Source organism: Tasmannia lanceolata, unplaced genomic scaffold (genome assembly GCF_043159265.1).
Source record: "Tasmannia lanceolata isolate RefF3 unplaced genomic scaffold, GAP_Taslan_0.1 ptg000037l, whole genome shotgun sequence".
Lineage (NCBI taxonomy): Eukaryota > Viridiplantae > Streptophyta > Magnoliopsida > Canellales > Winteraceae > Tasmannia > Tasmannia lanceolata.
Genome location: NW_027518714.1, coordinates 62,962,314 through 63,023,873, shown reverse-complemented (window position 1 = coordinate 63,023,873; position 61,560 = coordinate 62,962,314). Strand labels below are relative to the sequence as shown.

The window sequence follows — 61,560 nt, the reverse complement described above, 5'->3', positions numbered from 1 at the left end:
ACAGGTGTTTTACTAACATATTAATTAGTTTGCTCCTCAACAAACTCTTAAGGAAACTAATGATCAGCCATGAGATCTCAATAAATGAATCGGACCACCTGGACTACAGGAAAAAATTTCAACTAACCAAGAAGAGATGAGACAAACAGCTGGTTTTCTAATGAAGTTGTGGAAAGTCTTTTCTAATGAAGTGTGGAAAATCTATGTAGGCAAGTTTAACAAACTCAATCAGATCTGAGAGGATACTATATTTTCCACCTCATAGCCATAAAAACAGAACACAGAGAAGCGATGTGTATAGATGAGACACAAACAGAAACATAAAAGAAGCTAAGAAGAGCTACAAACAAGAACACAAGGACTACAGATGGAGTGGCCCATAATGTAACCCATATAAAATCCATTGTTGCCAATACCTCCTTGATTCCTTCTTCCGTAATCCAATCTCACAGCCAGGAATCAAAGACCCGGACCTGCACACCTACTTTGCCTTTTCATAATTGATATATTGAGCAGTTAAAGAGGAAACGGCAATTAGATCATAGGAGAGACCAACTAAGTTTGTCATCAACATGAAATTTCAACCATAAGTAGGAATAAATTTAATAGAAGACAAGTTTCATTTAGAGGATTCAGGACAATAGTTGACAACGTAAGAGTATCCATTGTCAGTAGAGAGAGAGAGAGAGAGAGAGAGAGAGAGAGAGAGTTTACAGCAATTGCAAGAGCAATCCAGGGCATGTATAACTGAAAATTCAACTGGTTCAGAAAATGTTTGCTTTGACTTGTGAGAGTTGATAATTGCTATATCAAAGGCACAAACTAAAGTAAAACTAAAACGAAATAGAAGTGATGAATTAAGAATGAAGATAGAATGAGAAAGTGCCAATTCGATCATAAAAGAAGCCAAACTGCATGTTTTTCTATAACCAAGTTGGGTTGTGCTGTCATAAGAGTATACAAGGGAAATCTGACAATCTCGCGGAAGGCAAATTGGCCTTTAAGGACTGTAAACGAACACCCCTTTTTAATATAGAACTTGTTTCCCATTTGTTTAGGTAAAGTTACTCAATCAATCAAGCCAGGAAACAACTAGTGTAACCACTTGATTGTTACATTTCATCTTGCAAGGAAGCCCTTCAATCCACTTAACTTGATTTCCTGTGCTTTCCTGCTTTCTGGACATTAACTACCCATTCAGAAATAGAAGGTAAACATAGAGAGGTAATTCCAGGAAAGATACTAGGTAAGGTTAAGTCTTTGAAGTCTTATGGCCAACTCTTCCAGCGTAAGAATAAGTGGTTCATGCACCCGGTCATCCCATAGAGTGAATGAGTTTACAGCAATAGCACTAGCAATCCGGGGCATGTATAACTGAAAATTCAACTGCTTTAGAAGATTTTCACTTTGAATGGTGAGAGTTGATAATTGCTATTTGCTATATCAAAAGCACAAACTAACCATTCAAAAAAAAAAACCACAAATTAAAGAAAAATTAAATAATATAGAAAATATAAGATAAGCCATTAAAAAAGGACACAACGGAGTAAATAGATGTGAAGACAGCATCTGAATGAAACAGTAAGAGAGAAAAAGTTCAAAAAAAATGCAGTTTTGCTTTCCGATTATTGAAATAATGAAATATAGAATGAGAAAGCGCCAATTAGATCATATAAGAAGCCAAACTGCATGGTTTTCTATAACCAAGTTGTGTTGTGCTGGACAGGATACAAGGGGAATCTGACAATCTCGCTTAAGGCAAGTTTGCCTTCAAGAACTGTCAACATTTACCATAGATCTTCTTTTCTCATTTTGTTTAGGTCAGGGAATTCAATCAATCAAGCCAAGAAACAACTCGCTTAACCACTTGATTGTTCCACTTCTTAAAAGGAAGCCCTTTCACTCGAGTTGCTATCCTGGAACATTAACTCCCCTTCAGAAATAGAAGGTAAACATGAAGAGGTAGTTCCAGGAATGATATTAGGTAAGACTAACTCCTTGAACTCTTCTGGCCAACTGTTCCGGCGGTTGAATAGGTGGTTCATGCACCCGGTCATCCCATAGAGCGAATGAGTTTACAGCAATTGCAATAGTGACCCAGGGCATGTATAACTGAAGATTCAGGCATAACTGAAGATTCATCTGGTTCGGAAGATTTTCGTTTTGACTGATGAGAGTTGCTAATTGCTATATCAAAAGTACAAAGTACAAACTAATGAAAAACAAAAACAAAATAGAAATGATAAAATAAACCATTAAAAAAGGAAAGGAGTAAATAGATGTGAAGACAGTATCTGCATGACAGCCAGAAAGAGAATCAGTTTTGCTTTCTGATCATTAAAATAATGAAGCTAAAAGGAAAATGCATCTTGTGAATTGGAAAGATGTATGTACGCAAATTAAGGTGGACATTTAGGCATTCGCCGTCTGAGAAATGTGAACGATGCCCTCATGGGAAAATGGCTCTGGAGAATTGTATGTAAGCCAATTTTGCTGGATAATTGTGTGATGGAACTCTATTGGTAGCTTTTCCTAATCTTTATGCGATGGCGAGGGATAAGAATGCTCTAGTCAAGGATTCTATGCAATGGGTGGAGGGCAAGATGTCTTGGATAATCAAGTTTCGAATGAACTTCGACTGGGAAGATTGATAGCATGGCTCGAATGTTAAACATCCAAGAATCCCGCTTTTTCACGAGAACATGTAAAGGCGAGGGTTTAGAGGTTTATCTAAAAGATCACATTATCTGTTCATCAAAGCCATTTCCCTATTCATTTCTTGGGTTAAGATTCACCCCTGCTTCAGATTAACTTTTGGATCTGATTAATGGAGATGCTGGCGGGAGATTTGTGTTAGCAGCGAGAGGAAGGAGGATGCCTCTCCGCATTGGATTCCTATACAAGGCTTCCTAAAACTCAATTTTGATGGCTCGAGCTTGGGCAATCCGAGGATGGCTGGAATTGGGGGAGTCCTATGGGACGAAAGGGGGTTGACTAAGTGGGCTTTCTCTGAACCAATTGGGGTTACAGATTCCAATAAGGCTGAACTAAGATCGGTCTAACAAGATATCAGAAATTCAGAATAGTGGATGAAGGTATTCTTAGCAGTCTAATTGTTGAGGGAGAATTCATTAACATGATCATGTGGTTAGATGGAAGTCACACTCGTCCCTGGAGATTTGCTGAGCTGATAGATGTGATTCGAGAAAGAATAGCTGGTTTTGGTGTAAGGTTTTAGCATGTTTAAAGATCTGCCAATGGAGAGGCAGATAGGTTGGCCCGTGTTGGGTAAGGAGGGATGAGTTGGGAATTTTTTATTTTTTTCCGCACTGATGTTATTCTCTCTTGTATTTTTATTGTTTTAGTTTTGTTGTAGCCCCGACCATCTCGGTTGTGGGCCTCCTCTTTCTTCATAATATCATTTTGCTCTTAGCCATTCAAAAGAAAATAATGAAGATAGAATGGGGAAAAAGTGCCAATTAGATCAGAAAGGAAAAGAAACTGCATGTTTTTCTATAACCAAGTTGTGTTGTGCTGTCACAACTCATAAGACAGGATACAAGGGAGACCTGACAATCTCGTGGAAGGCAGAGCTTGCCCTTTAAGGTCTGTAAAGGAACACTCCTTTTTACTATAGAACCTTTTTCCCATTTGTTTAGGTCAAGGAATTCAATCAATCAAGCCACGAAACAACTTGCTCAACACTTGATTCTTCCACTTCTAAGGAAGCCCCTCACTCCATTTGACTTGCTTTCCTGCTTTCCGGACAGTAACTCTCCTTCAGAAATAGAAGGTAAACATGGAGAGAGAGTACTAGGGAAAATATTAGGTAAGGTTAATTCCTTGAACTCTTCTGGACAACTGTTCCATCAGATGAATCATGAATTGGTGGTTCACACACCCGGTCATCCCATAAAGCGAATGAGTCTACTTTATTGTTCCATGGAAGCAGGGTAGTTCTATTTCTGCTTCCACCTTATCAGAAGGAATAACAAATCACAAATCATCACTTGTTTACCTTTAACCTTTTATCTGACATGTTCTAATAAGCTAACCTTCTCTCTTAACTAAATAAAGGGCAGAATTCTTTCTTAGATTACTAAAACTGAGTGACCATAGTACTGGAATGTACCCACTAGTATGTTGAGTGAACCATACATTGAACGTACAGCTTAGAATCAGTTGCCCTCCGAACTGATATTAAAGATGGTTTAACAATTGCTATCATCGCCTGGTCATTTCTCCAGATAGTATCACGTTCTCAACAAATCAATCACTTGTTCGATGCTCAACAATTTATGGGTATAAAAAATGGTCTAATGTTTCGGCCACAACCATGGTTTTAAATTTTGTCCGAATTCCGAAATTTTGGATTTCGGTCAAGACCGAAACCGAAATTGGAGAAACGTACCATATTTCGGTCGAAATTTCGGAAATTTTGTCAATTTCGGCGAAATTTGGAAAAACATATTAATTTTTTATTCATTTCCCAAATTTCAGCCAAAATTATCAGCCGAAATTTCGGCCCAAAAAAACGACACTTCAAGTGTCTTTACCGAATTTCGGCTGAAATTCCGGTTTCGGCTAGGTCCGAAATTTATGCCGAAACCAAAATTTCAAACCATGGCCACAACTACTGGTATAAAATGTTGCTGTCTCCTGGACAGCTTTGAGTCATGAGACTGCTAATTTCAACATTTTGCTCCTTTCCCAGCTTGCTGTCTCTTTCTCAGTAACTATAAGTGTAACTTCTAAAGATGACATTATGAACCATCAAAAGGGAAATAAAGACGGTAAAAGTATAACCAACAGAATTCAATTAATAACCTCAACTGGTAGTAAAATAATCAAAGATTGATCTTTAGAAGTAGATGTTTAGTTATTCACTTCAGAATTCAGATTCATAATTTAAAACCTCAAAACAGCTAGCCCATGAGAGGAAAACCTCAACAAAGGCATTTCTCTAATTCCTATGATACATAAGATAAAAACCTTAAAAGACAAAATCATGAGTGATAATACTAATTCAGCCGCAGAAACCAGTCTGTTATGCAGAGCTAAAATGAAAATTAGTTCTGCAGGAAACATACCTTAAAGTCTGTGAAAGCCTCATACTCCCAATTGTAAAGAAGATGAGATGTGCCTTCAAATCATACAATTGAGAATTTTCTTAACCATTGTGAAGTTCCCAATTCCTTCTACCTATCCCTATTCTTGCAATTCTCCAGTGTCATTATTCTTCTTTTTCTTAACCTTCTTCTTCTTCTCGGTTTTGGCAGCATCTTCATCATTCTCAACAGTGATAGTAGGTGATGCTAAGGCAATGGCATCATCAATCTCTTTGCTCTTCTTTTTCTTCTTTTTCTTTTCCTTAACACTCTTCTCTTCATCAGATGACCCCGGTTTATTCTCATCCTCCTCAACCTTCTTCTCCTTCTTTTTCTTGTCATGTACTTTCTCCTCATCGGACGCTCCAGCTTCACCTTTCTCCTTTTCCTTCTTTTTTTTCTTCTTTACACTCTTCTCAACTTCAACTACCTCCTCAACCGCCCCCTTCACTTTCTTCGACTTCTCCTTCTCTTCCTTCTCAACAACTTCCACGACTTCCTCAACCTTCACCTTCTTACCAACCACCGCAAGTGGGCTATCGCTGGTTTCCTCCAATTTACGTTTCTTTCCCTCACTGTCCTTATGTTTCTTCTTCTTCTTCTTATCTCCCTTCTCCTCAACCCCTGCCTCCTCTTTCACCGCAACTGGTCCGCCTGCAGCCGCAAGGCCTGCAATCATTGAATCTCCCCCAGTGGGGAGAACCACATTCCTCAACCACTCAGCAGGAGTCTTCTCATTAGGCTTCCCATGTTTATCCAATAACCCTTGTGCAATCAACTTCTTTTTCGCCGAAGCCCTTGGACCCAAACCCCATTTCCTAGGATATGTGTCCCTATCCATCACCACCCTCTTGATCCTTGCCACCACCCCATGATCGCAAGTTGCCATCACCGCAGTCGTCATTTCTGCAATCCCCAACGCAATTGCCTCTCCCTTGGTAGTCATCAACACAACCTCCTCCCCATTCTCAATATCATTCTCGAACCTCAAAAGCCCAGGAATCATCAGCTTCGCGCCATAGCAGATAGCATTCACAGCAGAATCCTTCACTACCAATCTCTTATAACTCGTCAAAACGACTTCGAGCGGCATCACCACTCGCCTTAGATACGCCTCATCCCTGTAATTTTCATAAACCCATTGTGCATCCATCACATCGTGCATCGTCACCATGTTATCTTTCTCACCTAGAATGCCAGACCTAACCCTACGGAGCTCCTGCATATGCCCCCCAACGCCCAAAATCAGACCAAGATGAACACAAAGTGTCCTAACATAGGTCCCTGCCTCACAAGAAATCCAGAAAACAACCAAATGCTTATCTGGGTCATACTCAAGAAGCTTACTCTCATAGATAGTCCGTATCCTAAGCTGCCTCTTGACGGCAGAGATGAGCGGCGGGCGCTGGAAAACAGCGCCGGTGAGTGTCTCGAGCGCCCTAGCCACCTTGGCAACTTCGGGGACGGCGGAATGGAGACGAGCGATGCAGACGTACTCCTTCCCGGCGCCCTGCTGAGATTTCACGAGACGGGTGGCTCTATCAATACATACGATTAGGTTTCCGGTGACTTTGGGGTCTAGGGTTCCGCTGTGGCCGGTCTTATCTACTTTAAGGATTCGTTTGATCCAGGCCACGACCTCGTGGGAAGAGGGGTTTGCGGGTTTGTCGAGATTGATTATTCCGTATCGGATGTATTCGGCGATGGGGCGTTTGAGAGGGGAATAGCCCGTGGGGAGAGGGGTGTAGTGGCCAGTTCGAACATTGAGACGATCGTAGTTCTTTAAGAGAATCGGCCATTGGGAGGTGTCTAAGGTTGGGGTGAAAGACTGGGGTTTGATCAAGTAGTCTTTTTGAGAGGGATCGTCTGCTTCAGGGGGGATCAAAGCTAAAGAAGATGTTGGGACCTTTAAATCTTCTTCTACTACTTCTTCTTCTTTGACGTGTTTCTTCTTCTTCTTCTTGTCTGAGTAGGGGAGAGTGGTCGACATGGTTAGTGGGAAGTTCTGTGGAGAAGGAGAGGTTGAGACTTGAAAGTAAAGTAAGAAAGTGGAAGGGAGAGACTCTCTGGGGCTCAAGGGTACTAGGGCTTTAGGGGATGTAGTATCTAGGGTTTTACAATTGCCGAGGCTAATGACAGCAATGCCCTTCTATGGGCCTTCTGGGCCAGTCCTAGGCCCATATATACCGGGTTTTTAACAAAGTTCTTATGAGGATATAATACAAAACTTTAGAATGAAGAGCGCCGGAGCGGTGGAAAGACAAAATACAAAGCCAATTGCTCAAGCTGACAGACTCTCCAACTCGCTTGTAATACAAATTCCCGCATATCCAATTAAGCTATCTATCCATTCATGTTTTCTAATCCATTTGGAGTTACAACTTGTGTGATCTTTCATATTTTTTGCTTCATAAAAATTTATTGATAACAAACCATTGTTTGCCATTATAGAGCAAATTCACTGACCTAATTATATAAGGAGATGATATTTTCACCCCGTCTGCATTTTCCCCCTTATAACGTGAACAGTGGGCAACTTTAACGCTTCTTAACATCAAATCACGTTAAAAGGGGGGCGAATGTGTACTGCTTGGGGCTGAAAATATCATCGCCCATTATATATTGCTTCCTTGTCTTTTGATTACCGGCAAGATGCAATTATAAAACCAAGAATGAGGGCACTGAAGTCATGTAAAAAAGATAACAAGTTCAATTACCTTTTTTTTTAATCTTCACCAAATTTTTAAAATTTTGGTGGAAATTTCATAAATTTCAGCAGAAATCATAATATTTCGGTTGAAATTTTAACAACACTTTTCGGCTGAAATTAAAAACCTCGGTACCTATGGCCAATCAACAATAAAATAGTAGGGCTGCAACTCGAGCCGGGTTTTACCCGACCCGCATCGACCCGACCCGAAAATAGCCTGGGTTGGGTTCAGGTTTCATGGGTTTCGGGTCGAGCCAGGTTGAGCATTCAAAAGCCCGCATGAATCTTGGGTCGAGCCGGGTTTGAAGGGGCCCGACCCGACCCGACCCGAGTTACATAAGTTATAGTATGTACATTTTTTTCTATTGATAGTTAAAAGTTAAAAGTGAAAACCCACGCACCCACTGTTACTGTATGTGAGTGTAATTTCTGCTTCTATGAGTTGAGTTGATTCAAGTGTTTGATTCAGCATTGTTTGATTGTAATTACAACATTGTTTAATTACAGCATTGTTTGATTCCAGTGTGATGTGAGTGTAATTACATCATTGTTTGATTCAAGTGTAATGTGAGTGTAATTTATGCTTCTATGAGTTGAGTTGCCTTGCCAAATAAGATTTTTCTTTAAAAAATTTTGTCAACGTGAAAAAACCCGACCCGACCCGAACCGACCCGAGATTTATCATGGGTAGGGCCGGGTTTGGGAATCGTGGGTTTTCCAAAAAAAAGCCCGACCCGACCCGACCCGAGATATTTCTCAGGTAGGGTTGGGTTCTCCAAAACCCGACCCGCCCGACCCGAGTTGCAGCCCAATAAAATAGCCACTGATGAAAGTCAAAACAAGAAATTGTCAGGGTTTTTGCTTGCAACAACTCAAAAACATGTTTGGATAATTGTACAAAGCCATCTTGCCTTTTATTATTTAAATAGTTGTTAAAGGTTATTACAGTTCCCAACATGCTTTAAGTCAATTAAAAGGGAAAAGGCAAGCCAAAGTTTGTGCAGTTATTAAAAAATGATAGTAACCATATCAATATCTTTTTTTGTGTAGAAAGGATAAGATCAAAGATCTCATCTGTGCACGGAATGGGGGCATTCTTCACCTTCTAGAGTGGTTAAAGGCGTCATGTGCTCATCAATTCCAGGAGGGGAACTCTGTTGGAGACGCCCTTGCTAATGAAGGAGGGGCATCTAGAATGGACGCATTGGGCCTCACAAACACACAAACCAAGTAACTGCTTTGCCTCTGTTGTAAAATTGATGATGAGATTAATATGATCCTTCATATTGTTGGAAAGTGATAGATCAAAGAGGGATTGGTCTATGACTTAGTCGAATCCAAAAGTAAGTAAGTCGAACCCAATTTGGTTACTCGAACCCATAATTGGTTACTGGAACCCAAGTTGGTTACTCGGCTCCGAACTAGTGCAACTCGAACCCAAAATATGTGTACGGTTAAAAAATCCAGAATTGAAATAAAAATTGTAAAAACAGATTGCACTTATCGTTTTTGACAAAAACCCTTTGCGAAAATCAAATTGTTGATGATAGAGGAAGGAAGGCTGAGTCATGCCACATGGTCATTCTCCTTAGGAATCATATCCGCCCCCAACGGTGCAAACCGAGATCTACAAATCGATGCTCCAGGATGAAGCAACACAAACATGTTCAAGTCCACATGCACTTGTTGACTTGTCTACTTCGAATCACCTTAAAAAACTGTGCTCAGACATGGAACATAACAAAAGAAGAGGAAGGAGAGAAATCTATATTTTCTATATGTAAAATAGTATACTTCGTTTCTCTGCAAAGTTGTAAATTTCGTATGTTTTTATGTACAAGAACAATGCTGCCTTCTCTCTCTTTTATAGATAGAAAATATGACCATTGGAGGAATAAACAAACATTAAAGAGTGAAAACGTTTCTCTCCCAACAATCATTTTTCTCAATAATGAGTACAATTACCAAAAAAAAAAATCCAGAAAATTAAAAAGTGTTTTAAGAATTAATGAACAAGAGTAACTGTCTGTAGGTACAAGAGTAACTGTCTCTTCTTGCCTGCGGACAAATAACATCTCTTGAGGTTTATTTGGGAACCTCTATATCCTTGTTCCTGTTTTTACGTTGAATAGGTAACATTTTGAATTGCAAGACATCTATAGAATGACTTCCGTAACAAACGATTTCTTATTTCAAAGTGTAAATAGTGCCTGAGTTCACATTATCGGGGTGGGGTGTTCGTTGTTCTGTTCGTAATTAAGCATCTCATGTAAAAAGATTCAGTGGACCCCATCATACCATGAAGTTCTACCAATAGAGGTTCAATTAAATTTCCAATACGTTTCTTACCTGATGTGTGAGTTTTTAAGTAACAATTTTCACATGAATGATAGATAATAGAGCATGTTAACAAATGTTTTACAATGAGGATTTGTGAAAAGCCTGGCCAGTAGTTATATGTTTCATCTACATGATAGATCTAAGGGTTCTGACCCAGATATGACTTAATATTAATACAATATTATTATTTTTATCAATTAGGTTAATATAACCATTCAAAAAAAAAAAAAAAACAAGAAGTGGAAAGATCATGAGAAGGATCCTGAGAAAGATTGCTTCTAGACTGTTGGATGATCTTGGAGATACAAGCACACTTGCGAACCCGAGTGTGGTGTAAGTGATTCCTAAGATGGGATTCAAGTGTTAGATGCCAAACTCCACTGTCAGGATCAAAACAGTCACAACTTGTAAAAAAATGGACATTGAGTAATGTCCAGCAAGTTTATGTCGCAGCTCGTCCCTTCTAGAAAGTTTTTGTGTTCTTGATACTCTTATCAACATGGGATCGATGATGCCTGTTAGAAGTAATCTAGGGTTAGAGAAGAGAGGAAGAAGAAGAGGAGTGAAGGTTGGAAAGACTCCACTAGGGAGCTCTACACACATACAATGTATATATAGGCCCAAATAGGGCAAGTGAGTACAAAGACTACAATACCCTCTATACTAGAGGTAATGACTAAACTACCCTACAACATGTTATTCAACACTCCCCCTCAAGCTGGAGTGTATATACTAGGGAACTCCAGCTTGGTACAAAGGAGATTACAACAACTAAAAATAACAGAAGAGGACCATACATCAAAAAGGTACAATAAGCCCATACACACATCCAGCTTGGTATAACACTCCTCAAGTTAGGTGTGGTGAATACATAATGAAAACATAATACTAAAAAGGACAGCAGTGGCCACAATAAACAACATCGAGATCAATGGCCATAAAAAAGAGCAGCTCCCCTGAAGTAGCACAACAGCAGTCAAGCATTAGTAGTATTTGTGGCTGAGTTTCTAGTTGATCCATTGAGTATTAGTGCTATTTGTGAATTGCGGAGTCAGATCTTCATCCAACACCCACCCATTGTGGTGAACTTGGTGATAATCAGCTTGAGTAGTAAATGGTTGATGATTGCACAGAATTTGTATGCTTTGCATCATCATCATCGAGCCCCAATTGACCAGAGGTTTGTGAAGATGATCTTGAGCTGTTTGTGGCCGACGATCCTGTGGGATTAGTGCCCGTATCATTGTTTTGGTCAGGAACCCGTTGTGGAGAAGATATGAAAGGCTTGACCGGCATGTGTATAAGTTCCACACTCCCTTCAAGCATCTCTACCACTTTTCCCATGGAAGGACGATCTGAAGGATTCATCTGTATGCACCACAATGCCACCATAATCAACTTCTTTGCTATTTCCATCTCGTCTTCTGTAACATCTGACATTCCCATGTCCCTGCCTTGATCAACCTGGTCATAAATCCACGATGGGAAGTAAAAGTTGCTTGCATTTTCCGTCAATGCACCCATATTATTTCTTCTCCCTGCCATATCCATCAAAAGCATCCCAAAACTATAAACATCAGACTTGTGTGATACACCCCCAGCGTTTCTATAGAAGAGTTCAGGGGCTATATAGCCCATAGTTCCTCTTAAAAACGTGGTCGACACAATGCTTTCATCCGCCGGATAGAGTTTTGCTAGTCCAAAGTCTGAAACTTTTGGTACAAAATTGTCATCCAAAAGAATATTCTGGGGCTTGATGTCAAAATGTAGAATCCTCATTTCACAACCACGATGTAGATATTCGATCCTGCGAGCAATTCCTAGTGCAATCTCATGCATCTTCTCCCAATTCAAAGAATGGCTTTTTCCTTGGTGGGAAAAAACATATTTTTCGAGAGATCCATTAGGCATGAAGTCGTAGATAAGAGCCCTCTTTGATCTCACTGCACAGAATCCGATGAGTTGCACTACATTGACATGATGAATAGTTCCGATAGTAGCAACTTCATTGATGAAATCTTGCCCATCGTCCTTGGACTTATCCAACATCTTTACTGCAACAAGATGACCATCTGGGAGCTTTCCTTTGAAAACGGATCCATAGCCACCTTTGCCTAGTTTTTCTTTGAAACCATCAGTCATCTTCCAAATATCCCAATAAGAGTACCTTGTCGGCATGTGACTCTTGTAAGTACATAAGAAATCTTCAATTGTTTCGGCCATAGAGAAATGCTTCCTGTATAACTTGCAAATCAAAAATGCGACCAGGCAAAATATCCCAAATGCCGTTCTTTCCATCATAATCCGCCCTTCATGCAATAGAAACACAATAAAGTTATACATTTGAAACTGTTACGTAAATTACGCTATGCAGACTCAAACCAAGGTAAAACTGAATTAAATTGCTTGAGTAAATGATTGGTGCGGTCAATTTTTCATTAACTCGAGGAAGTAGAGTTTTTATTGACTCAGTTAGTCCAAATTTGAATGGCACGAGAACTCTGAAGGTAAAAAGTGAGTTGACTCGGGCCAGTCGATGATTGACATTAGGAATTTTTAAACAGTGTTTAGTGTTAGAAACCCTCTATTAGAAGCATGACTTTGTCTTGCAAGTAATGCTTCACATTGTCTTACCTACAATCGGGAGAATCTTCAGGATTATAACTGCACCAAGAAGTCATAAAAGAAAGAAAATCAAGAGAGTGGTGACGTATAGATGAAGAAAACTTCAAAGAAAGAAAATTTAAAACTAAATGGATGAAAAGTGTGTTTGAAGGCTATTTACCAGATATCTGTCCCAATACTGCTAGGATGAAACCTGCACGATCCAACAAGGAGTCATTAGGTGAATCAGAATAGGTTATCCTGCTATGCTCTTGAAGGTCATCTTTGCCCCATCTCTAATGATTACACCCTGTTTTTTGTGATGAACCAGAGCATCCATCTGGTCCAACCTACGGCCATGGTTTGAAATTTCATCCGAAATTTTGGTCGAAATTTCGTTTTTTCCCAAATTTCACCCAAAAATCTGTTTTTTTAATTTAAATTTAATATTTTACGGAAATTTCGGTTCGGCCGAAATTTTATATCCAATAAAATAGTGTTTTCCTTGTTTCGCCGGATTTCGGTGGGTCTGAAACGGGTACTGAAACCGAAATTTCAAACCATGCCTACGACAGATCGGTCACAATACAAAAAATACACTAGCATGTGAACTTAACCATCAACTGATGCCCTTCAACCCGAGTTCAAGAATTCAAAGGCGAAATTCGATGAATGATCATTAGGGTTGCCCAGTCATTGTGATTCTGTACTATGACACATCCATATTAGGACCCAACACATCAACAATTTAGATTGATATTTAACTGCACGCACATTCCTAATTCTCAAGTAATACCAAAACTAGGGTGAATAGGAACTTACAGCGAGGTGATTCAAGCAGTCTTCCGCTTGGTGAAGGCAGGTCCATGTGCCAGTCCATGTAAAAACCTCTCAGCAAACTATGGTGAATTTCCAAGTAAGACTGATTTTGAGCTGTTTTCACCAATGAATAGGTTGTCACTACCAGGGTGCAAGAATTGTCCAGATCGAACGCGGACATCGAACCAATGAGGACATAAAAGTATGCCTGAGAAGAGTTATTGAAGCAAGGGCTTGTAGACATATAGGAAGGATCGTCAACTGGAGCTGAACAGTTCACGAAAGTAATTTCTTCCCGATCGTCAAGATGGTCAAGACCGTCAAGATCGAATCCAAACGTAAAGTCATCATACTGTAAGGGATAGAGAGGTAGGGAAGAACAATTGTCTCGTTGTAGGCCAGAATCAACAACTCGGATCACTTGTTTCTCATACAGTATCTCCTCCACGTAGTATTTCTTTGAACCCAGGTATAAAGCAGTTCGATTGCTTTCGCAAGAAAGTTGGTAATCATAACTGCAATTGGTTGTGTCGGTTTTTAAGTAAAATGGGCTCCTGATGCTGTTTAGATTTCCACAGGAAGAAGGGGTACAATGGTCTTGTTGAGTGTTGCAAGCTAGAAAAAGCATATGCAAAGCTATGGCTAATGCTAATTCTTTGGTGTTCATGATGAAACAGGAAAGCCAACAAGGAAGATGAGAAGTTGCAAAGATAAGCTACAAGATGCCTTGAGCTGATCGGGGATATGATTCCATATCATACCCTCCTTAAGTCACTGAAATAGTCTTGGCGAATACTCCTAATTAAAGACCTTGAAATTACAATGCATCTCCATCCACCCAAGTCAAGCGACTCACTGCACGGCAATTTCCAAGGAAAAGGACAGTCAATACCCAAGTCAAGCAACACACTGCATGTCAATTTCCATCAGTCAATTGAAACCACCACCGTAATCTACGCGCATGAGGGCATCTCAACTGGCAACAGCAAAAACAGAAATTGGCCATGGCAACGAGACTATTAGACACCTTGAAATTAGATATTTTCAATGTATCTATTCAACCAAGTCAAGTGCCTCGGTGCATGGAGATTTCTAAGGAATATGACATTCAATTGAAACCACTAGCGTAATCTAAACGAATGAAGACTGGGGGAATATAATTTGGTCTTTTAGATAACTTGCTTTCAACTAAGGATGCAAGTGAAAATTACAATGTATCTCCATCCACCCAAGTCAAGCGACTCACTGCACGGCAATTTCCTAGGAAAAAGACAGTCGATACCCAAGTCAAGCGACTCAGTGCACGGCAATTTCCTAGGAAAAAGACAGTCAATACCCAAGTCAAGCGTCTCACTGCATGGAGATTTCTAAGGAATATGACAGAAATTGGCCTTGGCAACGAGACTATTAAAAACCTTGAAATTAGATATTTTCAATGTATCTATTCAACCAAGTCAAACGCCTCGGTGCATGGAAATTTCTAAGGAAAATGACATTCAATTGAAACCACTAGCGTAATCTAAACGAATGAAGACATCTCAACTTGCAACTAGGGGAACATAATTTGGTGTTTTAGAGATATCCCTCAAATCGCTTTCAACTTAGGGTGCAATTGAAAATAGAGGACAACTTATTGTTTGGTGTATGGAAAATTGGTGTTTAGGCTATCTTGGGATTTTTAGTCAAAGAAGCGGGCATGAAACAAAACTCACCTCTATTATTTTGTTTGTCTGTGCTAGGTAAGTTGGGTTTTGCCAAACGAAAATTTTGGTGTTACGGTTGTTTCCGAAACCATTCATTCTCTGCAGTGATTCTTTCATTTTTATTTCTTTTTTGACTATGTGGAGAATGGGAAAAAAAGAAAAAATTTGTTCAGCAAGCTTGACCGGCAAAATAGCAAAGTTGATTTGATTTGATGGTCTGTAACTACTCTAGCTGTCGGCTTCTTTGACTGAAAATCCCAAGACTGAAAGCTTTTACGTAACTGTAACGGTGAGAGAAGTATAAAATAGAGAGAGGCGGGGAGAGAGAGTGCAGATATCATTTCCCTATAAAGAAGAGTACCCATTTCTGCCTCTTCAGTCTATCTTAAGTGTGTGATGGATAGAATAAAGAAAGGCATCATCCTGTTGTTCTATTTCATCTTGCCACACACGGGCTCTTGCAGGACCGATCCTTGCAAACCTGTTAGGTGCAATCAGCAGGATGGCCCTGTAATCCGATTCCCGTTCCGATTACGAGATCAACCTCATCGATGCAGCTACCCTGCACCCGGTTTCGAGCTCTCTTGCAAGGGAAACCAGACTTTGATCCAACTCCCATCATTTTCAGGGCAACTCCTCGTAGAATCCATCTCATACACGCAACAACTTCTATATATTTCCTACCCCAATGAATGCATCCAGAGCCTCTTCTTCAAACTCAATCTCTCAGCTACTCCTTTCTACTATTATTGTGGCTTTGACACTGGCAATTTCGATTCCAGTTACTCTCCGTTTTATGAGTATTACACTAACAGAAGAAACTATATATTCTTTAATTGTTCTAGCCTGAATGCTAACCCCTCTTGTTACAAAGAGATCTCATGCCTGAGCAACTTTGATCATCACGTGTTCATTGTGCCCTCGTACACGGACTTGGGTGCCTTGCCTAGCTCTTGCATGAAAATAAAGAACCTTGAAGGTTCATTTGTTTGTCCACTCGAAAGTCCTTATTACCCCTTTGCTGTGGGATGTGAGGATCTCTCTGTTTTGGAGAAAGGTCTTACTGTTAGTATGGCATGGGACGTGCCCGGATGCATCGGCTGTGAATACGAAGGAGGGGATTGCCGATTTATGAACAAAACCAGTAATGAAACCAAATGTGTCCACCCACCATCGAGTCCCTACTCCGACTTCCCTCCTGAAGACGTGGCCCCTGAACCTCATCCAGGTATTTGAACCCCTCTCTCTCTCTCTCTCTCCCTCTCTCTCTCTCTGGGGTGGGCAGCCAGCCCGGGGGATTTGCTAGCTTCCATCACAAAAGGCATTTCACGGATGAGCTGTTGCATGTAAGAGCAGCCACACAGGCTCACTTTTCAGCAGATTTTGTCTTCATTCACGACGTCCGCAAAATTCCTTGCAGACAGACACACCGTGCGATTCGCTAGGGACCATCGCAGAAAACATTTTGTGTGAAATGTCTTCTTTGACAGTTACTAGCAATATATATAAAGCGTTCATGAGTTGTAGCACAGGGAGCTTAACTGTGCTTTAGTGGTTTATAAAGCCTCCCATTGGTTCCTTTCTTGTGGACCCGCTATATATTTCAAAGGGGGACTCGCTATACGAACCAATGGGAGGCTTTATAAACCACTAAAGAGCAGTTAAGCTCCCTGCGTTGTAGCGCAGGGACTCTTCTCTCTCTCTCTCTCTCTCTCTCTATATATATATATATATATATATATATATATATATGTGTGTGTGTGTGTGTGTGTGTGTGTGTGTGTGTGTAGGGGGGAGGGGGGGACTGTTCTAGCGCTCGAGCTCAGATAGTATATCTGTGCCTGAGTGCAAAAAAACAGGGGTTGGCCCACATTTTTTGGGGTGATTCAAAGCATGTATTTGAAAGGCGGCCCTATCATAGATAGGGTGTGTACCAAAAATCAGTTCCATTGGATCATCTTAGGGTGTCCATTTGTGGAGGGAAACATTGACAGATCGTGGGCCTCCTTGCTAGCCATGGCCATCATATATTGGGCCCCACCCCATCATAGCATGATGTGTAAAACAGTGGGTCTCACAATATGCATGGGTTTGGATAGAGTTATGGGCCCACCCGATCAAGTGTAAAATGGTGGGCCCTACCCATGCTATTCTTGGGTATAAAATATGGGCTCCATCCCATCACAACATGGTGCAACATAAAATATTTCCAAAATAATATTTTCTTGAAAAAGGTAAATGACATTTTGAAAAGTCACACGCTTAGTGTGTGTATATATGTATGTATGTGTGTATTGGAAATGATATATTCGCCATTTTCACTTGGAACGGCCCCATCTAGTCTAAAAGAGTAGTCGTAGATACACTAGAGGCGGCTGTCCCAAGTAGAAAAAGGGGCGGATATATCACTCCCCTATATAGAAATATAAAAGTAAAAATCTGAAGGTTTTTTTTGTACATTGATGCCCTCGATTCAGATCCGGGACACTCCATCGAATTTTATGGCTACGTATGCTGTCACAATCCAAATTAATTTTGGAGCTTGCGCTCTGGATCCAATAATGGACATAGTTTGGATCCAACTACTGTGCCCATATCATGTATATATTAATGTTCAGATCCATTGGACCGTCTGGGTAAAACAATCTTATTTGCATATAAGGACCAATTTTTGTGGCATCCAAAAAAACTCTCTACTTATTCTTCCATCTCTTTACCAAAATGAGGTTGTCACTTTTGTACATCTAAATAGAAAACATATCTCTCATTATTGCCAACATTTTAACCATTTAGAACTACGAGCATTATGATTTATGATTCCTTGGCATAGTACTCATTAAATCACTTCCTTCGCTTCTTGCGACACTTATGTTTTTCACTTGAATCATCAAGGATTGCTATGGTGAAGCTCTTAACTCTAAATGAATTTCCATAAATAAGATGATATGCTAATCCTCTATTATCATCATTTGCAGGTGCACGGACAAAGTACGTAATTATAGGTAAACCTGGGTTCTTTATTCTTCTAAATGAGTGCAGATTCAATCTATGTGCTATTAAGGAGTTAAAGTTTATAAAACTTACTATGTTCTCATTTGTGCAGGTGTAAGTATATCCTTCTTTCTTCTGGTAGTAGCCTCATTGACCACCATTATGGTGTACTGCTCATGGAAATCAAAGAGAAAGAATGCAATAGAGAATCAAGTCAAGGTTGAGAAGTTCTTAGCAAAATACAAATCTTTCAAGCCCACAAGATACTCTTATGCTGAGATTAAGAACATGACAGATCAATTTAAAACCAAATTGGGTCAAGGAGGTTATGGCAGTGTGTTCAAAGGGAAGCTTCCTAATGGAATTTATGTTGCAGTAAAGATCCTAAAAATGTGCAGTGGTGATGGTGAAGAGTTTGCTAATGAAGTGGGTACCATCGGTAGGATTCACCATGTTAATGTGGTACGCCTTCTAGGCTTCTGTGCAGATGGATTCAAGCATGCTCTTATCTATGAATTCATGCCCAATGGATCATTAGAGAAATTCATTTTCCCGAAAAAATCTGAAAACCTCCTGTTAGGCTGGGAGAAGCTTCAAGATATAGCCATTGGCATTGCTAGAGGGATAGAGTATCTTCACCAAGGATGCGACCAACGCATCCTTCACTTTGACATCAAGCCTCACAATATTTTGCTAGACCATAACTTTACTCCCAAGCTTTCCGATTTTGGGCTTGCAAAGTTATGCTCAAAAGAGGAAAGCATTGTATCTATGACTGCTGCCAGAGGGACCATAGGTTACATTGCACCCGAAGTGCTGTCTAGGAACATTGGAAATGTTTCTTATAAGTCAGATGTTTATAGTTTCGGTATGTTGTTGCTTGAAATGGTCGGAGGAAGGAAGAACACTGATGTCAGAGTCCAAAACTCTAGCAAAGTATTCTTTCCGGAATGGATTTATAATCGTCTTCATGAAGGAGAAGAATTGGGACTCAGGATTGCAGCAGATGGTGATGCGAAGATAACTAAGCAACTATCAATTGTGGCACTTTGGTGCATACAATGGTTCCCAGTGGATCGCCCCTCCATGAGAAGTGTAGTCCAAATGTTAGAAGGAAGCATGGAAAGCTTGACGATGCCTCCCAACCCTTTTGTTTCTACCACCCCGGCAACAACCATGCCTGAAACATTTCACAGCATAGAATTAACAGTCATCTCTCAATAGGGTGAGGGACAACAAGTTGTTATATGTTGATCCCATTCTCTTTGTTTCAAAATAAACTCTTTGCCATATGTTTGGACACCTTCTTAGAAAATATTTACGTGTGCGCTCCAATTGTCAATGTAATTCGCAACAAGAAATGTGTCTTACCGGCATACATTCAGTGTGACACATTGATCACGACCGTTGGTTCTCTAAGCTATCACTCACCACAAGCGATAGATGGCTCGCACAAAAGATCAAGGGGCATGCAAGCAACCGGGTGTTAAGCCTTTCTTTAATATAGATGTATTTTCTATCACGGTTTAACAAGGAAGCAATACACCTCGCTAGGTTTTGAGCGTACGTGATTCAATTAACCCAGTGGGTACAGTTGGAGATTTCTCATTGCTATCTTTAGAACTCCTCGACAAGAGAAACAGTCGCGAGGTAACTATGAGCTTTGATGGAAATTGTAAATCAAAATCAATGTTTCTTTTTTAAGTCAGTGGAACACTAGGATAGTAATTATGTGTTGAAAATTTAAGTCCTTGTATATTTTTTAGCCTTCTTAATGTCCTTGTACACTAGCATCAAAGAGTCAATGGGGAGTTTTCAGCAGAAATCATAATATTTAGGTTGAAATTTTTAAAATCACAGTGGAAATTTTGTGGAAAAAAAAGGTAAAAAGGAAATTTTGCAAAAAAAAAAACATGTTAAAAACCAATTTTATGTTGATTTCATTTCGGACTTGGTCGAAAACCAAAAAAAATTGGCCGAAACAACACTTTTCGGCTGAAATTAAAAACCTCGGTACCAAGTTAGTGAACCTATGGCCAATCAACAATAAAATAGCCACTGATGAAAGTCAAAACAAGAAATTGTCAGGGTTTTTGCTTGCAACAACTCAAAAACATGTTTGGATAATTGTACAAAGCCATCTTGCCTTTTATTATTTAAATAGTTGTTAAAGGCTATTACAGTTCCCAAGATGCTTTAAGTCAATTAAAAGGGAAAAGGGAAGCCAAAGTTTGTGCAGTTATTAAAAAATGATAGTAACCATATCAATATCTTTTTTTGTGTAGAAAGGATAAGATCAAAGATATCATCTGTGCATGGAATGGGGGCATTCTTCACCTTCTAGAGTGGTTGAAGGCGTCATGTGCTCATCAATTCCAGGAGGGGAACTCTGTTGGAGACGCCCTTGCTAATGAAGGAGGGGCATCTAGAATGGACGCATTGGCCTCACAAACACACAAACCAAGTAACTGCTTTGCCCCCTGTTGTAAAATTGATGATGAGATTAATATGATCCTTCATATTGTTGGAAAGTGATAGATCAAAGAGGGATTGGTCTATAACTTAGTCGAATCCAAAAGTAAGTAAGTCGAACCCAATTTGGTTACTCGAACCCATAATTGGTTACTGGAACCCAAGTTGGTTACTCGGCCCCGAACTAGTGCAACTCTAACCCAAAATATGTGTACGGTTAAAAAATCCAGAATTGAAATAAAAGTTGTAAAAACAGATTGCACTTATCGTTTTTGACAAAAACCCTTTGCAAAAATCAGATTGTTGATGATAGAGGAAGGAAGACTGAGTCATGAGACATGGTCATTCTCCTTAGGAATCATATCCGCCCCCAACGGTGCAAACCGAGATCTGCAAATCGATGCTCCAGGATGAAGCAGCACAAACAGGTTCAAGTCCACATGCACTTGTTGACTTGTCTACTTCGAATCACCTTGAAAAACTGTGCTCGGACACGGAACATAACAAAAGAGGAGGAAGGAGAGAAATCTATATTTTCTATATGTAAAATAGTATACTTCGTTTCTCTGCAAAGTTGTAAATTTCGTATGTTTTTATGTATAAGAACAAATGCTGCCTTCTCTCTCTTTTATAGATAGCAAATATGACCATTGGAGGAATAAACAAACATTAAAGAGTGAAAACGTTTCTCTCCCAACAATCATTTTTCTCAATAATGAGTACAATTACAAAAAGAAAAATCCAGAAAATTAAAAAGTGTTTTAAGAATTAATGAACAAGAGTAACTGTCTGTAGGTACAAGAGTAACTGTCTCTTCTTGCCTGCAGACAAATAACATCTCGAGGTTTATTTGGGAACCTCTATATCCTTGTTCCTGTTTTTACGTATATGGATCCATTTCCCTTGCACTTTTGCTGTAGTCTTTTTTGAGCTCCCCAGGTTTCTACATTATCCTGACAGACATGCATATATGTACACTTTAACTGGATTTTCCGTTGAATAGGTAACATTTTGAATTGCAAGACATCTATAGAATGACTTCCGTAACAAACGATTTCTTATTTCAAAGTGTAAATAGTGCCTGAGTTCACATTATCGGGGTAGGGTGTTTGTTGTTCTGTTCGTAATTAAGCATCTCACGTAAAAAGATTCAGTGGACCCCATCATACCATGAAGTTCTACCAATAGAGAGGTTCAATTAAATTTCCATTACGTTTCTTACCTGATGTGTGAGTTTTTAAGTAACAATTTTCACATGAATGATAGATAATAGAGCATGTTAACAAATGTTTTACAATGAGGATTTGTGAAAAGCCTGGCCAGTTGTTATATGTTTCATCTACATGATAGATCTAAGGGTTCTGACCCACATATGACTTAATATTAATACAATATTATTATTTTTATCAATTAGGTTAATATAACCATTCAAAAAAAAAAAAAAAAACAAGAAGTGGAAAGATCATGAGAAGGATCCTGAGAAAGATTGCTTCTAGACTGTTGGATGATCTTGGAGATACAAGCACACTTGCGAACCCGAGTGTGGTGTAAGTGATTCCTAAGATGGGATTCAAGTGTTAGATGCCAAACTCCACTGTCAGGATCAAAACAGTCACAACTTGTAAAAAAATGGACATTGAGTAATGTCCAGCAAGTTTATGTCGCAGCTCGTCCCTTCTAGAAAGTTTTGTGTTCTTGATACTCTTATCAACATGGGATCGATGATGCCTGTTAGAAGTAATCTAGGGTTAGAGAAGAGAGGAAGAAGAATAGGAGTGAAGGTTGGAAAGACTCCACTAGGGAGCTCTACACACATACAATGTATATATAGGCCCAAATAGGGCAAGTGAGTACAAAGACTACAATACCCTCTATACTAGAGGTAATGACTAAACTACCCTACAACATGTTATTCAACACTCCCCCTCAAGCTGGAGTGTATATACTAGGGAACTCCAGCTTGGTACAAAGGAGATTACAACAACTAAAAATAACAGAAGAGGACCATACATCAAAAAGGTACAATAAGCCCATACACACATCCAGCTTGGTATAACACTCCTCAAGTTAGGTGTGGTGAATACATAATGAAAACATAATACTAAAAAGGACAGCAGTGGCCACAATAAACAACATCGAGATCAATGGCCATAAAAAAGAGCAGCTCCCCTGAAGTAGCACAACAGCAGTCAAGCATTAGTAGTATTTGTGGCTGAGTTTCTAGTTGATCCATTGAGTATTAGTGCTATTTGTGAATTGCGGAGTCAGATCTTCATCCAACACCCACTCATTGTGGTGAACTTGGTGATAATCAGCTTGAGTAGTAAATGGTTGATGATTGCACAGAATTTGTATGCTTTGCATCATCATCATCGAGCCCCAATTGACCAGAGGTTTGTGAAGATGATCTTGAGCTGTTTGTGGCCGACGATCCTGTGGGATTAGTGCCCGTATCATTGTTTTGGTCAGGAACCCGTTGTGGAGAAGATATGAAAGGCTTGACCGGCATGTGTATAAGTTCCACACTCCCTTCAAGCATCTCTACCACTTTTCCCATGGAAGGACGATCTGAAGGATTCATCTGTATGCACCACAATGCCACCATAATCAACTTCTTTGCTATTTCCATCTCGTCTTCTGTAACATCTGACATTCCCATGTCCCCGCCTTGATCAACCTGGTCATAAATCCACGATGGGAAGTAAAAGTTGCTTGCATTTTCCGTCAATGCACCCATATTATTTCTTCTCCCTGCCATATCCATCAAAAGCATCCCAAAACTATAAACATCAGACTTGTGTGATACACCCCCAGCGTTTCTATAGAAGAGTTCAGGGGCTATATAGCCCATAGTTCCTCTTAAAAACGTGGTTGACACAATGCTTTCATCCGCCGGATAGAGTTTTGCTAGTCCAAAGTCTGAAACTTTTGGTACAAAATTGTCATCCAAAAGAATATTGTGGGGCTTGATGTCAAAATGTAGAATCCTCATTTCACAACCACGATGTAGATATTCGATCCCGCGAGCAATTCCTAGTGCAATCTCATGCATCTTCTCCCAATTCAAAGAATGGCTTTTTCCTTGGTGGGAAAAAACATATTTTTCGAGAGATCCATTAGGCATGAAGTCGTAGATAAGAGCCCTCTTTGATCTCACTGCACAGAATCCGATGAGTTGCACTACATTGACATGATGAATAGTTCCGATAGTAGCAACTTCATTGATGAAATCTTGCCCATCGTCCTTGGACTTATCCAACATCTTTACTGCAACAAGATGACCATCTGGGAGCTTTCCTTTGAAAACGGATCCATAGCCACCTTTGCCTAGTTTTTCTTTGAAACCATCAGTCATCTTCCAAATATCCCAATAAGAGTACCTTGTCGGCATGTGACTCTTGTAAGTACATAAGAAATCTTCAATTGTTTCGGCCATAGAGAAATGCTTCCTGTATAACTTGCAAATCAAAAATGCGACCAGGCAAAATATCCCAAATGCCGTTCTTTCCATCATAATCCGCCCTTCATGCAATAGAAACACAATAAAGTTATACATTTGAAACTGTTACGTAAATTACGCTATGCAGACTCAAACCAAGGTAAAACTGAATTAAATTGCTTGAGTAAATGATTGGTGCGGTCAATTTTTCATTAACTCGAGGAAGTAGAGTTTTTATTGACTCAGTTAGTCCAAATTTGAATGGCACGAGAACTCTGAAGGTAAAAAGTGAGTTGACTCGGGCCAGTCGATGATTGACATTAGGAATTTTTAAACAGTGTTTAGTGTTAGAAACCCTCTATTAGAAGCATGACTTTGTCTTGCAAGTAATGCTTCACATTGTCTTACCTACAATCGGGAGAATCTTCAGGATTATAACTGCACCAAGAAGTCATAAAAGAAAGAAAATCAAGAGAGTGGTGACGTATAGATGAAGAAAACTTCAAAGAAAGAAAATTTAAAACTAAATGGATGAAAAGTGTGTTTGAAGGCTATTTACCAGATATCTGTCCCAATACTGCTAGGATGAAACCTGCACGATCCAACAAGGAGTCATTAGGTGAATCAGAATAGGTTATCCTGCTATGTTCTTGAAGGTCATCTTTGCCCCATCTCTAATGATTACACCCTGTTTTTTTTTGATGAACCAGAGCATCCATCTGGTCCAACCTACGCCCATGGTTTGAAATTTCATCTGAAATTTTGGAATTTTTGTCGAAATTCCGTTTTTTCCCAAATTTCACCCAAAAATCTGTTTTTTTAATTAATTTAATATTTTACCGAAATTTCGGTTCGGCCGAAAATTTATATCCAATAAAATAGTGTTTTCCTTGTTTCGCCGGATTTCGGTGGGTCTGAAACGGGTACCGAAACCGAAATTTCAAACCATGCCTACGACAGATCGGTCACAATACAAAAAATACACTAGCATGTGAACTTAACCATCAACTGATGCCCTTCAACCCGAGTTCAAGAATTCAAAGGCGAAATTCGATGAATGATCATTAGGGTTGCCCAGTCATTGTGATTCTGTACTATGGCACATCCATATTAGGACCCAACACATCAACAATTTAGATTGATATTTAACTGCACACACATTCCTAATTCTCAAGTAATACCAAAACTAGGGTGAATAGGAACTTACAGCGAGGTGATTCAAGCAGTCTTCCGCATGGTGAAGGCAGGTCCATGCCGCTTGGTGAAGGCAGGTCCATGTACCAGCCCATGTAAAAACCTCTCAGCAAATTATGGTGAATTTCCAAGTAAGACTGATTTTGAGCTGTTTTCACCAATGAATAGGTTCTCACTACCACGGTGCAAGAATTGTGCAGATCGGACACGGATCTCCAACCAATGAGGAAATAAAAGTATGCCTGAGAAGAGTTGTTGAAGCAAGGGCTTGTAGACTTATACGAAGGATCGTCAACTGGAGCTGAACAGTTCACGAAAGTAATAGCTTCCGACACGTCACGTGACTCGCCATGTGACTCGTCATGAAGGAATAGAAACATGAAGTCATCTTGCCTGAACACATCTTGTGGTAAGGAATAGAGAGGTAGGGAAGAACAATTGTCTTGTTGTAGGCCAGAATCAACAACTCGGATCACCTTCTTCTCATACAATATCTCCTCCACGTAGTATTTCATTGAACCCAGGTATAAAGCAGTTCGATTGCTTTCGCAAGAAAGTTGGGAATGAGAGTAACTGCAATTGGTTGTATCGGTTTTTAAGTAAAATGGGCTCCTGATGCTGTTTAGATTTCCACAGGAAGAAGGGGTACAATGGTCTTGTTGAGTGTTGCAAGCTAGAAAAAGCATATGCAAAGCTATGGCTAATGCTAATTCTTTGGTGTCCATGATGAAACAGGAAAGCCAACAAGGAAGATGAGAAGTTGCAAAGATAAGCTACAAGATACCTTGAGCTGATCGGGGATATGATTCCATATCATACCCTCCTTGAGTCACTGAAATAGTCTTGGCGAATACTCCTAATTAAAGACCTTGAAATTACAATGTATCTCCATCCACCCAAGTCAAGCGACTCACTGCACGGCAATTTCCAAGGAAAAGGACAGTCAATACCCAAGTCAAGCAACACACTGCATGTCAATTAGACACCTTGAAATTAGATATTTTCAATGTATCTATTCAACCAAGTCAAGTGCCTCGGTGCATGGAGATTTCTAAGGAATATGATATTCAATTGAAACCACTAGCATAATCTAAACGAATGAAGATATCTCAACTTGCTACCGGGGGAGTATAATTTGGTCTTTTAGATAACTGGCTTTCAACTAAGGATGCAATTGAAAATTACAATGTATCTCCATCCACCCAAGTCAAGCGACTCACTGCACGGCAATTTCCTAGGAAAAAGACAGTCGATACCCAAGTCAAGCGTCTCACTGCATGGAGATTTCTAAGGAATATGACAGAAATTGGCCTTGGCAACGAGACTATTAAACACCTTGAAATTAGATATTTACAATGTAACTATTCAACCAAGTCAAGCGCCTCGGTGCATGGAAATTTCTAAGGAAAATGACATTCAATTGAAACCACTAGCGTAATCTAAACGAATGAAGACATCTCAACTTGCAACTAGGGGAATATAATTTGGGTGCAATTGAAAATAGAGGACAACTTATTGTTTGGTGTATGGAAAATTGGTGTTTAGGCTATCTTGGGATTTTTTGTCAAAGAAGCGGGCATGAAACAAAACTCACCTCTATTATTTTGTTTGTCTGTGCTAGGTAAGTTGGGTTTTGCCAAACGAAAATTTTGGTGTTACGGTTGTTTCCGAAACCATTCATTCTCTGCAGTGATTCTTTCATTTTTATTTCTTTTTTGACTATGTGGAGAATGGGAAAAAAAGAAAAAATTTGTTCAGCAAGCTTGACCGGCAAAATAGCAAAGTTGATTTGATTTGATGGTCTGTAACTACTCTAGCTGTCGGCTTCTTTGACTGAAAATCCCAAGACTGAAAGCTTTTACATAACTGTAACGGTGAGAGAAGTATAAAATAGAGAGAGGCGGGGAGAGAGAGTGCAGATATCATTTCCCTATAAAGAAGAGTACCCATTTCTGCCTCTTCAGTCTATCTTAAGTGTGTGATGGATAGAATAAAGAAAGGCATCATCCTGTTGTTCTATTTCATCTTGCCACACACGGGCTCTTGCAGGACCGATCCTTGCAAACCTGTTAGGTGCAATCAGCAGGATGGCCCTGTAATCCGATTCCCGTTCCGATTACGAGATCAACCTCATCGATGCAGCTACCCTGCACCCGGTTTCGAGCTCTCTTGCAAGGGAAACCAGACTTTGATCCAACTCCCATCATTTTCAGGGCAACTCCTCGTAGAATCCATCTCATACACGCAACAACTTCTATATATTTCCTACCCCAATGAATGCATCCAGAGCCTCTTCTTCAAACTCAATCTCTCAGCTACTCCTTTCTACTATTATTGTGGCTTTGACACTGGCAATTTCGATTCCAGTTACTCTCCGTTTTATGAGTATTACACTAACAGAAGAAACTATATATTCTTTAATTGTTCTAGCCTGAATGCTTACCCCGCTTGTCACAAAGAGATCTCATGCCTGAGCAACTTTGATAATCACGTGTTCATTGTGCCCTCGGACATGGACTTGGGTGCCTTGTCTAGCTCTTGCAAGAAAATAAAGAACCTTGAAGGTTCATTTGTATGTTCACCCTACAGTCAGCCTTATTACCCCTTTGCTCTGGGATGTGAGGATCTCTCCGTTTTCCAGAAAGGTCAGACTGTTAGTATGGCATGGGACGTGCCCGGATGCAACGGCTGTGAATGGGAAGGAGGGGATTGCCGATTTAAGAACAAAACCAGTAATGAAACCGAATGTTTCGACCCACGACAGAGACCACCGAGTCCCCCCTACTTCATTCCTGAATACGTGGTCCCTGTACCTCATCCAGGTATTTGCTCTCTCTCTCTCTCTCTCTCTCTCTCTCTCTCTCTCTATGTGGGGAGGGCAGCCCGCCCGGGGGATTTGCTAGCTTCCTTCACAAAAGGCATTTCAAGGATGGGCTGTTGCATCTTAGAGCAGCCACACAGGCTCACTTTTCAGCAATATCTGTCAATTTCCCTCGACAAATGGAAACCATAAGATGATCCAATGGAGCTGATTTTTGGTACACACCCATCCATGATGGGCCTTCCTAATGAATGCTTAGGATCACCCCCAGAATGTTGGCCCACCCTTATTTTAAAATTCCATGCTTAGATAAGCTATCTGAGCTGCTCACAAACCATTTCCCCTCTCTCTCTATATATGTGCGTGCGTGTGAGAGAGAGAAAAATGATTGTGCGCTAGAGCGCATATAAGCACAAACAATGTAGGCCCACATTTTTCTGATGATCAAAAGCATTCATTTGAAAGGCCATATATATATATGAGAAAACTGTTCCTGCGCTCGAGCTCAAATAGCTTATCTGTGCTCGAGTGCAAAAAAAAGGGAGGGCTCACATTTTTTGGAGGTGATCCAAAGCATTTATTTGAAAGGCCCTATCATAGATAGGGTGTGTACAAAAAATCAGCTCAATTGGATCATCTTAGGGTGTCCATTTGTGGACGAAAAAAAGGACAGATCGTGGGCCCCCTTGCTAGCCATGGTCATGATATATGGGCCCTACCCCATGATGTGTAAAATAGTGGGTCTCATGATATGCATGGGTTTGGATAGAGTCATAGGCCCACCCAATCAAGTGTAAAATGGTGGGCCCTACCCACGCTATTCTTGGTTATAAAATATGAGCTCCATCCCATCACAACATGGTGCAACATAAAATATTTTCCATGAAAAGATTTTCTTGAAAAAGGCGAATGACATTTTGAAAAGTCACATGCTTAGTGTTTGTGTATATATGTATGTGTGTAATGGAAATGATATATTCACCCCTTTTTACTTGGGATGGCCCCATCTAGTCTAAAAGAGTAGTCGTAGATACACTAGAGGGGGCTGTCCCAAGTAAAAAAAGGGGCGGATATATCACTCCCCAATATAGAAATATAAAAATAAAAATCTGAAGGTTTTTTTTGTACATTGATGCCCTCGATTCAGATCCGGGACACTCCATCGAATTTTATGGCTACGTATGCTGTCACAATCCAAATTAATTTTGGAGCTTGCGCTCTGGATCCAATAATGGACATAGTTTGGATCCAACTATTGTGCCCAAATCATGTACATATTAATGCTCAGATCCTTTGGATCCATTGGACCGTCTGGGTAAAACAATCTTATTTGCTTATAAGGACCAATTTTTTGTGGCATCCAAAAAAAACTCTCTACTTATTCTTCCATCTCTTTACCAAAATGAGGTTGTCACTTTTGTACATCTAAATAGAAAACATATCTCTCATTATTGCCAACATTTTAACCATTTAGAACTACGAGCATTATGATTTATGATTCCTTGGCATAGTACTCATTAAATCACTTCCTTCGCTTCTTGCGACACTTATGTTTTTCACTTGAATCATCAAGGATTGCTATGGTGAAGCTCTTAACTCTAAATGAATTTCCATAAATAAGATGATATGCTAATCCTCTATTATCATCATTTGCAGGTGCACGGACAAAGTACGTAATTATAGGTAAACCTGGGTTCTTTATTCTTCTAAATGAGTGCAGATTCAATCTATGTGCTATTAAGGAGTTAAAGTTTATAAAACTTACTATGTTCTCATTTGTGCAGGTGTAAGTATATCCTTCTTTCTTCTGGTAGTAGCCTCATTGACCACCATTATGGTGTACTGCTCATGGAAATCAAAGAGAAAGAATGCAATAGAGAATCAAGTCAAGGTTGAGAAGTTCTTAGCAAAATACAAATCTTTCAAGCCCACAAGATACTCTTATGCTGAGATTAAGAACATGACAGATCAATTTAAAACCAAATTGGGTCAAGGAGGTTATGGCAGTGTGTTCAAAGGGAAGCTTCCTAATGGAATTTATGTTGCAGTAAAGATCCTAAAAATGTGCAGTGGTGATGGTGAAGAGTTTGCTAATGAAGTGGGTACCATCGGTAGGATTCACCATGTTAATGTGGTACGCCTTCTAGGCTTCTGTGCAGATGGATTCAAGCATGCTCTTATCTATGAATTCATGCCCAATGGATCATTAGAGAAATTCATTTTCCCGAAAAAATCTGAAAACCTCCTGTTAGGCTGGGAGAAGCTTCAAGATATAGCCATTGGCATTGCTAGAGGGATAGAGTATCTTCACCAAGGATGCGACCAACGCATCCTTCACTTTGACATCAAGCCTCACAATATTTTGCTAGACCATAACTTTACTCCCAAGCTTTCCGATTTTGGGCTTGCAAAGTTATGCTCAAAAGAGGAAAGCATTGTATCTATGACTGCTGCCAGAGGGACCATAGGTTACATTGCACCCGAAGTGCTGTCTAGGAACATTGGAAATGTTTCTTATAAGTCAGATGTTTATAGTTTCGGTATGTTGTTGCTTGAAATGGTCGGAGGAAGGAAGAACACTGATGTCAGAGTCCAAAACTCTAGCAAAGTATTCTTTCCGGAATGGATTTATAATCGTCTTCATGAAGGAGAAGAATTGGGACTCAGGATTGCAGCAGATGGTGATGCGAAGATAACTAAGCAACTATCAATTGTGGCACTTTGGTGCATACAATGGTTCCCAGTGGATCGCCCCTCCATGAGAAGTGTAGTCCAAATGTTAGAAGGAAGCATGGAAAGCTTGACGATGCCTCCCAACCCTTTTGTTTCTACCACCCCGGCAACAACCATGCCTGAAACATTTCACAGCATAGAATTAACAGTCATCTCTCAATAGGGTGAGGGACAACAAGTTGTTATATGTTGATCCCATTCTCTTTGTTTCAAAATAAACTCTTTGCCATATGTTTGGACACCTTCTTAGAAAATATTTACGTGTGCGCTCCAATTGTCAATGTAATTCGCAACAAGAAATGTGTCTTACCGGCATACATTCAGTGTGACACATTGATCACGACCGTTGGTTCTCTAAGCTATCACTCACCACAAGCGATAGATGGCTCGCACAAAAGATCAAGGGGCATGCAAGCAACCGGGTGTTAAGCCTTTCTTTAATATAGATGTATTTTCTATCACGGTTTAACAAGGAAGCAATACACCTCGCTAGGTTTTGAGCGTACGTGATTCAATTAACCCAGTGGGTACAGTTGGAGATTTCTCATTGCTATCTTTAGAACTCCTCGACAAGAGAAACAGTCGCGAGGTAACTATGAGCTTTGATGGAAATTGTAAATCAAAATCAATGTTTCTTTTTTAAGTCAGTGGAACACTAGGATAGTAATTATGTGTTGAAAATTTAAGTCCTTGTATATTTTTTAGCCTTCTTAATGTCCTTGTACACTAGCATCAAAGAGTCAATGGGGAGTTTTCAGCAGAAATCATAATATTTAGGTTGAAATTTTTAAAATCACAGTGGAAATTTTGTGGAAAAAAAAGGTAAAAAGGAAATTTTGCAAAAAAAAAAACATGTTAAAAACCAATTTTATGTTGATTTCATTTCGGACTTGGTCGAAAACCAAAAAAAATTGGCCGAAACAACACTTTTCGGCTGAAATTAAAAACCTCGGTACCAAGTTAGTGAACCTATGGCCAATCAACAATAAAATAGCCACTGATGAAAGTCAAAACAAGAAATTGTCAGGGTTTTTGCTTGCAACAACTCAAAAACATGTTTGGATAATTGTACAAAGCCATCTTGCCTTTTATTATTTAAATAGTTGTTAAAGGCTATTACAGTTCCCAAGATGCTTTAAGTCAATTAAAAGGGAAAAGGGAAGCCAAAGTTTGTGCAGTTATTAAAAAATGATAGTAACCATATCAATATCTTTTTTTGTGTAGAAAGGATAAGATCAAAGATATCATCTGTGCATGGAATGGGGGCATTCTTCACCTTCTAGAGTGGTTGAAGGCGTCATGTGCTCATCAATTCCAGGAGGGGAACTCTGTTGGAGACGCCCTTGCTAATGAAGGAGGGGCATCTAGAATGGACGCATTGGCCTCACAAACACACAAACCAAGTAACTGCTTTGCCCCCTGTTGTAAAATTGATGATGAGATTAATATGATCCTTCATATTGTTGGAAAGTGATAGATCAAAGAGGGATTGGTCTATAACTTAGTCGAATCCAAAAGTAAGTAAGTCGAACCCAATTTGGTTACTCGAACCCATAATTGGTTACTGGAACCCAAGTTGGTTACTCGGCCCCGAACTAGTGCAACTCTAACCCAAAATATGTGTACGGTTAAAAAATCCAGAATTGAAATAAAAGTTGTAAAAACAGATTGCACTTATCGTTTTTGACAAAAACCCTTTGCAAAAATCAGATTGTTGATGATAGAGGAAGGAAGACTGAGTCATGAGACATGGTCATTCTCCTTAGGAATCATATCCGCCCCCAACGGTGCAAACCGAGATCTGCAAATCGATGCTCCAGGATGAAGCAGCACAAACAGGTTCAAGTCCACATGCACTTGTTGACTTGTCTACTTCGAATCACCTTGAAAAACTGTGCTCGGACACGGAACATAACAAAAGAGGAGGAAGGAGAGAAATCTATATTTTCTATATGTAAAATAGTATACTTCGTTTCTCTGCAAAGTTGTAAATTTCGTATGTTTTTATGTATAAGAACAAATGCTGCCTTCTCTCTCTTTTATAGATAGCAAATATGACCATTGGAGGAATAAACAAACATTAAAGAGTGAAAACGTTTCTCTCCCAACAATCATTTTTCTCAATAATGAGTACAATTACAAAAAGAAAAATCCAGAAAATTAAAAAGTGTTTTAAGAATTAATGAACAAGAGTAACTGTCTGTAGGTACAAGAGTAACTGTCTCTTCTTGCCTGCAGACAAATAACATCTCGAGGTTTATTTGGGAACCTCTATATCCTTGTTCCTGTTTTTACGTATATGGATCCATTTCCCTTGCACTTTTGCTGTAGTCTTTTTTGAGCTCCCCAAGTTTCTACATTATCCTGACAGACATGCATATATGTACACTTTAACTGGATTTTCCGTTGAATAGGTAACATTTTGAATTGCAAGACATCTATAGAATGACTTCCGTAACAAACGATTTCTTATTTCAAAGTGTAAATAGTGCCTGAGTTCACATTATCGGGGTAGGGTGTTTGTTGTTCTGTTCGTAATTAAGCATCTCACGTAAAAAGATTCAGTGGACCCCATCATACCATGAAGTTCTACCAATAGAGAGGTTCAATTAAATTTCCATTACGTTTCTTACCTGATGTGTGAGTTTTTAAGTAACAATTTTCACATGAATGATAGATAATAGAGCATGTTAACAAATGTTTTACAATGAGGATTTGTGGAAAGCCTGGCCAGTTGTTATATGTTTCATCTACATGATAGATCTAAGGGTTCTGACCCAGATATGACTTAATATTAATACAATATTATTATTTTTATCAATTAGGTTAATATAACCATTCAAAAAAAAAACAAGAAGTGGGAAGATCATGAGAAGGATCCTGAGAAAGATTGCTTCTAGACTGTTGGATGATCTTGGAGATACAAGCACACTTGCGGACCCGAGTGTGGTGTAAGTGATTCCTAAGATGGGATTCAAGTGTTAGATGCCAAACTCCACTGTCAGGATCAAAACAGTCACAACTTGTAAAAAAATGGACATTGAGTAATGTCCAGCAAGTTTGTGTCGCAGCTCGTCCCTTCTAGAAAGTTTTTGTGTTCTTGATACTCTTATTAACATGGGATCGATGATGCCTGTTAGAAGTAATCTAGGGTTAGAGAAGAGAGGAAGAAGAAGAGGAGTGAAGGTTGGAAAGACTCCACTATGGAGCTCTACACACATACAATGTATATATAAGCCCAAATAGGGCAAGTGAGTACAAAGACTACAATACCCTCTATACTAGAGGTAATGACTAAACTGCCCTACAACATGTTATTCAACACTCCCCCTCAAGCTGGAGTGTATATACTAGGGAACTCTAGCTTGGTACAAAGGAGATTACAACAACCAAAAATAACAGAAGAGGACCATACATCAAAAAGGTACAATAAGCTCATACACACATCCAGCTCGGTATAACACTCCTCAAGTTGGGTGTGGTGAATACATAATGAAAACATAATACTAAAAAGGACAGCAGTAGCCACAATAAACAGCATCGAGATCAATGGCCATAAAAAAGAGCAGCTCCCCTGAAGTAGCACAACAGCAAGAGCGAACAAACATGGCCTCCCCCTGAATGAGAGCACGACGATCACATCTGCATATCACAAGCAATGGAGGCACCATGACAGGAACAACTACGATCCAGCAAACAAAAAGAGCACACCAAATGTGCGCACAACGAACATCGGCGAAGCAGCACATCGCCATGTGAAAAATGAGGACAACCGATGTGGAAACCATCAGATAGAAGGTTGACGGAGAAACCGTCACTTAGAGAGAAGAAGAGATAGAAAAGACAACCAAACAACGATGGGGAAACCACCGTCTGGTGACAAGGTCGACGGCATGAAAATCGTCGCCTGAAGATAAGAAGAGGAAGATAACCAACCAACGATGGGGACACCATCGCCTGGAGACAAGGTCGACGGCATGAACATCGTCGCCTGAAAAGAGCCAACCAACGATGAGGAAACCATTGTCCGGAAAAGATAGGTCGACGGGAAAAGATCCTCGCCTGTAAGAGAGCCGACCAACGATGGATATGGAAGCCATCGCCTGGAAAAGGAGGAAGAAGATAACCAACCAACGATGGGGAAACCATCGTCTAGAAAGAAGGTCGACGGCATGAACATCGTCGCCCAATGAGAGGTCGACGGGGAAACCACCGCCTCAAGATAACAAGATAAAAGGAAGAAGATAACTGAACAACGATAGGGAACCATCACCCGGTGAAGATAAGACATAAAGCCAGAAAGAAAGATGAATGTGTAAAACTACGCCAAGAGAAGACATAAAGGAGAAGACAACATGAAGGGATAAGGCATAAAGCCGAACAATACGAAGAGACATGAAAAACAAGACATGAAAACAAGACAACACTCCCTCAAGAAGACAAAGACAACACTAACAACACTCTCCCTCAAGAAAAGACAACAAAGTGGACTACACTCCTTCTAAAGAAAAGACACAAAGAACTACATGACAACACTCCATCTCAAGTTGAATGTCAAATACCTTCAACTTGCAACTAAAAAAAAAACGAAGCCAAACAAGGCAACACACTTCTCTCAGACATTTCATCCAACACTTGGTGTGTGCTTTGAAGAAGACAAAGAAACGAAGAGAAACACGGCACTACACCTCTCTTAGGTGGGGTTAGTGGCGAAGGATTTTGACGGACTTGGGTGGATTTCACGAGTCCGGTGTTAGTGGCGTCTGACTTTTTGTCCGTGCATTAAAAGTTATCGTTAGTGGCAAGTTCCCGAAAAAGCCGAACTTAGTTTCACGCTGGACTTAAAGTCACGCTGCCTAGAAGAAAAACTTCAATCATTAAGTTCAGCTCAAACAGGTGGAACTTAAAATACACGTCTAATATTGCCTCCTGCCCTATTCTCACGACTCATGACTCACGACTCTCTCATCCCCGTGAAGAAAGCACCCAGCCCTAACTCTCCAACGTCTGGTTCTTTGCCTTGGTTCCCCCGTGAAGAAAACACCTAGCCCTAATCTTCCGCAATCTCCCCCTCTCTCTCTATCTGTGATTTTTCATCTGCAATTTTTTTTGCCCTGAAAAGGTTTTTCAAATTGGACATGAGCTAGGGCTTTCTCTGATACGAGCTAGGGTTTTTTTGGATTTAGGATTTGGATTTCTTTGAAATTCACTGGGTTAAGGTTTTCTCTGATATAAGCTAGGGTTTTCTTGGATTTAGAGTTTGGATTTCTTAGAAATTCAGTGGATTTGGGTTTCCGCCATTGAATTCGGCAAGAAAATCAGTTTTTCCACGAATCCGTCAAAAAGAGATGACAGGGTAGAGAAATTGGGAGAAGAAATCTGAAACCCGACTAATATGTTTAGGGTTGCCAATTGGTTCTCATAATCTGAAACCCTTTCCCTCTCTCAAAACTCTATCTGATGTAAACCAGAAACCCTATTCAAGTGTCTGTACATTAAAGAGTCATGGACAATCTGTCCCAAGTCCTCAAGTGTCCGCACACGAAAGTCCAAGTCCTCAAAGAGTCATGAGCAATTTGTCCGCACATGAAAGTCCTGCATGGCTAACCCCCTCTAGACATTTGAGCAAACACTTGGTGTGCCCCTTGAAGAACTACATAAAAGATATAAAAAAGACATATAAGACAACACTAGACAATGTAAAGAAAGAGATGACATCAACACAAAACACATACAAAACAATGGAAAGAAAGAGATGACAACACTAGACTCCCCCTCAAGTTGAAGCCAAGGGCCTTCAACTTGAAACGAAAAGAAGACATCCAAGGCACCAAATCTCTTTCGAACATTTCACTAAACACTTGGTGGGCACCTTGGAGCCGAAGACAAAAGACATGAAATACAACAAATATAGACGGGGAAAAACAAAGATGAGAATGAAGGACAAGAAGACAATACTCCATACAAAAACCCAAATGAGAGAAAGAGAGTAAATACGACCGAGGAAAATGGGTTTGCCGAGAGAGAAATGACGACACACACAAAAAAATACCAAGAGAGATTTTAAGGGTTTGAAACAAAAAATAGAGAAATACGAGAGAGACAATAGGGAAGAGAGTTCTTAGGGAAGATTTGAGGAGAAACTATAGGGAGATAAAGAGAGGAAAACGAGATACGAGAGAGATACGAGAGAAAGAGATGAACGGCGTGGAGGGAGATAGACTCTTCTTATTTCCTTCTTGAGGATCAGCTCATTGGCTTTGATACCATGTTAAAAGTCATCTAGGGTTAGAGAAGAGAGGAAGAAGAAGAGGAGTGAAGGTTGGAAAGACTCCACTAGGGAGCTCTACACACATACAATGTATATATAGGCCCAAATAGGGCAAGTGAGTACAAAGACTACAATACCCTCTATACTAGAGGTAATGACTAAACTACCCTACAACATGCTATTCAACAATGCCTAATGGTGGATTAGTTTGTCTTGAGAAGAACAATTGAGAATTTTGTGCTTTGGTCACAATTGTTAGCAATTTTTTATTTAGAGGAAATGCGGGGTGATCAAGTGGATCTAAAGTTTAAAGCCTCGATTAACATACATATATTCACAGATGATAGATTTTTTTAATAATACATGGCAATTCTTAGCCTTCTGCCAGATCATTTGTTTTTAGTGCTTAAAGTAATGGTCAGCATTTTTATGGTTTTCTGTTATATCGAATCTTGGACGAGTCAGCTCGTTTTGCTGTTGAGTGAATCAGATTCAGCTAGGCTGAATTTCAAATTGATCCATCAATCTTTAGTATTGTGTGAATCACTGCATATGGTCTTCATCTAGTTGAGAAGTTGGTGATAATGAGCCTGAGTAGTAAATAGTTGATTGCTCGGGCCGCAAAATGCAGGAACGATTTTTAGGCGAAATGGGCTCCGGATGCTATCTAGATTTCCACAGGAAGAAGAGTTGCAATCTTCTTGTTGATTGTTCCATGGTAGAAGAAGGATAGCCAAAGCCATGCCTAATGCGAACTCGTTGGTGTTCAAGATTAGACAGAGGAAAACCAATAAAGGAAGATAAGAAGTTACGATGATAAGCTAAAAGTTACTTTGAAGTGGTAAGGGATCCAATTTAATAGCACAATGTCCTTAACTAATCAAAATTTTCTTGGCGACAACTCTTTAAAAACCTTGAAATAATCAAATAAGATACTTAAAATGTATCTATCCACCCAAGTGAAGTGACCCAGTGACTGGCAACCTATATCTAAGAAATCTGACATTCAATTTAAACCATGTGAGTAGTCTACATGCAAGAGGGCATCTCAACTCGCAACTAGGGGAATAGAAATTATTTGTCTTCAAGAGACACAACAGAACCATTCTCTTGCTGTATTTCTTCTGTTTTTCTATGATATCTTTGTTGCTTGCATATGAAATACATCCACGATCCATGTGATGTTATCAATGATTTGTTTTTGCCATTTATTTGCAAGCCACCAATTGAAACACTAATTTTAGGTGAGGCCCACTAGATGAACTACAACACACAAAAATGCTAAAGAAAACAACAGAGTGACAGCAGAACAACACGCGCGCGTGCGCATGCACACACACCAAAAAAAAACAATGAGGATCATGGTAAGAGTGATCGATCGAGTGGATCTATAGTTAAATGACTCAACTCGATTTGATTTTAATGCTATAGGCCATGGGTTTCAGTCCTACTAGTATTTTTATGCCTTCTTTCTGCCGAATCTCGGACTAGTTGACTCGCTTTGGTCTACTCAGTAGACTTAGCCGATTTTCGAGTTGATCAGTCAAGCATTAGTAGTATTTGTGGCTGAGTTTCTAGTTGATCCATTGAGTATTAGTGCTATTTGTGAATTGCGGAGTAAGATCTTCATCCAACACCCACCCATTGTGGTGAACTTGGTGATAATCAGCTTGAGTAGTAAATGGTTGATGATTGCACAGAATTTGTATGCTTTGCATCATCATCATCGAGCACCAATTGACGAGAGGTTTGTGAAGATGATCTTGAGCTGTTTGTGGCCGACGATCCTGTGGGATTAGTGCCCGTATCATTGTTTTGGTCAGGAACCCGTTGTGGAGAAGATAGGAAAGGCTTGACCGGCATGTGTATAAGTTCCACACTCCCTTCAAGCATCTCTACCACTTTTCCCATGGAAGGACGATCTGAAGGATTCATCTGTATGCACCACAATGCCACCATAATCAACTTCTTTGCTATTTCCATCTCGTCTTCTGTAACATCTGACATTCCCATGTCCCCGCCTTGATCAACCTGGTCATAAATCCACGATGGGAAGTAAAAGTTGCTTGCATTTTCCATCAATGCACCCATATTATTTCTTCTCCCTGCCATATCCATCAAAAGCATCCCAAAACTATAAACATCAGACTTGTGTGATACACCCCCAGCGTTTCTATAGAAGAGTTCAGGGGCTATATAGCCTATAGTTCCTCTAAAAAACGTGGTCGACACAATGCTTTCATCCGCCGGATAGAGTTTTGCCAGTCCAAAGTCTGAAACTTTTGGTACAAAATTGTCATCCAGAAGAATATTGTGGGGCTTGATGTCAAAATGTAGAATCCTCATTTCACAACCACGATGTAGATATTCGATCCCGCGAGCAATTCCTAGTGCAATCTCATGCATCTTCTCCCAATTCAAAGAATGGCTTTTTCCTTGTTGGGAAAAAACATATTTGTCGAGAGATCCATTAGGCATGAAGTCGTAGATAAGAGCCCTCTTTGATCTCACTGCAAAGAATCCGATGAGTTGCACTACATTGACATGATGAATCCTTCCGATAGTAGCAACTTCATTGATGAAATCTTGCCCATCGCCCTGGGACTTATCCAACATCTTTACTGCAACAAGATGACCATTTGGGAGCTTTCCTTTGAAAACGGATCCAAAGCCACCTTTGCCTAGTTTTTCTTTGAAACCATCAGTCATCTTCCTAATATCCCAAAAAGAGTACCTCATTGGCATGTGACTCTTGTAAGCACATAAGAAATCTTCGATTTTTTCATCCATGGAGTAATGCCTCCTGTATAACTTGTAGATAAAATATGCGAACAGGCATAGTATCCCGATAGATGTTCTTCCTACCATAATGCGTCCTTCACACAATAGAAATGCAATAAAATTATACATTAGAAACCGTTATGTAAATGACGCTATGCAGACTCAACCAAGGTAAAACTGAATTAAATTGCTTGAGTAAATGATTGGTGCGGTTAATTTTTCATTAACTCGAGGAAGTTAGAGTTTTTATTGACTCAGTTAGTCCAAATTTGAACGGCATGAGAACTCTGAAGGTAAAAAGTGAGTTGACTCGGGCCAATCGATGATTGACATTAGGAATTTTTAAACAGTGCTTAGTGTTAGAAACCCTCTATTAGAAGCATGATTTTGTCTTGCAAAAGTAATGCTTCACATTGTCTTACCTACAATCGGGAGAATCCCCAGGATTATAACTGCACCAAGAAGTCATAAAAGAGAGAATCAATGGAGAGTGGTGATGTATAGATGAAGAAAACGTCAAAGAAAGAAAATTAAAAACTACATGGATGAAAAGTGTGTTTGAAGGCTATTTACCAGATATCTGTCTCAATACTGCTAGGATGAAACCTGCACGATCCAACAAGGAGTCATTAGGTGAATCAGAATAGGTTATCCTGCTATGTTCTTGAAGGTCATCTTTGCCCCATCTCTAATGATTACACCCTGTTTTTTGTGATGGACCAGAGCATCCATCTGGTCCAACGTACGACCATGGTTTGAAATTTCAACCGAAATTTTGGATTTCGGTGGAGACCAAAACCGAAATCACATATACCCGAAACGGTATTTATTTCATCCGAAATTTCGGTTTTTTCTGAAATTTCACCCAAAATCTGTTTTTTTTAATTAATTTAATATTTTACAGAAATTACAGAAATTTCGGTTCGGCCGAAATTTTATATCCAATAAAATAGTGTTTTCCTTGTTTTGCCGGATTTCGGTGGGGTCCAAAACCGAAATTTCAAACCATGCCTACGACAGATGGGTCACAATACAAAAAATACTCTAGCATGTGAACTTAACCATCAACTGATGCCCTTCAACCCGATTTAAAGAATTCAGAGGCGAAATTCGGTGAATGATCATTAGGGTTGCCCAGTCATTGTGATTTTGTAGTGTGGCACATCCATATTAGGACCCAACACAGCAACAATTTAGATTGATATTTAACTGCACACACATTCCTAATTCTCAAGTAATACCAAAACTAGGGTGAATAGGAACTTACAGCGAGGTGATTCAAGCAGTCTTCTGCATGGTGAAGTCCAGTGCATGTCCCAGCCCATGTAAAAACCTCTCAGCAAACTATGGTGAATTTCCAAGTAAGACTGATTTTGAGCTGTTTTCACCAATGAATAGGTTCTCACTACCACGGTGCAAGAATTGTGCAGATCGGACACGGATCTCCAACCAATGAGGAAATAAAAGTATGCCTGAGAAGAGTTGTTGAAGCAAGGGCTTGTAGACTTATACGAAGGATCGTCAACTGGAGCTGAACAGTTCACGAAAGTAATGTCTTCCGACTCGTCATGAACGAAGAATTGCAACATGAAGTCATATTGCCTGAGCTCTTCTTCTTGTAAGGAATAGAGAGGTAGGGAAGAACAATTGTCTTGGACTAGGCCAGAATCAACAACTCGGATCATCCGCATCTCATACAATATCTCCGCCACGTAGTATTTCATTGAACCCAGGTATAAAGCAGCTCGATTGTTTTCGCAAGAAAGTTGGTAATGAGAGTAACTGCAATTGGTTGTATCGGTTTTTAAGTAAAATGGGCTCCTGATGCTGTTTAGATTTCCACAGGAAGAAGGGGTACAATGGTCTCGTTGAGTGTTGCAAGCAAGAAAAAGCATATGCAAAGCTATGGCTAATGCTAATTCTTTGGTGTTCATGATGAAACAGGAAAGCCAACAAGGAAGATGAGAAGTCGCAAAGATAAGCTACAAGAAACCTTGAGCTGATCGGGGATATGATTCCATATCATGCCCTCCTTTAAGTCATTGAAATAGTCTTGGCGAATACTCCTAAGTCCTAATTAAAGACCATGAAATTACAATGTATCTCCATCCACCCAAGTCAAGCGACTCACTGCACGGCAATTTCCTAGGAAAAAGATAGTCGATACCCAAGTAAAGCGTCTCACTGCATGGCAATTTCCATCAGTCAATTGAAACCACCACCGTAATCTACGCGCATGAGGGCATCTCAACTGGCAGCAGCAAAAACAGAAATTGGCCTTGGCAACAAGACTATTAGACACCTTGAAATTAGATATTTTCAATGTATCTATTCAACCAAGTCAAGTGCCTCGGTGCATGGAGATTTCTAAGGAATATGATCATATTCAATTGAAACCACTAGCATAATCTAAACGAATGAAGAGATCTCAACTTGCTACTGGGGGAATATAATTTGGTCTTTTAGATAACTTGCTTTCAACTAAGGATGCAATTGAAAATTACAATGTATCTCCATCCACCCAAGTCAAGCGACTCACTGCACGGCAATTTCCTAGGAAAAAGACAGTCGATACCCAAGTCAAGCGTCTCACTGCATGGAAATTTCTAAGGAATATGACAGAAATTGGCCTTGGCAACGAGACTATCAAACACCTTGAAATTAGATATTTTCAATGTATCTATTCAACCAAGTCAAGTGCCTCGGTGCATGGAGATTTCTAAGGAATATGACATTCAATTGAAACCACTAGCGTAATCTAAACGAATGAAGACTGGGGGAATATAATTTGGTCTTTTAGATAACTCGCTTTCAACTAAGGGTGCAATTGAAAATTACAATGTATCTCCATTCACCCAAGTCAAGCAACTCACTGCACGGCAATTTCCTAGGAAAAAGACAGTCAATACCCAAGCCAAGAGACTCACTGCATGGCAATTTTCATCAGTCAATTGAAACCACGACCGTAATCTACGCGCATGAGGGCATCTCAACTAGCAACAACAAAAACATAAATTGGCTTTGGCAACGAGACTATTTAAACACCTTGAAATTAGATATTTACAATGTAACTATTCAACCAAGTCAAGCGCCTCGGTGCATGGAAATTTCTAAGGAAAATGACATTCAATTGAAACCACTAGCGTAATCTAAACGAATGAAGACATCTAAACTTGCAACTAGGGGAAAATAATTTGGTCTTTTAGAGATATCCCTCAAATCGCTTTCAACTAAGGGTGCAATTGAAAATAGAGGACAACTTATTGTTTGGTGTATGGAAAATTGGTGTTTAGGCTATCTTGGGATTTTTAGTCAAAGAAGCGGGCATGAAACAAAACTCACCTCTATTATTTTGTTTTTCTGTGCTAGGTAAGTTGGGTTTTGGCAAATAAATATTTGGTGTTACGGTTGTTCCCGAAACCATTCATTCTCTGCAGTGATTCTTTCATTTTTATTTCTTTTTTACTATGTGGAGAATGGGAAAAAAGGAAAAAATTTGTTCAGCAAGCTTGACCGGCAAAGAAGCAAAGTTGATTTGATTTGAAGGTCTGTAACTACTCTAGCTGTCTGCTTCTTTGACTGAAAATCCCAAGACTGAAAGCTTTTACGTAACTGTAACGGTGAGAGAAGTATAAAATAGAGAGAGCGGGAGAGAGAGTGCAGATATCATTTCCCTATAAAGAAGAGTACCCATTTCTGCCTCTTCAGTCTATCTTAAGTGTGTGATGGATAGAATAAAGAAAGGCATCATCCTGTTGTTCTATTTCATCTTGCCATACACGGGCTCTTGCGAGACCGATCCTTGCAAACCTGTTAGGTGCAATCAGCAGGATGGCCCTGTAATCCGATTCCCGTTCCGATTACGAGCTCAACCTCATCGATGCAGCTACCCTGCACCCGGTTTCGAGCTCTCTTGCAAGGGAAACCAGACTTTGATCCAACTCCCATCATTTTCAGGGCAACTCCTCGTAGAATCCATCTCATACACGAATCAACTTCTATATATTTCCTACCCAAATGAATGCATCCAGAGCCTCTTCTTCAAACTCAATCTCTCAGCTACTCCTTTCTACTATTATTGTGACTTTGACACTGGCAATATCATTTCCAGATACTCTCCGTTTTATGAGTATTACACTAACAGAAGAAACTATATATTCTTTAATTGTTCTAGCCTGAATGCTTGCCCCGCTTGTCACAAAGAGATCTCATGCCTGAGCAACTTTGATAATCACGTGTTCATTGTGCCCTCGGACATGGACTTGGGTGCCTTGTCTAGCTCTTGCAAGAAAATAAAGAACCTTGAAGGTTCATTTGTATGTCGTCATCATTACCCCTTTTCTGTGAGATGTGGGGATCTCTCCGTTTTCGGGGAAGGTCATACTGTTAGTATGGCATGGGACGTGCCCGGATGCATCAGCTGTGAATTGAGAGGAGGGGATTGCCGATTTAAGAACAAAGCCAGTAATGAAACCGAATGTTTCTCCCCACCACTGAGTCCCTACTTCGACTTCCCTCCTGAAGACGTGGTCCCTGAACCTCATCCAGGTATTTACCCCTCTCTCTCTCTCTCTCTCTCTCTCTCTCTCTCTCTCTGGGGTGGGCAGCCAGCCCGGGGGGATTTGCTAGCTTCCATCACAAAAGGCATTTCACGGATGGGCTGTTGCATGTAAGAGCAGCCACACAGGCTCACTTTTCATCAGATTTTGTCTTCATTCACGACGTGGCTGCTCTCAACGCAAAATTCCTTGCAGACAGACACACACCATGCGATTCGCTAGGGACCATCGCAGAAGACATTTTGTGTGAAATGCCTTCTTTGACAGTTACTAGCAATATATATAAAGCGTTCATGAGTTGTAGCACAAGGAACTTAACTGTGCTTTAGTGGTTTATAAAGCCTCCCATTGGTTCCTTTCTTGTGGACCCGCTATACATTTCAAAGGGGGACCCGCTATACGAACCAATGGGAGGCTTTATAAACCACTAAAGCGCAGTTAAGCTCCCTGCGTTGCAGCGCAGGGACTCTTCTCTCTCTCTCTCTCTCTCTCTCTCTCTCTCTCTCTCTCTATATATATATATATATATATATATGTGTGTGTGTGTGTGGGGGGGGGGGGGGGGGGAACTGTTCTAGCACTCGAGCTCAGATAGTTTATCTGTGCCCGAGTGCAAAAAAACAGGGGTTGGCCCACATTTTTTTGGGGTGATCCAAAGCATGTATTTGAAAGGCGGCCCTATCGTAGATAGGGTGTGTACCAAAAATCAGTTCCATTGGATCATCTTAGGGTGTCCATTTGTGGAGGGAAACATCGACAGATCGTGGGCCTCCTTGCTAGCCATGGCCATTATATATTGGGCCCCACCCCATCATAGCATGATGTGTAAAATAGTGGGTCTCACAATATGCATGGGTTTGGATAGAGTTATGGGCCACCCGATGAAGTGTGAAATGGTGGGCCCTATCCATGCTATTCTTGGGAATAAAATATGGGCTCCATCCCATCACAACATGGTGCAACATAAAATATTTCCAGAATAAGATTTTCTTGAAAAAGTTAAATGACATTTTGAAAAGTCACACGCTTAGTGTGTGTATATATGTATGTATGTGTGTATTGGAAATGATATATTCACCATTTTCACTTGGGACGGCCCCATCTAGTCTAAAAGAGTAGTCGTAGATACACTAGAGGGGGCTGTCCCAAGTAGAAAAAGGGGCGGATATATCACTCCCCAATATAGAAATATAAAAATAAAAATCTGAAGGTTTTTTTTGTACATTGATGCGCTCGATTCAGATCTGGGACACTCCATCGAATTTTATGGCTACGTATGCTGTCACAATCCAAATTAATTTTGGAGCTTGCGCTCTGGATCCAATAATGGACATAGTTTGGATCCAACTATTGTGCCCAAATCATGTACATATTAATGTTCAGATCCTTTGGATCCATTGGACCGTCTGGGTAAAACAATCTTATTTGCATGTAAGGACCAATTTTTGTGGCATCCAAAAACACTCTATACTTGTTCTTCCATCTCTTTACCAAAATAAGGTTGTCACTTTTGCGCATCTAAATAGAAAACGTATCTCTCATTGTTGCCAACATTTTTACCATTTATAACTACAAGCATTATGATTTATGCTTCCTTGGCATAGTACTCATTAAATCACTTCCTTTGCTTCTTGCGACATTTATGTTTTTCACTTGAATCATCAAGGATTGCTATGGTGAAGCTCTTAACACTAAATGAATTTTCATAAATAAGATGATATGCTAATCCTCTATTATCATCATTTGCAGGTGCACGGACAAAGTATGTAATTATAGGTAAACCTGGGTTCATTATTCTTCTAAATGAGTGCAGATTCGATCTATGTGCTATTAGGGAGTTAAAATTTGTAAAACTTACTACGCTCTTATTTGTGCAGGTGTAAGTATAGCCTTCTTTCTTCTGGTAGTAGCCTCATTGACCACCATTATGGTGTACTACTCATGGAAATCAAAGAGAAAGAATGCAATAGAGAATCAAGTCAAGGTTGAGAAGTTCTTAGCAGAATACAAATCTTTCAAGCCCACAAGATACTCTTATGCTGATATTAAGAACATGACAGATCAATTTAAAACCAAATTGGGTCAAGGAGGTTATGGCAGTGTGTTCAAAGGGAAGCTTCCTAATGGAATTTATGTTGCAGTAAAGATCCTAAAAATGTGCAGTGGTGATGGTGAAGAGTTTGCTAATGAAGTGGGTACCATCGGTAGGATTCACCATGTTAATGTGGTACGCCTTCTAGGCTTCTGTGCAGATGGATTCAAGCAAGCTCTTATCTATGAATTCATGCCCAATGGATCATTAGAGAAATTCATTTTCCCGAAAAAATCTGAAAACCTCCTGTTAGGCTGGGAGAAGCTTCAAGATATAGCCATTGGCATTGCTAGAGGGATAGGGTATCTTCACCAAGGATGCGACCAACGAATCCTTCACTTTGACATCAAGCCTCACAATATTTTGCTAGACCATAACTTTACTCCCAAGCTTTCCGATTTTGGACTTGCAAAGTTATGCTCAAAAGAGCAAAGCATTGTATCTATGACTGCTGCCAGAGGGACTATAGGTTACATTGCACCCGAAGTGCTGTCTAGGAACATTGGAAATGTTTCCTATAAGTCAGATGTTTATAGTTTCGGGATGTTGTTGCTTGAAATGGTCGGAGGAAGGAAGAACACCGATGTCAGAGTCCAAAACTCTAGCAAAGTATTCTTTCCGGAATGGATTTATAATCGTCTTCATGAAGGAGAAGAATTGGGACTCAGGATTGCTGCAGATGGTGATGCGAAGATAACTAAGCAACTATCAATTGTGGCACTTTGGTGCATACAATGGTTCCCAGTGGATCGCCCCTCCATGAGAAGTGTAGTCCAAATGTTAGAAGGAAGTACAGAAAGCTTGACGATACCTCGCAACCCTTTCGTTTCTACCACCCCGGCAACAACTATGCCTGAAGCATTTCACAGCATAGAATTAACAGTCATCTCTCAATAGGGTGAGGGACAACAAATTGGTATATGTTGATCCCAGTTTCTTTGTTTCAAAAGAAACTCTTTGCCATATGCTTGGACGCCTGCTTAGAAAATATTTATGTGTGTTCCAATTGTCAATGTAATTCGCAACAAGAAATGTGTCTTACCGGCATACATTCAGTGTGACACATTGATCACGACCGTTGGTTCTATAATCTATCACTCACCACAAGCGATAGATGGCTCGCACAAAAGATCAAGGGGCATGCAAGCAACCGGATTTTAAGCTTTTCTTTAATATAGATGTCTTTTCTATCACGGTTTAACAAGGAAACAATACACCTAGCTAGGTTTTGAGCGTGATTCAATTAACCCAGTGGGTACAGTTGGAGATTTCTCCTTGCTATCTTTAATACTCCTCCACAAGAGAAACGACCGAGAGGTAACTATGAGCTTTGTTTGAAATTGTAAATCAAAATCAATGTTTCTTTTTTTAAGTCAGTGGTATACTAGGATGGTAATTATGTGTGGAAAATTTAAGTCCCTGTATATTTTTTAGCGTTCTTAATGTCTAGCATCAAAGAATCAATCAATGGGGAGTTTTTATGATGTTGCTTATACCAAAAGGACTCCTAGAGACTACAACAAAGTGTATATAATGTATTTTGTTCTTTTAGTAGTGTTTTGTTATAATGATGGTCGGGCACCATATAAAAACACTGTTTTGTATCTATAAGTATGAAGTCATCTGTGTAGAGATTGTAAGGTCAATGACTCAAGGGTAAAGGTTCATGGGGGAAGAAGTGTAGAGAATGATGTTCCCACTCAACGCAACTCAACTAAGTCTTTGTCCCAAACTAGTTGGGGTTGGCAATGATATTCCAACTACCATGTTTTAATAATGAGACATAGTCACCTGCTCTTTTATTATTTAACGAGCTGTCAAAAAGCTATAACAATTGCAAAAAAGCTCTTAACATCCAATTAAAAAAGGAAAAGAGACTAGGTGAGTTTGTCTCATTATCAAGACATGGTAGTGCAAATATTAGTAGCCTCGGTGTAACGGTAAGGTTGCTCAATTGTAACTTGGTGGTCACGGGTTCGAGTCACGTAAACAACCTCTCTGCAAAGCAAGGGTAAGGGTGCGTACATATAGCCCTCCCTAGACCCCGCAATGGCGGGAGTCTCGTGCACTGGGCCGCCCTTTTTGTTAAATGTGATTTTCAAAATATTTTGTGTTACACTAATATTGGGCCCATAGTGTTGTGTTTGCCTTGAATTTGGCAAGGCAGGCACGTTGGATAATTGAATCCCTTTAGGACTCTTTCTCATTAAGAGAGCTATTAATATTGGGAACCTTGTTGCCGTTTGGAAATACTTATCTTTTGACGAAAAGAAAAGAGGGTAGCATGTGTACGACTTCAACAAAAAGTCAAAACGAAAAGAAAAAAAATGTACCTGTTGTGGGGTTCTTCATGGTTTGGTGGAAAATAAAGAAAGACCTATATAGGGCTTTGAGAAGAGAGAAAGAAAACATCTTCAAGAATTGATTGAAGGGCTTGGGTTTCTTGGATCTCTCTTTGGCGAGGAAGAACAAGAAGAAGCAAGGCAATTCTAGGGAGCAAAGACGCTTGGATCCTAGAGGGCGTAGAGATTATTTCTTGTATAATCAGGAGAAAGCTTGGGCTTTTGTAATCCGGTGAGTTCTTCTTGTAACCCAATTATTTTCCACATAGTGAAATCTTTTGAAGTCTTCTCCCGTAGACGTAGCCACACACATCATGTGGTGAAACACGTAAATTCTTGGTGTTCTTGTGTGCTTTTTGTTTGTGATTTGGCTTGCATGTTTATTTATTTGTTCTTGCAAATTTACTTCAAGAGCGCTGCGTATTGTTAATACGTAAATCCGGAAACGTTTTCGTTTTCGGATTGCTAATTTGACACTGCGGAGGGCTGATTTGAGCCCCAATTCCGCAACAAGTGGTATCAAAGCCTTGGTTCTACGATGGCGGTGATGGTTTCTAGTGCAACATTTGAAGTGGAAAGATTTGACGGAAAGAACAGTTTTAATTTGTGGCATGTCAATGTTCGTGATTTATTGGTTCAACAAGGATTACATAAAGTACTGTTAGGGAAGGCTAAGAAGCAGGCAGATATGTCAGATGGTGATTGGGAGGATATGGATTTGAAGGCTATGAGCTCTATTCGCTTGTCATTGGGAAATGATGTCAAATACCATGTTATGTATGAGAAATCTGCGGCGGATATGTGGTTGAAACTTGAGAGTTTGTACATGACAAAGTCTCTCACAACCAGGTTGCATTTGAAACAACAATTATACACCTTGAAGATGAAGGAAGGGACTGAAGTGATGGATCACTTGAATGCCTATAATAAGATAATTAGTCAATTATCGAATATTGATGTGGAAATTGATGATGAAGACAAGGCCTTGATTTTGTTGACTTCTCTACTTCCATCGTATAAACATTTGGTTATAACACTACTCTATGGTAAGGATACCATAGAATTAGAGGAGTTCACTGCTACGCTTCTCTCTAATGAGATGAGAAAGAGGCCTACGAGTGAGAAGCAAGCAGAAGGATTGGCTGCCGGAGGTAGACCACTGGAAAAAGAAAATGAGAATAATCGAGGCAGGTCTAGGTCAAAATCCAAAACAGGAGAAGGCAAGATAAGGTGTTTTCATTACCATAAAATTGGGCATGTAAAGAAAGACAGCCGAAAACACAAGGAAGATCTGGAGAAGAAGCGTAGAGAGACTTCTGAACAGGCAAGTGTGGCAGAGGAAAACTCAGATGAAGACTACGGCAATGTGCTCACCACATCATTAGGAATTTAATCGTTATCATGACCCATGGATGCTTGATACAGGATGTTCTTTTCATATGTGCCGATACAGACATTGGTTCTCTACATATGAGCAATTGAATGGTGGCTCGGTTTTGATGGGGAATGACAATTCTTGTAAGATAGTTGGGATGGGTACTGTGGATCCCGTCCCGGGGGGTGGTCCCACGAGGGTGTGTGTCTTGTGGTGATGATAGCGCCTTTGTCCATTGGATTTGAACATGGTTGCTTTTTCCATAAATTTAGGATAAAAATCCTAACTTCACGAAAGAAGCAACTGACCAGAGTCGCCACCTAGATTAGGGATCTAGGACCCATGATTAACTCTGTTAATTTGGTCTACGTTTTGAGTTCTGGATAAGTTACCTGGTTACGAGGTTGGAAGGTGTACCGCACGAAGTGTACAGCACCGACCTTGCCTAACTTTTAAAAGCTTTAATTATTTAGTTTTAACTAAGAGGGGAATGTGAATTTTAGTGCATTCTAATTGTTTAGCCGTTCACAGTTTAGACTCATGCGGGCCAGGAGTGCATCCTACATGCAACTACATGCCTACGTGCCTATGTGATTGTTTTGAGATTGATGAGATTTGACTTGAGTTGAATTTGATTAATTGATTTGAGGTGAAGTGACCTACGCTATATGAACTTAGATCTAATGCAATGGACCTAAGTTGCATCTTAGTATTTCTGTGAGAATTTGGATTCAAAAGTTCTATTGGGGAACCTAGAGTGCCACTTCTAAGTTTTTCAATCCCAGAACCTAAAACTTAAGAATTTGGAGGTTTAGATTTTGAATTGAAGTTTTCCAATTTGATGTAAATTCTTAGATTCTTTAAGGTTTTTTTTTTTTTATTCCAAAGAGTTCCAAATTCAACAAAGTAACTAAGCATGCAAAAAACCAAAGCAACACAACTAGCAAGATGGCTAAACATGTGATTTCTAAGCATATGATGAGGACAAATAATAACTAAAGAAATCTAAACATGCAATTAATCATGCGACTAAACAAAAGGAAACATCAAACATGCAAAACGGTTTAAGGAAAAGGAAAGGGTGAAAAGGGAATGGAAGAGATGAAGAAGGGAGTAGGGGAACGAGAAGGATAGAGAAAGGTACGACTAAACTCGGGAGTGCCAAGTTGCCTACGTACCCCGTGATGGGGATCAAGCCACACGTAGTTCCATTTGGTGGTTGAGATTGAGAATTGGAACTGAGATTTGGGATTAGCTTTGGAAGCTAGGATTGAGAAGTGGAAACTTGGATGGGGAATTTAGATTGGGAGTGGGATTTTGGGAACTTGGAAGGAGGAATCGTCCGTAAGATTCGGCCAAAGGTTGTTCGCTAATTAATTAGGCTCGGGGACAGGACCAATTGGGTTTGGGCTTGGAACAGAGCTGGGCTGAGTTGGGGCTTACGCGGGTGTGTGCACAAGGCATACTAGGTGTTGTTTTAGACATGTTTTATGTGGGGCTTAGGGGGGCTGTTTTGGACATGCTTTGGGTGAGGTATAGAATGTGGTTTTTAATAATGAATGGGGTATTGGGTGGGGGTTTGAAGGCTGTTTTAGATTTAGATTAAGCAATGGGTAGGCTAGATGGGTAAGGGTGAAGGGCATGGGATAAGTTGAGTTGGGTGGGCTCGGACATGGATGAAGGTCCACTTAGGTTGGGTAGAGTTAGGTTGGATTGGATTGACTCGGGTTAACTTGGGTTGGTTTGGGTTAACTCAGGTTAACTTGGGTTGGCTCGGATTAGGGTCAGACCGATTGGATCCGGCTAGGTTGGGTCGGACCGCTGGTCCGATTGGTTTGGATTAGAATGGTTTGGGACCGGGTGATGCGAATTGTGCACACAATGCATGGGGGGGACCCTCATTGGTTTTGGCTTAGTTACTTATGTATGTAAAATTGGATGGATTATGGTATATGAACACCGTGTTTGGGAAGGTGCATCCAAGGTACAATTAAATGTGATCAGCACATGTAGTTGCTTTTGAGTTTTCATGCATGCACATATTACATATGGCTTGAGGAAAGGGATGTGGGGCATGACACAGGGTGATGTGGTGTGAGATGGTAATTGGGCATAGTGGATAAGATGTGATGCCTGCTAAGAAGGAGGTGCATATATTGGATTTTAGAGGTGGGTTCGGTTAAATAGTGGAGATGGGTTGGCCGAGGGGAGTTGGGGTCGGGTTCAGGGCCAGGTATTGGGTGCGGGTCCAGGTTGCGGGTCGTGGTGCGGGTAGGGGTAGGGGTAGGGTCTTGGGCTCCGGTTTGGGGTTCGGGGTGCTACTTTAGGTTGGGGTATGGCTTTGAGTTGGGATGTGGGGCGCGGCTTTGAGTTGGGGTGTGGCCTTGAGTTGGGGTGTGGGGCGCGGCTTTGAGTTGGGGTGAGGGTAGGGGCTGAACCGGGTTGACTCAGATTAACTTAGGTTGGCTAGGTTGAGTGGTTTAAATGGGTTGGGCCCAGTTGGCTCGGATTGGGTAAGGTGGGTTTAGGTAGGTTGGGTCGAGCTTGTTGTGTTGGGTTGGTTTAGATAGATTAGGTTATAGCTATGGGTAACTCCAAATAAGTCAGAGGAATTAAATATGAAGAGGCATGGATGTTGAGCCATGGGACATGATATCCATGGTTATTTGGATAATGAGTCATAAGATAGAGGATTTGGGATCAGAATTACACTCGGCTAGGGCTGAACGGGTGGAGTGGGATGGGGGTTAGATGAATATGCATTGACATGGGATGGGATAGATAGACCATGGGTGTAGGACATAGATGTAGTCTGGATGGGTTGATGATAGGCTTTAATTGAAATAGAATATTGTTCATGGGGGTGGGCTAGGTCGAACAGGTGAGGGTTGAGTCAGATTGGATTCAGGTTGTGGGGTTCGCTTGTTGGGTCGAGTTGGATTACGGTCCGGGTTGGACTCGGGTTGCGGTTCCGGCTTGAGTAATGGGCTGATGCAGAGTAGGGGTGGGTTGCGGGTTTGGGTTTGGGTTTGTGGTTCAGGTGGCGGGGTCGGGAGCTGATTGCGGGTTTTGGGTTCAGGGACTGGTTTTGGTTGTGGATCCAGGTTGCGGGTCGTGGTGCGGGTAGGGGTAGGGGTAGGGTCTTGGGTTTCGGTTTGGGGTTCGGGGTGCTACTTTAGGTTGGGGTATGGCTTTGAGTTGGGGTGGGTTGCACCGGGTTAGAGTTGTGGGGCTGATGCGGGGTCGGGGTTGGACCGGTTTGGGAGCAACTTGGGCTCAGTTCAGTTGAACCCAAATAGGATTAATGAGGCTAAGGGTCATCCTAGATGGGTCTTGATTGGGTGGAATGTGCACAGTACATATGGATGTGCATAGCATATGTAATGCTTGTTGTGCATTCAATCTTGGTTTGGTTGCACGGATGCATTACACATACATACATTGCATTAATTTAAATACACACATGGCACATGGCCGGTTCTATATGTGTTTCAACCTTTTTATTTCTCAAAAAGGATAGGATTAGGATTAAAGAAACATGGCTGAATGGACTATTATTCATGGGTTTGGGCTTTGGGTTGGTTAACACAAAAGATTTTGAGTTACATGGGATACCTTTAGAATAGAGAGGGATTGGGAACTGCAAGGCAAAAGAGAAAAAAGGGAAGACATATGCAAAGATAAGAACATATAAATTTCTTTAGGACAAATTACAAGAAACATGGAAATTGGCCTACCTCTTTCCAGAGTTTGAAGTCGATCCTCCCTTCTTCGCTTTTCTTGAATTTTCTCTCTTGAAAGTCGGTGGAGAACATGGATAGGCTTGAGAAAGATGAATTGAGGAAGGTTTTTGGGTAGAGATATGGACAAATTTCTTGAGCAGGGAAAGGGGAATGGGCGAATTTTCTATATAGGCTCTCTTGGAGTATTCTTGATTTTTTTTCTCTGTCTTGGGATGGAGGGATGAAAGGATATTTATAGGTGAAGGTTACTTTGAGTTGCCATGTTGGAGCCCAAGAGAAGCGATGGTTGAGATTAAAAGATTGCAATTTAGAAAGCAAGGCAATGGTGGATGAGACAAGGAGCTAGAATGTTCTTTTCTCTATTTGGAAAACATCCATATTGGACATGACCTTGCGTAGAATGGCAAGTATTTGTGCGGCAAGGATTAAACACAAAGATTTTAGAAACAAGTCAAGGTTCAAGATTGTGTCACTTGTCCTTCAAATCTTTGTGAATTGGAAACAAATTTGGAGGACAAAGAAAATGTCCAAATTGGTTGCTTTTGTAGAGAATGGCAATGGTTTGAGTGGTTGAGATCAATTGCAATCTTTAGGGGATCGAAAGAATGGACGAGATGATGCCTCCAAATCTCATGGAATCTTTTGCAAAGATATGAGATGAGATTGTACATAAAAAAAAACGTTTACCCCAAGCCTTGCCACACGTTTTCTCATGTGTGGAGGAGAGAGAGAGAGAGAGAGAGAGAAAGCACACTCGCGAAAACAGAAAAATATCATTTTCCGGAGATTTTGGCGTCCGATTTCGATAATTTTTTTGCCTTTGGAATCCTTGATTTCTCCTCTTTCATTTAAGCCCAATATTGTCATAGAAATAATGATTTCAAATTTTTTTAACCAATGAGGGCCCTCGATCTCCATCGATGGATCGCTTTTCCAAAATTGGGCAAATCGGTGATCCAAACGAACCAACCGACTCGATCAATCTTGGATCAACGATTAAAACTATTAAACCAAGATATCAAAGCCAATTAAGACAATAAAAAGTTCTGTTATTGATGATTTAATGGGATAATTTCGACGGATCTCATTCATCCTGTCTTGATCCGTGACTTTTCACTAGCTTTTTGCTTAGTTAAGTAACCCAATGTTCAATCCAGATTTGAGATTAATCTTGATTGATATTATTTTGACTAAATGATCACAAATCCTTGGTAAAGAAAGACACCCAGGTCAAGATCTGCCCTCGATCTGAAGATTTACGGAAATCGGGTCTCGGAATGGAATCAGGGCCCGGGTTGTGAAGTAACCCAAGCTTATTTTATTCCGATTGATGATCCGCAAAGTCAGATCGAGATATTAATACCCTAGAATATATAAATTCATGATAGAGGGACTCTTACATGGATTTAACACTCTAAAGTCACCAATCAGGGCATTTTTCTAATTTTTCGGATCTAATCATCTGACTAGGTACATCTCTTTATTATTGTGATGATGCATATTTTACCAGTGAAATTTCACGGATCAATATATTAGGTCATTATTAGTTAAAGTGTAGCAAAATGAGGGTGTCTACAGGTACAATGAATATAAAGATGTATGATGGAACCATTAGAACCTTAACAGGAGTTAGACATGTTCCGGAGCTGAAGAAAAAATTAATTTCTTTGGGTGCTTTAGACACTAGTGGATGTCGGTTTTCTGGAGATGGTGGAACTCTGAAGGTTGTAAAGGGTTCTCTTGTGGTCATGAAGGCAAAGATGGTCAAAAATCATTTATATGAGTTGATGGAAAATACAGTGGAAGGTGGAGCAGCCGTTTCTACTGAAGAAAATGATGTGACTGATTTGACACAGCTTTGGCATATGCGATTGGGGCATATGAGTCAGCAAGGTTTGAGAGAGCTTGGTAAAAGGAATCTACACAAGGGTGTTAAAAGTTGCAAGTTGGACTTCTGTGAGCATTGCGTATTCGGAAAGCAGTGCAGGGTGAGTTTCAAAACTTCAGTTCATCGAAGCAAGGGCGCGTTAGACTATGTGCACTCAGATGTGTGGGGACTAGCCCCAGTTGCTTCAGAGGACGATGCTCTCTATTTTGTGACTTTTGTGGATGATTACTCTAAAAAAGTATGGGTTTACTTTCTCCGGAGAAAATCTGAGGTGTTTTCTACATTCAAGCAATGGAAAACCATGATTGATAAGCAAACCGGCAAGAAGGTGAAGTGTCTGAGGACAGACAATGGAGGAGAATACAAGTCTTCTGAATTTATCGAGTTCTCAAAGGGAAGGCATAGTTCGCCACTTTACTACACCGAAAACTCCACAGCAGAATGGCTTAACATGACTCTTCTAGAGAGGGCTCTCAGTATGTTGAGAAATGCTGGATTAGAGAAAGACTTCTGGGCAGAAGCGGTCAATACAACATGTTACTTGGTCAACAGGTCACCTTCGACAGTAATTTCCTACAAAACTCCAGAAGAGGTATGGTCTGGTAAACCTAGTGATTATTCTATTTTAAGAATATTTGGTTGTCCTGCCTATATTCATGTTAAAAATGATCAACGCTCTAAACTTGACCCAAAATCCAAAAAAGTGTATCTTTCTTGGCTATGCAAGTGGGGTCAAGGGATTTAGAGTGTGTGATGCTTCTTCTAACAAGCTAACCATTAATCGAGATGTTATTTTCGATGAATCTTCTATATTAAAGTCACATAAGCAGATTGGTGAAGAAGGAAAACAGGATATAGGTGAGACCATTGAGGTGGAGGTTGACACTCCAAAAGAAGTGCAGAAAGAAAATATTCAAGTTGAATTTCCTGAAACAAGACTACCTGAGCAGGATCAGCAGATGCACCAGTCAGAATTTCAGGTTAGAAAATCTCAAATAACTCATAAGCCACCTGTACGATATGGCTATGAGGATATGTTGGCTTTTGCATTGGTAATAGAAAGTGGAGATCCTGCTACATTTCAAGAAGCAGTTGTATGTGAAAACTCTAAGTATTGGGAGGATGCAATGGGTGAAGAAATGGAATCTCTTCAAAAGAACCAGACTTGGGATTTGGTGGAGTTACCAAAGGGCAAAAGGGTGATTGGGTGCAAGTGACTTTACAGGAAAAAAGAAGGAGCTCAAAAAATGGTGGAGAAAAATACAAAGCACGCTTGGTGGCAAAGGGATATGCTCAGAAGGAAGGAGTGGACTGCAATGACATATTTTCACCGGTAGTGAAGCATACTTCGATTAGAGTATTACTTGCCATGACAACACTATTTGATCTTGAGCATGAGCAACTTGATGTGAAAATGACGTTTTTGCACGGGAATCTAGAAGAGGAAATATGCATGCATCAACCGGAAGGTTTCAAGGTAGAAGGAAAAGAAGACCATGTTTGCAAGTTGAAGAAGTCATTATATGGCTTGAAGCAATCTCCTAGGCAGTGGTACAAGAGGTTCGATACTTTAATGATTGGACAGGGTTTCTACAGAAGTGAGTATGACTCATGTGTTTATTTCAAAAACCTTGGTAATGGCTCCATCATTATTTTGATTTTATATGTTGATGACATGCTTATAGCTGCTAAAAGTATGTTGGAAATCAATTAGTTGAAAGCTAGGTTGAGCAAGGAGTTTGAAATGAAGGACTTAGGCACTTCAAGGAAGATTTTGGGTATGGAGATTCGTCGAGACAGGAAAAAGGTTGTGGCTATCTCAAAAGAAGTATATTGAGAAGATGCTCTCAAGGTATGAGATGGATAAAGCAAAGCCGGTAGCTACCCCACTTGGTGCTCATCTTAAACTTTCCTCTAAGTTATCACCTACAATGGATGAATAAAGGAGGTACATGTCTCTAGTTCCATATGCGAATGCTGTTGGCAGCATGATGTATGCTATGGTCTGTACTAGACCAGATATTGCACAGGCAGTGGGTGTTGTTAGTAGGTACATGCCAGACCCAAGAAAAGAACACTGGCAAGCAGTCAAATGGATACTTCGGTATTTGAAGGGTACGTCGTCCCTTGGGATTTTGTTTGACAAGAGCAGTGTTAGAAAGGGAAATATTATGAGCTATGTGGATTCCGATTATGCTGGAGATGTGGACAAGAGAAGGTCCACTACAGGATATGCTTTTACGCTTGCTGGGGGACCTGTCAGTTGGAGGTCCACTTTACAGACGACTATAGCTTTGTCTATTACAGAGGCAGAGTACATGGCAGCAACGGAAGCAGTGAAAGAAGCCATATGGCTGAGAGGACTCGTAAGTGAACTTGGGGTAGAGCAAGGAAACACTTGTGTGTATTGCGATAGCCAAAGTGCATTGGACTTGGCAAGGAATTAAGTTTTTCATGCGAGGACAAAACACATAGATGTGAGGTACCATTTCATTCGAGAGGTCATTGAAGGAGATGAAATTTCCTTGGAAAAGTTCGACACGAAAAACAATGCCGCGGATATGTTGACTAAGCTTGTGACGACGGAGAAGTTCAAGCATTGCTTCAACTTAATTAACATTCGACAAATTGGGTCGAACTAGTACCCTTCGGAGTGTGGTGGAGAAGACTTTGTTATAAAAGATCTTTACATATGGTGAACGAATCAAATTCAAGCCAAGGTGGAGAGTGTTGTGTTTGCTTTGAATTTGGCAAGGCAGGCATGTTGGATAATTGAATCCCTTTAGGACTCTTTCTCATTAAGAGAGCTATTAATATTGGGAACCTTGTTGTCGTTTGGAAATACTTATCTTTTGACGAAAAGAAAAGAGGGTAGCATGTGTACGACTTCAACAAAAAGTTAAAAAAAAAAAAAAAAAACACGTTACTGTTGTGGGGTTCTTCACGGTTTTGTAGAAAATAGAGAAAGGCCTATATAGGGCTTTGAGAAGAGAGAAAGAAAACATCTTCAAGAATTGATTGAAGGGCTTGGGTTTCTTGGATCTCTCTTTGGCGAGGAAGAACAAGAAGAAGCAAGGCTATTCTAGGAAGCAAAGACGCTTGGATCCTAGAGTGCGTAGAGATTATTTCTTGTATAATCCGGAGAAAGCTTGGGTTTTGTAATCCGGTGAGTGCTTCTTATAATTCAATTATATTCCACATAGTGAAATCTTTTGAAGTCTTCTCCCGTGGACGTAGCCACACACATCGTGTGGTGAACCACGTAAAATCTTGGTGTTCTTGTGTGCTTTTTGTTTGTGGTTTGGCTTGCACGTTTATTTAGTTGTTCTTCCAAATTTACTTCGAGAGCGCTGCGTATTGTTAACTCGTAAATCCAGAAATGCTTTCGTGTTCGGATTGTTAATTTGTCACCTCGGAGGACTGATTTTGAACCCCAATTCCGCAACACAGAGAAAAAAAATGCAGGCTACAGTACGGGCCGCCCTTTTTGCTAAATGTGATTTTCAAAATATTTTGTGTTACACTAATATTGGGGGCATAGAAAAATAAAATAAAATGCAGGCTACAGATATGACACTTATTTAATATGTAGTCAATCTCGTCCCTACAGCCCAAGTATAAATATTAGAAGATTTGACGTAGGGGGGTCAAATAAATCGTATAATGACACAGGGGTCTAGCTATAGCCAAAATGACATAAGGGGGTCAAAATTTGGTTTTCAAAATTTTCAATGACGAGAATGCCCTTGTGGCAGAAATAGGTGATATGACTTAAAAGTATTTCAGTTTCCCTCTCTTTCTCTTCCCTCTTCTCTCTTCCCTCTTCTCTCCTCCCGTCTGTGTTATTTTTTTTTCCGTCCTCTTCTCCGGCGATCTCTACGGCTCTGTTTGGTTCGTGAATCTCGGCGGGAAGGGGAAGGGGAAGTGAAAGGGGATTTGTGCAGAATGGCAATGAAAGGACCTTATGGGGGTGGGGTTTTGAAATAACGTTTGGTTGTAGGGATGCTTACTAGGATTTTGTTGGAACTAAATTCCCAAATGCCATTTGATTACAAGAATTTAGCGGAAGATATGCGACGAAGCAGTGCGTGGAGCCTCATCCGTCGTTTGAGAAGGCCATTCCTGTTGAAATTCTAATACAGAAACTCGGTTTTGGGGGTTTGCCATTCGGTTCTCATTGGAGAGCCACGTGGGCCGACCGTATCCCGACATTGTTGTGGGTGTTTTGACCATCGGGTTTGAAAAACACAACCAAACGACGTGCCGGCATCTAAAATTCCCACGAAATTCTAATGAGATGCCTGATTTTTGACAACCAAACAGAGCCGTAGGCAATCTCTCCGGCGATCTCGACGAAGGTGAAGCACGTATGAAACCTGGAAAACAGTAAACCCTACCTGGTCTCAGTTTATTTTTCATGATTTGTCTTCGGTGTGAGTACGAAGTAGAGATGTAGTTTGTAGTCAGTTGACAAATTTGTATTCTCACCTGTCATAGTAGAGATGTAGATGTAGTTTGTAGTCTCACCTCTCATACTAAAAGCTTTTGAACTACATTTATGCTTTTGAACTTTCCATGAATAAAAGCTTTCTTAACATCCATTTATTTTGAGCAACAAATTGTTGAAAAGATAAACATTAAAGAAATTGATGCTTTAACAATAGGAGTTGAGTGTATATTTAGAGAAAAAATAAACCATTTGTGGCAAACACACCGTTCTTACAGTTGGGGTACATGTTTCCAGATGGCATTCTTATACAATCACATATCTTTCTCCGTTGCCTTCACCCCCTTGTTATCTTTCATATTATTTTATTTACTATCTGAAAGAAATAATTTGCAAAGATTTTATTTAAGAGAAATGTGGCAGTGTGATATGATAATACGCAAAGGGTGGTTGTGCTCCATAAGATATTGCTATTATTAGTATTTCAAAACTCATGCTATCCCATTTAGCTTTGGTGTTAAATGTGAAAGTTCTTGCGAAAAGAAGACAGACATGAGTTTGAAGAGTGTAGGGATTGAATTTTTGAGGGCCCATAATCCCTTCTCTAATACCATGCATAGCTCCCCTCTATTGCCCTTGAGAAGCCCCCCTTAGGTACTAATAACCCCTTCTTTGTAGCTGAAAACCCATGCCTTTCAACTTGAGCACCATCTTTGAATTTGCTGCACCCTCCAAGGGTACTTCTCCTACCCCATTTGAGGGCCCATAATCCCTTCTCTAATACCATCCATAGGTCCCCTCTATTGGCCTTGAGAAGCCCCACATAGGTACTAATAACCCCTTCTTTGTAGCTGAAAACCCATGACTTTCAACTTGACGACCATCTTCTGGATTTGATGGACCCTCCAAGGGTACTTCTTCTACCCCATTTGAGGGCCCATAATCCCTTCTCTAATACCATGCATAGCTCCCCTCTATTGCCCTTGAGAAGCCCCCCTTAGGTACTAATAACCCCTTTTTTGTAGCTGAAAACCCATGACTTTCAACTTCAGGACTTTCTTCTGGATTTGATGGACCCTCCAAGGGTACTTCTTCTACCCCATTTGAGTGCCCATAATCCCTTCTCTA

The 61,560-nt window shown here is 40.3% G+C and overlaps 5 protein-coding genes and 2 pseudogenes across 7 annotated transcripts; 3 read left to right on the top strand and 4 right to left on the bottom strand.

Annotated features, from left to right (window-relative positions):
• Positions 1-899: 899 nt before the first annotated feature.
• On the bottom strand, positions 900-7,230 carry LOC143860078 (H/ACA ribonucleoprotein complex subunit 4-like). Its single transcript, XM_077370593.1, has 2 exons — positions 5,091-7,230; positions 900-1,374 (listed from the first exon to the last, which is right to left on the bottom strand). The coding sequence occupies exon 1, from the start codon at positions 7,096-7,098 to the stop codon at positions 5,209-5,211; it is 1,890 nt and encodes a 629-aa protein (XP_077226708.1). The 5' UTR covers positions 7,099-7,230; the 3' UTR covers positions 900-1,374; positions 5,091-5,208.
• Positions 7,231-10,725: 3,495 nt separating this feature from the next.
• Positions 10,726-14,705, bottom strand: LOC143860077 (LEAF RUST 10 DISEASE-RESISTANCE LOCUS RECEPTOR-LIKE PROTEIN KINASE-like 2.1). The gene is made up of 4 exons (XM_077370592.1): positions 13,585-14,705; positions 12,944-12,976; positions 12,793-12,822; positions 10,726-12,467 (listed from the first exon to the last, which is right to left on the bottom strand). The coding sequence occupies exons 1-4, from the start codon at positions 14,246-14,248 to the stop codon at positions 11,257-11,259; spliced, it is 1,938 nt and encodes a 645-aa protein (XP_077226707.1). The 5' UTR covers positions 14,249-14,705; the 3' UTR covers positions 10,726-11,256.
• Positions 14,706-15,680: 975 nt separating this feature from the next.
• LOC143861680 (rust resistance kinase Lr10 pseudogene) lies at positions 15,681-20,062 on the top strand (annotated as a pseudogene).
• Positions 20,063-22,527: 2,465 nt separating this feature from the next.
• On the bottom strand, positions 22,528-26,326 carry LOC143860151 (LEAF RUST 10 DISEASE-RESISTANCE LOCUS RECEPTOR-LIKE PROTEIN KINASE-like 2.1). Its single transcript, XM_077370694.1, has 4 exons — positions 25,394-26,326; positions 24,746-24,778; positions 24,595-24,624; positions 22,528-24,269 (listed from the first exon to the last, which is right to left on the bottom strand). Exons 1-4 carry the CDS (start codon positions 26,103-26,105, stop codon positions 23,059-23,061), a joined length of 1,986 nt encoding a protein of 661 aa, XP_077226809.1. The 5' UTR covers positions 26,106-26,326; the 3' UTR covers positions 22,528-23,058.
• Positions 26,327-27,255: 929 nt separating this feature from the next.
• Positions 27,256-32,971, top strand: LOC143860152 (rust resistance kinase Lr10-like). 2 transcript variants are annotated; one of them, XR_013239613.1, is made up of 4 exons: positions 27,256-28,202; positions 29,858-29,884; positions 29,986-31,523; positions 32,159-32,971. XR_013239613.1 is itself a non-coding variant. In XM_077370695.1 (3 exons), the coding sequence occupies exons 1-3, from the start codon at positions 27,362-27,364 to the stop codon at positions 31,095-31,097; spliced, it is 1,980 nt and encodes a 659-aa protein (XP_077226810.1). In that variant the 5' UTR covers positions 27,256-27,361; the 3' UTR covers positions 31,098-31,660. The 2 variants fall into 2 exon arrangements, 1 of the variants encoding a protein (XP_077226810.1); XM_077370695.1 differs by lacking the exon at positions 32,159-32,971 and having other exon boundaries at positions 29,986-31,660.
• Positions 32,972-38,387: 5,416 nt separating this feature from the next.
• Positions 38,388-41,945, bottom strand: LOC143860153 (rust resistance kinase Lr10-like). The gene is made up of 4 exons (XM_077370696.1): positions 41,254-41,945; positions 40,560-40,592; positions 40,409-40,438; positions 38,388-40,081 (listed from the first exon to the last, which is right to left on the bottom strand). The coding sequence occupies exons 1-4, from the start codon at positions 41,918-41,920 to the stop codon at positions 38,871-38,873; spliced, it is 1,941 nt and encodes a 646-aa protein (XP_077226811.1). The 5' UTR covers positions 41,921-41,945; the 3' UTR covers positions 38,388-38,870.
• Positions 41,946-43,711: 1,766 nt separating this feature from the next.
• LOC143861679 (rust resistance kinase Lr10 pseudogene) lies at positions 43,712-48,138 on the top strand (annotated as a pseudogene). Its single transcript, XR_013239984.1, has 3 exons — positions 43,712-44,534; positions 46,295-46,321; positions 46,423-48,138. The product of XR_013239984.1 is annotated as a rust resistance kinase Lr10 pseudogene (transcript).
• The last annotated feature ends 13,422 nt before the right edge of the window (positions 48,139-61,560 follow it).

Coding starts and splice junctions, on each gene's coding strand:
- LOC143860151 (XM_077370694.1), bottom strand. CDS start 26,105: ATGGACACCAAAGAATTAGCATTAGCCATAGCTTTGCATATGCTTTTT. Junction 24,779..25,393: donor ACTGCTTGAATCACCTCGCT/GTAAGTTCCTAT, acceptor TGGATCGTGCAG/GTTTCATCCTAGCAGTATTG. Junction 24,270..24,594: donor GAAGATTCTCCCGATTGTAG/GTAAGACAATGT, acceptor TATTGCATGAAG/GGCGGATTATGATGGAAAGA.
- LOC143860078 (XM_077370593.1), bottom strand. CDS start 7,098: ATGTCGACCACTCTCCCCTACTCAGACAAGAAGAAGAAGAAGAAACAC.
- LOC143860152 (XM_077370695.1), top strand. CDS start 27,362: ATGGATAGAATAAAGAAAGGCATCATCCTGTTGTTCTATTTCATCTTG. Junction 28,203..29,857: donor GGTCCCTGTACCTCATCCAG/GTATTTGCTCTC, acceptor CATCATTTGCAG/GTGCACGGACAAAGTACGTA. Junction 29,885..29,985: donor GACAAAGTACGTAATTATAG/GTAAACCTGGGT, acceptor TCATTTGTGCAG/GTGTAAGTATATCCTTCTTT.
- LOC143860153 (XM_077370696.1), bottom strand. CDS start 41,920: ATGAACACCAAAGAATTAGCATTAGCCATAGCTTTGCATATGCTTTTT. Junction 40,439..40,559: donor AGTATTGAGACAGATATCTG/GTAAATAGCCTT, acceptor TTCTTGGTGCAG/TTATAATCCTGGGGATTCTC. Junction 40,082..40,408: donor GGGGATTCTCCCGATTGTAG/GTAAGACAATGT, acceptor TATTGTGTGAAG/GACGCATTATGGTAGGAAGA.
- LOC143860077 (XM_077370592.1), bottom strand. CDS start 14,248: ATGAACACCAAAGAATTAGCATTAGCCATAGCTTTGCATATGCTTTTT. Junction 12,977..13,584: donor ACTGCTTGAATCACCTCGCT/GTAAGTTCCTAT, acceptor TGGATCGTGCAG/GTTTCATCCTAGCAGTATTG. Junction 12,823..12,943: donor AGTATTGGGACAGATATCTG/GTAAATAGCCTT, acceptor TTCTTGGTGCAG/TTATAATCCTGAAGATTCTC.